Here is a 53347-nt window from a genome sequence, read left to right as displayed (position 1 = left end):
TTCAGATTAAGTGTAAGGCAGCCACTACGGCTATGAGACTTAAGGCGATGGGTGAATGGATTGAGGATGGGATCAGCTCATACCATCGCGATATAATCGAGGCGATGAGAGGAAACCTGGAAGGAAGAGAAGAGGTTTCCAATCGGATATCTGAGATGAACCTTGAGGTCGAGTGCGAGGCACTGCTGCCATCGGCACAGTCCTGAATTGACGGAACCCTAGTATTGCCATCTGGAAGATCATGTTACACGAATGCATCGAAGCTAGAGGACAGAGTGGACCTGGGGGTTTACATTGAGAACCCAGCGACTGAGATCTGTTTTAGACTGCCTGACCATAATATACGGTCCTGCAGGAGGAGTGGTGTGGTTCTAACGCGAGGACGCTAAGGTCACGAACAGTCTTGCAGTGTAAGAAGGAGATTAACGCCTTCTTTAAGGATGGCAAAATCCTCATCGTTTGGTTGCCGGGCCATAAAGGAGTAAGGGGAAATGAAAGGGCAGACGATTTGGCGGAGAAGGCCAGAGGACTGTCGTCAATAAATATGGTTTACCCGAAGCCTTTCGGGTCAACGCAATCCGAGTTAAGGAAGTGGGCGACGAACGCGCTTGAAACATTGTCGAATAGCGAAACGGTCGTTAGGACGGCAAAATTTTGTAAGTAGCACGGAATTCCTAACTTAAAATTTTCTTTTGAGAGGTTACTTTATAGTTTTTTAGAGCGCACAACAAGCCGATTACTGGCTTAGGTGTTTGTCCATAGTGGAATGGGCGGATGAATATCTGCACCCTCTTTTCAACCTAACCAAAACTACCCTAACCTAATGCTTGTTCTATAGCCTTCCAGCTAATAAAAGGTAAAGAAAAAGTAATTTGAGCTAAACCCATCTCCAGATTTGACTTCTTGAGCCCCTGGAAGCCGCAATTTTTGTCCGATTTGGCTGAAATTTTGCATGTGGTGTTCCCTCCTCAATCAGCACTCGTAATAGGTCATTTATGGTGGTCACCCGTAGGAGTGGCGATAAAATGCCCCCTGTGGCGTACCCTGTGCCACTTTCTCCCTTATATTGGGTTGCCCAAAAAGTAATTGCGGATTTTTTAAAAGAAAGTAAATGCATTTTTAATAAAACTTAGAATGAACTTTAATCAAATATACTTTTTTACACTTTTTTTCTAAAGCAAGCTAAAAGTAACAGCTGTTAAGTGACAGGAGAAAGAATGCAATTACAGAGTCACAAGCTGTGAAAAAATTTGTCAACGCCGACTATCTGAAAAATCCGCAATACTTTTTGGGCAACCCCAATGGGGGACACACAATTTTTCCACCTGTTCCTTTGCATATTCATGGTTTATCCAGTCTCTAAGGACCAGGTCCACCCGGTAATGGTCTAAGGATTGGATGAGTGTGTCGGTTTGCACATTGTTAAAAGCCCCCTCAATGTCAAAGCATACCGCCAGTGTGTACGTTTTGGCATCGAAGGATTCTTCTATTTTATGCACAACCTCGTGCAGGGCAGTCTACTCCGACCTTTCCTTTACATAAGCATGCTGTTTGTATTTGAGCAGTTCGCTCGATGTCCTACTCTTTTCATGGTGTCCACAATACGTTCCGTGGTTTTGAGTAGAAAGGACATGAAACTTATGGGTCTTTAGGCCTTTGGTGTCGCATAACTTGCCTTGCCGGGTATAAACACCACCCTTGCCTCCTGCCTTTCGGAGTATATGCAAGTCCAAGGCACGCTGTGAAAATATTGGCCAGATGAGGCGCCAGACAGTCTGCCTCTTTCTGTAGTAACGCCAAATATTCCATCAGGTCCGGGTGACTTAAATGGTTTGAAGCGGCAAAGTTACTCAATGGGTAAATGTTATTGACGTAAATGGTACGTTCGCGCAAGGATGTAATAACGAGGATTAAATAATATTTGCTGTATGCAAATATACATTAGGGACCGATCAATTAAACGATTTGAACTTAAACACACTTGTTGTTTGGGTAATTCTATAATGTGTATATTATTTTTTATTTTATTAATACTAGTTATACAACTAAACATACTGTTATCTCTAAAATTAATATTAACATGGTTTTTATAGTTAAATATTTGTACAAATGTATGCATACACTAATTTTCTGTTTGTTTCTTTTTTTTAGTAAATATTACTATGCTCTATACAATGTATCAAATGTAAAATGTAATCTCTATAAAACTACTTGTTATAATCTTAAATTTCCTAAGATCTTATTGTATTGTTCTTTCTTAAACTAAACTAAACTAAAGTAAACTACAGATCGATTTTGTTTGAAGTATAAAAATAAAAGAGAAAATAACATTATTTTCGATCACAAGACGAAGGTGATACATTGAAATTTGATTTGAAAATGGCACACGATGGAAATAAAAAGCGAGATAACAAAAAACGAATGAATGCATAATAATAAAAATGGAAGCATGTTTGTTTAAAGCTGCATTATGTAGTTCTCAATTTCGAATAAGAATATGGTATTAAGTGTAGACACTTTTGAGATGGAACATCAATGGTTCATTGTAAGGCAAATGTGTTGGTATTCAATAGGCTGTCAAAACAAGGCACTATAAATAGCGTTCTTAAGTCAATATAGAGTTTGATCAAGTTTTCCACATATTGGATTAGATGCAAAATATATAAATAGCTGCTGCTGCTGCAAATGTAATTATATGAAATGCAGGGATTTTTGTTCAATCATCAATCAAAAAGTACAATAACCTGATTGTACTTTGTTTTCTTGCTGTATATCTTAAATGTGTACTTTTTTTTACAAAAAGCTATTATTATTCTCTAACGTTTGTATTTTGTTTGTTTTTATGCAATTGTACTATTTAACATTTAAGAATGTCAAATATTACATTTCTAATCTGTATGCATGTATTGTAGTAGTAAATGTAAAAATTGCAATTGGTTATTTCAAACACAGCTTTCGCTCGTTCAGCTGTATTTCCTCTCAGTTTGCTGCGACATAAAACTTTCGCGAAAACGAGAAGTGGTTTGCGGTAAAAGGCAACATATCTCGTTCCTAGTCAAAATCTGTATTGTCACCACTGCATCAACTAGGAACAAGATACTTAACTAAGGCCACTTAAAAAAAACTACTACACTGCACTCTGGTGTAGAACTAAGAAATAATAATTAAGAATATTGTTTTTTAGTATATATAAAAAAAAAACCTAACAACTATGTTTCATTAAACACACACTTCATCATAGTCAAGCCGCAATTTCTCATCTGCGGAAGCGAGTTTCGAAATAGTCTTTTTAATACGCAAAGCCGGTAGGCGTACATTTGGATTTTGATGCCAGCATTCTTTCATAAGTTTCGACATGCCCGCCAGTAGCTAGTAAAGATTAGAATGAAATATTATTACTTTATTTTCAATAATTAACAAATGATAGATGTTTTACCGGATCTGAACTCCATCGATTAGGTATGGACGGCCTATAATTGTCGACACACACAACTTTACGCATATCTTCAAAACTTGGATCGGATGGTACAACGTCATAGAATGGTACTTTGTATTCTTCAGCAATGCCACACGATATTGTGCGTCTACATACTTCCCATATAACCAAACCCATTGCATAAATATCGGTACGTCTTAGAGCTTCAAAGTTGAACATATCAATGCTGAAATGAAATAAAAAACAATATTCGTACATTTGTTATTCTTCGGTAGGTTAGCAAGCAATAATAAAAGTTGAAGACGAATCGGAATTGACAACACCCGAACCGCTATTAGAGCGATGGCGCGGATTTTTCAGTTCTGAAGGACCATAAACCGAGGGCGCAGCTTTCAACCCTCTTACTTCCCCAAGGCGGCGAAACCTAGACTACACCACTAGACTGCATAGAGCGGAGGGTCTCAGTGGGAGGCCAGCCGGAACCGACTCTTGCATAAACACTGAGTGCTTATGATGCTCGATATAATAAGGCGGCGTATTGGCGCCTTTAAATAACCAAAGGCCAACATATTCCCGCGGCGATCGGTCCTTTGGACCGGAACGAGCTTGCTCACCAACAGGAGCCTGAAAAGTATCGCCACTTCCACATGCAAAAGGTGGCTGCAACAACCCACAAAACCATGCCAGGTTTAAATAGTATTCATAAAGTTATTGTAGTCGTAGATAGCTACCAAGTGAATGCTAACAAATGGACCAACTAGGAAGATTGTGATTAGAGCTCAATCGCCACAAGGAGGGGTTGTGTACCCCTTTTTGGCTCTTGGATATCTGTCGGATTTTCAGGTCATTTGAAAAGGACAATTAAAGTTTGTTGGCTACGAGGATGACGTTGCATCATGGTGTGTGGCCGTTCAGAGTGCATATAGTATGCTGCCAAAATACTAGGTAACTTGGTATGTTCAGGGGACCTCTGCTAGTTGTGGAGCTGCCGCTTTCACTACTGAATGTCCTGAAAAGCCAAAAACCATGTTAGGACTTTGACCTCGCTGGTCATATGGCGGACTTAGGCTTGATTTGTGGGGATAAGGAGGAGTCCGAGATGGTTGAGTACCTATTATTAGACTGCCCTGAAATTTCGAGAGTAGGTGCAGGATTATAGCTACACAAAAACCTATTTTCCTGTCTAAATTATCTTCATGCAATAGTTCTTTTGCCATTTTGTACTACAAAGCTTTAAATTGCGGGAGCTTTGGAGGGAGCTTCTCCAGACCGCCTGGTAGTATTGTCGTCCATGTTGGCTCTTGGTATGGTATTCTGCTCTTGGCGCCGCCTTTTCCCCAGCCCCGAAGCGGTCATTTTTGTATACGAAAGAGCACGCTGGGTGGAGCTCAACGAATTTTTCCAGCATTTTAATTGGAAACTCTTTTTTTTCTAAAATACTACTGACGAAATGGTGCAGGAAGTAATATTAATAGGATTGAGATCGTTCATTCCGACTAAAAATTTATCGGTTAAATCAAAGAATAAAATTTAGTTTAACCGGGCATGCAGAGTTGCTGTCAGATCAAAAGAGGATGCATTTAAGACTTGGCATCTGAACAAAAATGCCAATACTGAAGTGCGGCGCAAACAGGCAAGAACTTCGTGTCCCGGAGAAAAGAGACACGAAAAGTTTCTTTACGAACAGCGTCTTCGTGCCTTAGTTATTGCTTCTCCGAGGATAAGCAAGAGCATTTGGTCATTTGTAAAAAGAGTAAAGGGCAACCCGTCGGTAATCCCAACTCATGTTAAGGATGATCAGGTATTCACTGACCCGGTTGAAAGGCTAATCTACTGGCTGAAATGTTTGAAGAAAGTTCTTTCTTGACGTTCAGCAATCAACCACTCCCAGTGATTTATAGTGTACCTAGTTTGATGCCTCAGATATTCTTTCGAACACGTAGAGTTAAAAGGGTCCTGGCGGATTTCGACGTTCATAAATCTCCGGGCCTGAACTGTATATAACACTTTTCCTTTGAAGTGTTTTTCGGCGCTTGCTCGGCCACTTCACAACCTTTTCAACCTTGCTTACCGAGCGGGAGTTTTCCCGGAGGGTTGCGAACGTTCAGCCCATCCCCAAAAAGGTGGGGCGAACAAACCTGCGAATTACCGACCAATTGCGATATGCTCCGCGCTCTCCAAGATTATGGAGAGTATGGTTAACCATCCAATAGCTTTTCTAGCGATAGACAGTTGGGTTCCGCAGAAATCGCTCTACGGAAGACCTAATGGCATTTTTGTCGGAACGATGGAGTCGCTCTATCCACCAGTTTGGTGAGAGTAAAGTCGGGGCTCTGGATATCTCCAAGGCATTTGATAGGGTCTGGCACGGTGCACTTTTATCAAAGCTTGTTGCTTTTGGAGTCGGTAATAATTTCGTTCGATTTATATCAAGTTTTCTAAAAGATCGCACTATACGAGTTGTTGTAGATGGGTTCTCATCCCATGAGTATACATTGGCCGCAGGTGTGCCACAAGACTCCGTCCTTTCCCCTTCCCTTTTTCTTATTTTCATTTACGATCTATTGGGTCAGACTTCGAATCCAGTCTTCTCGTTTGCCGATGACAGTAGTCTGTGTCATTCATATTCATTCGACCATAGGTCCAGTCCTCAATAAATTGTGGACAGGAGGCGCATTATTGATGAGACGCTCTCCCAGGATTTGTTGGTCATTTCCGAGTGGTGTAGAATGAACAGAGTAGACTTTAGCACACAGAAGACGCAATGCTGTTTCTTATCTCACAAGCGATTCACTGGCCCACTACAATCGTCGATATCTATCGACGGTATAGATTTTGAGCAGTCAGATGCTTTTGATGTTCTGGGACATCCTTTACCAAGGGATTAAAACGCGTCAAAATATGGTTGGTGTAGTGCATCTCCTGGGGCTGTTATTTTTCTATTGTATAACATTTCCCATCAACTAGTTCATCTCGAAAGAGAAATTAACACCATCTATTCTTGCTTTGAACTTCTGGGTTCAAATTCCGGACGAGCTCTGTCAAATTTTTATTTATTTTTTTTTTTTCCTATTAGGGCAAAGATAATTTTCCCTCGATATTTTCACTTTTCTATCGATTTGAGCTATATATTGCTCCTATTTAGTCTTATATTTACTATAAGTTTGAATCTTTGCTGTACATACCTTTCGTCTAAAACCTCGGGAGCCATATAACGTTTTGTACCCACTTTTGGATTATTTCCCAAATCCAACTTGCCCGTAACATTTGAGTGCATGACGGCTAAACCAAAATCAGCAATAACACAAGTGCCATTAGGTTTGACCAAAATATTTTTTGATTTTAAATCACGGTGAGCCATGGCAGGTTTACCCTAAGTAAAAAAAAGAAACACATTTGAGTAAATATAATTCTGATTTTCAACTTGTTTAGTAAAACTTACCTCTGTACCAAAAATTTCCGTATGCAAATGTACCAAGCCATTGGCTATTGAGAGACATATTAGAATCATATCTCTATGGCTCAAAGCATTTCGATTCAAATGATCAAATAAGGAGCCATGAGGATAGTAATGAGTTAAAAGCCATAACTGTGTGCAAGAATTGCGCGATGTCATATCCGAACCAATGAAACCAAGAATATTCTCATGGCGTAAAAGCACGGTGCTGAAATAAAAAAAGATAAACAAATTAATATCACAATAAATTCACTGCGACCTTTCTGTTACCTATAAATTTCAGTTTCACGTTTCCAGGATTCCTCATCACGACTGAAAAATATTTTAACCGCTATGTTTTCACCATGCCAATGACCCCGCCAGACTTCACCATATTTACCGCGACCAATACACTCCACTAAAGTGACCTGTTTTGCCAATGTTCTTTGTATAAGCAGAGGAAGGCCTGAACCAGAACCTGAAGTTACTGAGTGTTGTAAATATTCCTGAAATTAAATGTTAGTTAAATGGCTTGTAAAGATTTATGGTTTCCATGCACTAAGTACCCTTAAAGTGCTGTCACCTGCGCTGGTTACCCTTAAGAGCTCATCATTAACCAAATATGCATCGGGATCTTGTTTAGTTCTGGAATATTCTAAACGCTTTCGGTGATTTTGTCTTATAAAATATACAGCTATATATGCCAGTATAGATATAACGACGAATGGCCCCAATATAGCAAATGTCATTTTTAATAAACCACTGGTATCGGCACTTAGCTGAGTTACTTCTGCAAAAAAAAAAAAAACAGTTTAGAATTGAGGCTGATTAATTATAATGAAATAAAAAAAAAAACATTTTAGATAATTTAAGTTACTAATTTTTAAAATGGAAGAGGCTACCTTAGCGTAGAGGTTAGCATGGCCGCCTATGACGCTGTACGCCTGAGTTCGAATCCTGGCAAGATCATCAGAAAACATTTTCATTGGTGGTTTTCCCCTTCTAATGCTAAGACATTTGTGAGGTACTACTCATGTAAAAATTTCTCCCCAAAGAGGTGTCGCACCGCGGCTTGCAGTTCAGACTCGCTTATAAAAAGTAGGTCCCTTATCATTGAGCTTAAACATGAGAAGGACTGCACTCATTGACATGTGAGAAGTTTGCCCCTGTTCCCTAATGGAATGTTCAAATTTCAATTATTAAAATGACTTTTATATTCGTTGAGACTCAGTTTTAAACGTGAAACGAATGCAAAGCCCTATTTTAGGTGCTAGGTGCATAAGACATGAATTGTATTTTCGTCATTTCCAGAAGCTTGGATTTAAAGTTATAATTCCTTTTCATCGAGACGGAATATCTTTCAGTCTTCCCTATACCTCGCACCAACCTGGCCCAAATCATACCAAAACTTTTTTAAGGTGCATTGGAATATTTTATCTGTGCACCTAGTCAAATCGTAGGCGTATGAAAATAGTTTGGTATAGGCCTTGTCAGGTCTAGATGTCGTGCTTTGTCTGCCTTGATGTAAGCATTAAGTTATCCAAGTTTATTGACGGAAGTCCTCTGGCTTTCACTGCAAAATCGTCTGCTATTTCATTTCACACCGCTATGGCCCGGCAGCCAAACAATGCGGAATGAGTAGAGATGAGTTTCTATCCGGTAAATACCCAATTTTTATTTTATCGAAATCGTATGAAAAATGCTCCTTTTATAGGCTCAAAACACTATATCGGGAGATCGGTCTATATGGCAGCTATATCCAAATATGGTCCGATCTGAACCACATTTGACAGGAATGGGTAGGTGTCTACCAGAACTCACTGTGCCAAATTTAATCGAATTTGGGCAATAAATGGATCTTTATGGCCTCAATACCCTATATCGAGAGATAGGGCGATCGGTCTATAGGGGAAATATATCCAAATATATTCTGATCTGGAACACAGAAATGGGAAGGGGTCTACCAGAACACACAGCGTCAAATTTCATCGAAATCAGATGAAGAATTACCAATTTATTGCTCAAGACTTTAAGTCTGAAGATCGGTCTCTAAGGGTTTAAAAGGTAGAATCTGGAATAAGTTTATATGTGAGTTAAATCAGGCTTTGGAGTTAGTTTAGAGGTAGTAGGAGAAGTCATTAAGCAAAATTTCAGGCACATCGGATAAGAATTGTGCTCTCTGGAGACTCAAGAAGTAATATTGATGGATCGGTTTATATGGGAACTATATCCAAATCTGAACGGATATTACCCATTTGTAATTCTCAACGACCAGCACCAATAAAAGTATCTGTGCTAAATTCTAATTGACTAGGTTCGTTCGTTCAATTGCTTTCGTGATTTTTACAGACAGGCGGACGTATATGGTCGATCTAGACCATAGATGGGCAGCATACACATCCGCACATAAATTACAGTGCCTACGGTAATAGTCAAAATTATTAGAAACTCGCGGACAGTTTAAACGACTTCGTGTGGCTTCAATCGGTTACCTCTATTTCAAAGCCATTTCATTTCGTTGATGTTTGGTAATCCTCACAAACATTCAAACATTGTTAATGTGCCCATCGCTGATCTAGACACAGAAAGTCAAGACGATCAAGAATACTATAGGATCACTGTAGATCAGTGATCGAGGTGTAACAAACTTAATAAGTATCGGGGGTAGGATTTTGTATCGAGTCTATGTCTATTTTTATACCAATCTGGAAGGAATTTGGCGTGGGTTTTGGTAAAACTCGCGTAAAGATTTAAATGCATAATCAAAAACTTTGTTTTTGACATTTTTCGAATCCCAATTTCCATGAGGTCTCACATTTTCTTTTTCTTCCCTTTCTCTCTCTAGGGTACCACAATAGGCCAAGCTGGCCTCCGAGTGAACTCACCTTTAATGGGCAACCCATTCAACCTAACCTTACCTAACCTATGCCATTTTCAAATTAAAATTGAACATATCTACATATATTAAACGATTCATAACATTACCATTGACATGGGCCGTTTGAACAACATGTGCTATAGGCGCGTTCGAGCTTTGAGTTCTGATTTGTGTGCTGTTCTTCGTTGTCATGAGAAACTAAGCTGAAACCTATCAGGAGCTTCTACCAGTTGCGGATAGTAAAAGTTCCATAGGTGTAGCTGCAACTGTAGTCGTGGATAACAGCAAAAACTTGTGAAGAGTCTCGGTAAGAGGCCGGGCTCATCGGCTCTTGTTTGAGATACTCGATTGCGAAGCGAATACTTGGCGCCTTTTTTATAACAAATGTCCCGCGGCCTATGAACCGCAACGACCTTGCCCAGCTTTTGGATGTTGACAAGTATACCTACCTCCACAAGCAAGATTGTGGTTACAACAACAAAACATTTTCATAAATATTCTTTCTTCTATAACCATGTTTTGATTTGGTTGCAGCTACATAAATACCAGGGGGGTAGTGATCGCGAGCAAAGTCGTTCAGGTGGTGGATCGCAGAGGGAACATCTATAACCACATAAATATATCTGGAAGGGTTTATAATTTAACTTCTATAAGAGGCCACAACTGTGAAACTATGGCTTAGGTTAGGTTAGGTTGAACAGAAGGTGCGGATATACACTTAAGCTATTATTCGGCTAGTTGTGCACTTTAAGTACTAAAAAAGTAACCTCGAAAAAGAAAATCTAAGTTAGAAATTCCGTGCTACTTACAAAATTCTTATTTGTTTTCCATGCCACGCCCCTAAGTTGGTTCATGTTGGTATTGTGTCCCCATCTAAGTGCCTATATCTGTTAGCCGCATAAGCCGTACAATTACGTAGGAAATGCTCCAACGTCTCATCATCTTTCCCACAATCCCAAGGCAGCCAGTTGTACGTACCGAATTGACCCGATGTAGTCCTTCATCGCCAAGGGCTGCCGCCTCAGTGTACAACACACTGCTACAACAACAACATCATTTTTCCCGCATGCCCTAACATGCCATCACTTGCCGCACCGATTTTACATAAGTGACCTCGTAGTCTTATGTGACCCGTTATGATACCGAAAGCTATACTGACCCACTTCCTACTTCCTTTCAGTAACAGTCTCGCCTTCTCTTGACCTCTCCATATTGTTTTCGTCGTCCTACCGTCGGAATCGGTGTTCCACATGGTTACACGCGCATTTGTCGCCCACGCCCTTAACTCGGACTGCGTCAACCCGAAAAGCTTCGGGTTAACCAAGTTTATTGACGGCAGTCCTCTGGCTTTTACTGCGAAATCGTCCCTAGGTTCTCAATATAGACCATAGGCCCACTCTGTCTTCTAAGTTTGATCCATCCGTTTAACATAATCTTCCAGATGGCAATACTAGGTTTCCGTCGGTCTAAGACTGTGCCGCTGACAGCTGTGCCTCGCACTCGCCTCAAGTGTCGCCTCAGTTATCCGATCGGAAACCTCTTCCATTCCTTTTAGGTTTCCTTTCGTCGCCTCGATAATACCGCGATGGTATGAGCTGTGTCATATTTTAAATGGCAAGCTCTATTGCTTTTTTCTACACATCATGTATTCTACAAAGTACTGGGAAAAGGGATCACTCTTTGGCAATTACCTCCTTCCATTGGTGGTAGCTCTGGAAAATCTCCATCGTTGCAATAGTCACCCGTACAACATGCCAAATTAATATTGACAAAAGCTTGTGTATTTCTTTTGCGTGGCCCACCGATATTATTTCTTAAGTTATGTTTACAGTATAAAGGTATCTGGTCTGGTGACATGATACAACCACGATTGACTCGCTCTTCTCCATTGGAGTCACGTATACGTGATTTATAGCACTGTAATAATGTAAGAAATAATACATTAATATTTGTATAATAACAAAATCAATCATATTCATATCATACCTGTATTGCATTTAAACATTTGTGTGCATCTTGTGTTGCATTGTGGCAGGGCGGTTCACATGATAGACACTTGAATCTAAAACAAATTTAAACAAATATCAGTTCAAAGAGACTTAGATGCATAATACTATGCAAAGGAGTATACAAAATTCAAAAAGGAAAAAACAAATAAGAACCAAACTATAACAACAACAATCGATGAATGGTTGGTTACCTTCTTTTCATGCGTCTTTTGGCTTTTGAATGTCTCCTATAAACGTTTTAGTTTTTACAAAAGCGTAGGTAGAAAAAATAGTGTAGGTTCATGGTAAGCATTAGCATTTAGGAGTAGATAAAATTAGAAGGGAATACAGTGTAAAAGATTTACGAAACATAATTTCTAGCAGTATTTTTATGTTTGTATGTAAGTCTCTAATAACAAATGTCTATGACCGTTGTATATTGTGTATCAATTAGTAAGCGAAGATACCTAGTGTTATCTACCGAAAATCTCAATCTTACCTCGGATGTGTTGGTAAAGAATTTTGTACGGCCACTGGAAATTCTTTGCTATTTGTAGGCTGCAGTTCGGGGTCCATTATAGTTTCTTGATTTTCATCTAACAAACGACCACTGATTTCACCTTTAAGAGCAAATAATTACAAATCAAATATCTTATTTCCAAGAAATCACTGTAAAGGAGGCCATTATTATTTGCGTATAATCCCTTAATCCCAGAACACTGAGATGAAGAACACAAACACGTATACACACCAACAAACATGTATGGTAATTCGCTGTTGGTACTTATTTATTTACGAATAAGTATGTATCGTCCGGCAAATTTTCATTCTTGGCAACGTAAAAGTTTGAATAAAAGAGCACTGCCTATTTATTTACCTTTTGCATTATTTATTTGTAAAACTGAAAAAAGCGAAGTCAACAAAGTAAGTTTTATAATAGTCGCCATTATAAAAGAAATATGACATTTATGACCAATATCGATTTATTATCCCTATGTATCGATTTATTAAACTTTTATCGACTATGCTACATTTTTTATGATTAATGTCCTCTTTATATTAGTTTTAAGCGAAAAGTCGTGTACGATTTATCTGAACATTGAAATATCTTGTAAAATGTATACAGTAACTACAGGATGTAATGATATGGTTGCGTACAGCGGTTAGCAACATAAATTTTCTTTTTAATATTTGGAAGTTCTTGGCATTCATGATGTCAACTTGTTCTCTTTTAACACATATTCTCTATTAACGTTTTCTCCTATTTGAAGACATTTTTAATCGGCAGATTTGACATCCTTGATGATGATGGTGCCTATTCACTTTATGTTTTCGCAAGTGATCTAACCTTCTATTGGTGAATCCTGCAATAACTAGCGCAGTACAAAGTTGAACTGGCAAGTTATCGATAACATGCAATAACAGATAATAAGAGACGATTAATCGGGATTTGCACCATATAGTACTAAAATAAATCACACCACAAGACTCAATGAATAAGGTTGCGCACGTCAACCAATGAGCCTTTGATTATAGAAGAGTGTTTTTCAGCGCGATTTGCGGGATCATACGGAATGACAAAAATTGAAGACACAACATGTTTGAATTAGCTACTGATATTTCGTTTTTTTTTATTCCAATTTTCGGGCGCAAATAATCAAAGCAAAATACGAAAAAGTGTTCAAACTAATGCCCGAAACAAAGCAAAAAAAAAACAACCCTCAATGTGAATCCAATTGGAATACTTGGAACCTATTGCATTCGATATAAGGAAGACCAAGCAGGAAACCCCACTTGTATTTTTTTACAATCTCTTTGATGTCAGTCAGGATTCACAAATAGAAGGTTAGGTCACTTGCAAGGCGGATTTATAAAGATGGTTTCACGCGAACAGCTGCAAACTGCCGGCCAAGTTTGACGGTATAAAAACGGCGATCAGCTTGATGGCAAGGTGGCGGATTGCACCATATGATTTGTTGCTGCTGTAGAAATGAGACCACATTTATCTGTTTCACCATGGGTCACTTGCGAAAAAATACAATGGAAAGGCCCTATGAACATCATTGAGAATGTCAAATCTGTCCATTCATCATCAAATAGGAAAAACGTGAATAAAGAATAAATATAAATAGAGAACAAGTTGGCTGGTCGCTTGGCCTAAGTCAATCGTGATAAAGACCGATGTATCATTCACTTCAAACACGGTAGTCCGACGTCATGCCTTTCCGCACATTTTTTTGTTAATAATAGGGGTGTGTTATTTACCCATTAAGCGGCTTGACTAATCTATCCCCGATTAGTTAAGCGGTTAATCTTATCGCCGTTTATTGAAACATGTGGTGTCATCATTCAATCTGAATGACAAGACTAAAAGAGGAAGAAAGCGACAAATTTATTCAATGGTTAAACGAAAATTGCATAGGATTTTAATAAAACACATTTATGAATACCGACAAACATTTGTTTAAAATTAAAATGACTTACTATTTTTTATTTTGCTAATATGTGAATATTTTGAATGTGTGTGAGTGCTGCCAACGTTGAAATACAAAGCAATAAGCGGAAAATGTTTTATTTATCCATGAGCTAGCAAATTCGCTAGACTGGTAAATAAAACAAACCAATTGTTTCACTTATTGAAGAAATCCTCGCGATTAGCACCATAAAACCCATTACCCCCTTTTGATGTACTTGGAACAAGTGACCCTAGCTTCTTTCAATCAACCTTGAGAACTTGACCCTACCTTATTTAAATCTACCTTGGTCATTTTGAATCATTATCGTGCCTCGTCGACATATTTTCTTATTTTCTGATGTTCGTCGGTCTCGGCCGTAAAGTGAAGTGAAGAAATCTAAGGATTACAATGTATTCAATATGAACTGATTTAATTAAAGAAATAAAAGAATGACAAATTGAAGTGAAAATCAAAACGCTACGTAAATAAATATGGATGTGGATAATGACAATTTTTACGGTGAGATGTCGATTAATCTTTTCATGTATGCGTTTGTGTGCGTGGTGATTCAAGCAAGTGTTTGTGCGTGTGTATAGTGCAATTATTTGTAAATTTATTTGCATGTGTGGGGGTGTGTAGTAATAAGAAATAGAAAATGAAAAGGAATGACAGCAAAAGCTCATTCATAAGGTTGCAAATATACAGTAAAAAGTGTACCCCATCATATTTATAATAATATGTTGTATTTTTCTGCTTTTTGTTTCGAACAATATACGCCCTTCACTTTTTCTCTACCCATTGCACAAATATGGGCCATGCATTTTATCTGGGCCTCTCTAATATTCGTATTGGTATTGCCCTTCAATACGGTTGTTTAAATAATATATGTGTACCAGAATATTCTTATTGTATCTCATAATAATATGGATTTTCCAATTTAACATCGTAGCTGCGATAGCAGGTCATTGTTTGGTAAAATATTGTGTTTTAGCTTTTTTGATTATGACTCGTCAATTGTTGGTGGCTGTTGTTGTTTTAACATGTTTTCGCCCTTTAGTACATCTATTCCATTTTCTTTTTCAACCGGTAGCTGGTGAATAGCTGATGCAAGTAAACTTCATCATGATCAAATCAACACCACGTATGGGAACGAGTTTTCTGTTTTCTGCCTTTTTACCTTTCACTTTGCATTGCCGTACATGTGCTCGTAAGTATGATATGAGTACAGTGGTATAGCTCTCTTTCTCTCTCTCTTATCGTTGTAAGGCAGACTCTTAAGACTGGGTTAATAAAGCCAGTGACAAACGATGAATGGAGGAAAATCTTATCTCGACAAGTTCAGAAAGGGTCTGAAAGCATAAATTTAAAGAGTCATAAAAGTAGAGAATTTTAATTTTTTTTTTGTAGTTAAAGCTGCAAAGCAAGCCGCATTTTCTTTTTATGGGGCCTTCAGCTAGGAATTTTACTAAATTAAGCGTTTCGTTTCTTCCTCACATTGTATTTAAATTTAAATGCAAATTAGATGTTGCAGCTATAATTAAAAACACGTTTAGTGTTTATGTTGTAATGTTTCGATTCGTGGAAATTTATGCCCTGGGTATGCGTTTCAAGAAAGATTGGTGATTGTCAGATAACTAACGTTTTTGAAAATCATTTCTATCTTATGCTCTTGTACCCACGATCCAGCTCAAGACTAGTGTTGGCAGACCAACATAGGACTAGAACGAAATGCAAGTAAAACAAGAAGATAAAATAGCAAAAGTTAGTTGTCGTAGTTGCAGCAGTATGTTGTACACTGAGGCGGCAGTCCTTGCCGATAAAGGACTTCGTCGGGTCAATCCGGTACATACAACCGGCTGTAACGAACTTGTTTGATCTTTAGTGTTCTCTATAAGCGGATTGTTGAGGGGAAAACGGTTATTGGCTTATATTAATGGATACTTTCTTTCTTCGTGGCCAGAACTACTCTGCTTTGCCGGGGGAGGTCATTTTCTTAAGGTGCAATGGGAGGCGGTCGTTCTCCAAGGACTACATTTACCCGGCTGCCATTTACCGCATCTGCTACCGTGTCTGCATGAATATTGTCTAGGCCTGCCTGATATGCCGCTTGATCTAGAGGTTCTCTCTTGTAGCGCTGAACCTCACGCTCTAGATCATGTAGATCTACCTTAAGGCTTCTGGGCGGGAGATATCTATCCACAAGATGATGATTTGGATGGTCTCTGCGATAACAGCCCAAAAGGTACTGCTTAGACAGCATATAGTTATGTCTTCGCACTGGTAGGATCTTTGTCTCCTGATGGAGGTGGCCCAAATGAGAACTGAGGAGACAGCCCGCCGTTGTTCGGAGGGCGGCAGCACAGTATTCACCTGACGAGTATTTGTAGTGAACCATGGGGCTCAAGATTTGGCGGCAGATATCTTCAGATTTCTCGCAGCGAAATTTGGGGCAAGTTCGTTGAGGTAGTCTCGCGCAAAGAGGGTGAGATAATACAAGAGAGGGTTTCTGCTTTGTCTTCCCCGTACCGTAAAATAACATGCGTTAAAGACACAACATTTTCAATGTATTCCAATTGGAATCACATTGAGGGTTGCAACATTTTCGGGTTATTCTGTTTTGATTCGGGCATTCGTTCGAACATTTTTCGTATTTTGCTTTGTTTCTTTGCAACCGAAAGTTGGAATAAAAGGAAAAACGAAATATCGTAAGCAACTCAATCATGTTGTGTCTTTAACTTTTGTCACTGGCCATGCCGTATTTCGCTCTAATGCCAACTCTTTTCCTTTCTCACCCTCTTTGGTCTTGCGTTAAAGACACAACCTATTCGATGTATTCCAATTGGATTCACATTGAGGGTTGCAACATTTTTGGGTTTTTCTGTTTTGATTCGGGCATTTTTTCGTATTTTGCTTTGTTTCTCTGCAACCTAAAGTTGCAATAAAAGGAACATCGGAATATCGTAAGCAATTCAAACATGTTGTGTCTTTAACCTTTGTTACTTGTCATCCCGAATTGGGATCTAATGTCAACTCTTCTTTTACCCTCTTTGCTTTATGCGGTCATAATAAATTTTGTACCAAGGGCCCCCTACACACATTTAGGGCAATTTTCAAAAAAAGTGCTATTATTAAGGTAAATAATAATAAGGGGAAATTGACTCACATTTCGGACAATTTCATCAATCACTGCTGCCACAAAAATGCTTTTAATGATGTAATAATTGACCATTGCATATATTACTTTGATAACATATATAGTTTCAAGCCTTATCAAAAGTATTTATCTTGGTAGATGTATATATTCTATATAGGTATTCATTCCTATGTATTTGAACGCACATTATGTGCCCTTGTGCCAGAAATAGAGTTTCTAAAGACATTTTTGTCTCCAAATGAAATAAATAAACAGAATCTTATCAAAATTTTTGAATAGCAAGACTTTACTCATTTGTGATAAGAATACTGTATTGTCTGAATGGTATTATAGAACGACTTTGTAAAATATTTAACTGTATGTATGTAGATATGTTCTTTTTTTGGTTATTAAATGATTGTTCATTAGTACCTAATTGCCGTACACACAAAGTACCATTGACGTATGAAACCTTTAGAGTAATATCCATGCAGGCATCTATTAATCAATCTGCATATACAATGTGGGAGTTGTTGCTTCACTTCGCTCTACACATTTGTTGACAATTATTGTTGTTTAACAACGTGAGCATAACTTACTATGCGCATGTGTTAAAAGATTAAATAGTGTACGCCTATCTTTTATAAGCCAAGAAGTTGCTGGTGTTGATTTCATATTTTTGTAATATGACTTATCACTTGTCCTCTCAAAAGAGTTCTATTGAAGAAGCACAATACGTGGTTTTGTCTTAATTCATAAAGCAAAATTCACCTAAAACAGGATGAAGATTGCAACCTTTATAATTTACAAGATTTCCCGCATTGACAGAACAGAAAATATTTTAAACAAAAATTGGGGTTGTTGTGGCAGTGTGTTGTGTTCTATCTTTCGTCTGTTTGGTTCTGTTTAATATCCAGGAACTCTGCGACTAAAGTGGGTTGCCGGAAGAGAGAAAGATCTGGGTCAGGTGAGGTGTGTCGTGTGGTCCCCGGTCACAATCTGGACACACATCCTGTACGTTGCCATCAATTCTTACACTGTAAAAGTTGAGGTGGCTGCATCTGCCAGATCGTAACTGAGCCAGAACTTGAGGGACTAGATCATGTCGATTCACCTTAAGGCTTCAGAGGCAGTGGATACCTATCCCCAAAATGAAGAGTTGGATAGTCCCTGCGATAGCAGCCCAGGAGGTATTGCTGTGACAGCATGTAGTTATGACTTCGCACGGGTAGTATCTTTGTCTCCTGATGGAGATGGTCCACATGAAAACTTTGGAGACAGCCCGTCGCAGTTCCAAGAGTGGCTCTGCGTGTCACAGGTGACGAGATCACACTGGCGCTGCATAACTTACCAGAGGCCAGCCAATTGATTTGTACATGGTCAATAAAGTTTCTTTGTCAGCACCCCAAGTGCTGCCGTCATGTGACTTGAGGACCTTGTTTCTACTTTGACCATATCGCAAATTTATGTGCATGTGGGGAGAATGTGTATGAGTTGTCAAATGTGATGCCAGGTATTTTGGCACACTTGATGGTCGGAATCGTTACTCCATCGACTATCACATTCATCTCCTTACCCATCTCATGCGTGTATGTAGTGAACAATGTGGCTGAAGATTTGGTGGCAGATATCTTCATATCTCCTGAAGGGAAATAAGCAGCAAGTTCGTTAACCTTTCGCAGATGTCAACAATAGTTGGGGGCCTGATGATCGTATAATCGTCCGCATATGATATGATTTCTATGGGGTGGAATAGAGGGTAGGTAGAGGATAAAAAGTGCCAGCCCGCTTGGGATTTCTTATCCCTATATTCCACAAAAGACTAGCGAGTGTAGGACTCCCCCTTACTCGGGTCCTTTCCAGGCTTCAGTAGCAGGATCACACTGCCCAGTTGTAAGGGACTCGACTCCATATATGCACAAATTCTTGAGCATCAGTGTAGAGATTCCGGCGTGGCCCAATGTGCTGGAAGATTTGGAGCTACGGATGGTATTCGTAACTATGTCCACGGTTGTTGTTGTTGTAGCCTGTGTTGTCCTGTGTGAGTAAGCTCGTTCCGGTCCAAAGGACCGATCGCTGCGGGAACATGTTTGCCATTGGATATTTAAAAGTGCCAATAATTCGCCTTGTCATATCGAGCATAATAGGCACTCAGTATTTGTGAACGAGCAGGTGCCGCCCGACCTCTCACTGAGACTCTTCGCTCGATACCGCTGATTGACCCCGCCTGCCGTTGCAGCTGCTGCGTATGGAGCATTCCACTATCTGCAACCTGTGGACGCGCCTGTTACCTCGCAGCTCAGCTCGTGACAGCAATGAACACCGCACAGATCGGACCTCAATGTTCCAGCCTGTATGGTGCTCTAGGGGTTTTTGTGTTGTGTTCTACCTTTCGTCTGTTTGGTTCTGTTTAATATCCAGATCTATGAACTCTGCGACTAAATTGGGAAGCTGGCAGAGAGTTCTAGGTCTGAGTGGAATTGGTTGTTGTTGTAGCAGTTTGTTGTGTTCTATCTTTCGTCTGCTTGATCCTTTTGAGTGTCAAGACACAGGAACTCTGCGGCTAAGATGGGGTGCGTCCACAGGGATCTGGGTCTAAGGCGAGTGGGTCTGGCTGGGCAGTTAAACAGGTGACGTGTATCGTGCAGTCCCTGGCTACAATCGGGACATACATTTTACACGTCGACATCAATCCTTGCTCTGTAGGAGTTGAGGCGGCTGCATCTGCCGGAACGTAATTGAGCCAGAACCACTTTGGTTTGCTGGGTGAGGTAAATTTCTTCGGTGTAATAGGAGGCGGTCGTTATCCAAGGGCTACATTCACCCAGTAATTATTCCCTGCATCTGCGATCGTGTCTGCATGAATGTTGCCCGATTGATCTAGGTGTTCTCTCCTATAGCGCTGAACCTCTCGATCTAGATCATGTAGATCATCCTTAAGGCTTCTTTCTGGGCGGTGGATACCTATTCCCAAGATGATGATTTGGATCGTCCTTGCGATAACAGCCCAGGAGGTATTGCTGTGGCAGTATGTAGTTATGACTTCGCACTGGTAGGATCTTTGTCTCCTAATGGAGGTGGTCGACTTGAGAACTTTGGAGACAGCCCGTCGCAGTTCAGAGGGCGGCATTTCGACAGATCTGAATATTATTCCACTGCGTGTCACATAGCTGACGAGATCACATTGGCGCTGCATTACTTACCACAGGCTGGCCAATTGCTTTGCACATGGTCAACAAGGTTTTTTTTTGTCAGCACACCTGACGGCATGTGACTTGAGAACATTGTTTCTTCTTTGATTGGATTTCTTATCCCTAAATTCCACAAATGACTAGCGACTATACAGATAATTCGCGATCCAGCGATTCTGGCTTGGCTGAAAGGACGTGTTGGCGATGTCCTCAAATAGTTGGCATGGCTGCCCGTGCCGAATACTTTCGATAGGTCCAGTGCCACGATGACTGTCCTATCACATGACCTAGGCTGATTGAAGCCACGGCAAATTAATCCAAAATCGGACCCTCACGAAATTAACTATGTGACTTATTACATGTGTGGGGTTTTTTAAGGCAAACATTTATTTGTTGTTGTTGTTGTTGTTGTAGCCAAATGTCTATCTGTGGAGGTAGCGATCCTCGCCAAACTCCCATAATTTGGCAAACTCGTTCCGGTCCAAAGGATCGATCGCTGTGAGAACATGATGACCGTTGGTTATTTAAAGTCGTCAAAAACTTGCTTTGACATATCGAGCATCAAAGGCACTCAGTATTTATGCAAGAGTCGGTGCCGCCCGGCCTCTCACAGAGAATCTCAGCTCGATACCGCTGATTGTCCCCGATTGCAGTTGCAGCTTCTCCGTAAGAAGCATTCCACCATCCGAAAACTTTGAACGAATTTGGTTATTCCATCTTTGGTTAGAATCTACATATTTTTGGACCATGGTGAACATAGTTTTGGCCTTTATTTGTCGAAAACGAGGCAATAATAAAAGTAGAGCAGAAGAATTTTAAGTATGTTAAGAATCAAGACATTTCATAAGAGCTAACCAGGTGAAAGTCAATTGTGTTTTGGCTTCAAGAGTGGGAACATAAAGCAACCAATTATCAACCTCTTCTTCGAACTCCAAATGTGTGGTACCAATTGATGAGTAATAATTTCGTGTTTTGACATACATATGGTAGTATGTATATATATATATAAATGAGTACATAATGTATTGTGTTATTAGGACCTACTTCAAGTCAATTATTATTAATTTTGGACACCTCCAATGCAAAACCTCTTCTCCAAATCAATGTTGTTGATGATGATGATGATGATAATGGAAATTGTTTTTGGCCACAATCACAAAAGTCCGCACTTCAATACAACTTGTTGAAATTGTATTTTTTTTTTTTGAATTAGTTATGCAAATTCGAGATTAAAGCATGGTTTTTTCTATCATCTTTATGGCATAACACTGCTGCGGCGTGTTATGTTATATGCAGCTATAGCTGGAAGTGGTATTTCGTTTATTGTTTTTGGTTTTATTCCCTAATAGTCAAACCAGTTTTTTTTTCATTTTTGCCAATCTAAATTGTTAAATTTGTAAAACGAAGCCCTTATGGCTTAGTTTGAAGCACATACCTAATTACCATGCGCACATTTACAGGTGAATTTGAGACAGTTTCTATACTAAAATTAAACGTTTCTTTTGTTTTTTTTTCAGATGAAATTGCATCGTTTATGCCCCAACCTGGCGACTACAGCCTCGATGATTTGGATGAAATTATACGCTCTACCGATTCTCATCTAGATGCCTCTCTTGATTTGAATGCGTTCAACAAACCATTAAATGAAAATGGTGACTTCGATATGGGCGATGCGGACATGGGTTCCAATAGCAAGGAGCAGCAACAGCAGCAGCATGATCATGAATTTCAATTCAATTTTTCGGCATTTCCCTCTCCAGCTACATCAAATTTATCGTCCGGGGATTATGGTTCACCATTTGACACTCCTGCACGTACATCCTCCACATCATCGGTAGATGGTGATCACTTTAATCCCGATGACTTTATCAATTTCCTAAATGATGAGGATTCGAAATGCGATGATTTGACACATGACACAATACGCAAATTAAATGAACATAATTCACGTAATACACCCTCACCAACGGGCAGCTGCACAAGTTCAAGTGGCAGCTCCACCAGCGGTATTCAGAGTGATGTGTCGTCGGTCATTTCTATGTCTCAACATTCGGGAAATAGCATTCTAACATCTGAAACAGACCACGATGATCTCTCGGAATTTATAAAGTTTAAGAATGAGAAATCTGATGAATATAATGGCTTTGAAGTGGAGGAGTTTAATGTTACTTCTCCTCGAAGCGAGGGAACATTTGTTGTTCCCCCATCGCCTGCTGCGAACAATGATGACGCACGATCAAATACAACTTTTTTACCCGTAACCCTGCCGATTATAACTGCAACTACCGTGCAACCAGTTAATATTGTGCAAGGCACTATTATTCCTGTACAAACTGTCCCCTTGACTAATGTTACACCTGCCAATGTCAATGTCAAGGTTCCTGCAAAGCCAATTGTGGTACCACCTCAGCCCTTGAAAGTGGTTTCTAATGCCGTAGGCAATACTAAGTTAAACGCTCCTGCAACTCCAAAACCCAAAACCATATTTCTTTCCTCGAATGATTTTAAGGCCTTAATGCAAAAAGTGAACACTACAAATGGTGGGGCAGCTAGCAAGAAAACTCCAATAACCAATAGCCCAACACCGAAGATTATTATGAAAACTGCAAGTGGAAAATTCATAACAGCTAGTAAAATTGGACCATCGACTACAACGCAGGTATTACCACCAACTTCGGCATCGAATAGTTCGCAAACTTCTGGACCATTAGCAACGAAATTTGTAAAAACAACAACCGCAACTAACCCAGCAATGGGTAAGCACAATCCTTCTAAAGGTATGACCTCAAGTGGTCGATCGGCAGCAGCTATGGCCGCCGCACGTGCTTCTCTATCCCTCGCCCATTCGAAGGTCTCTCGTTCGGAGTTAAGTGCAATACGTGCTTTAGGCGATGAAAAACTGATTAAGAAACAATTGCGAATGTTGAAAAATCGGGAATCTGCTTCCTTGTCGCGTAAAAAGAAGAAGGAGTACGTCGAACGTTTGGAAAATCACATTAGCAATTTGGAGAAGGAAAACTATTCATTGAAGGGGGTAAGTTAAGTATTAAAATTTATAAAATATGTAAATAGTTTAGGAATCTACCTAAAAACGGAACAAGGTTATGGTGCAGGGGAGTTATATCAGTTTATGGACCGATTCTGAAAGGGCTTGGCATGAATTGAAGTAATCAGGCAAATCGAATAAATATTGAGTCCTATATGGACCCTAAAGGTTAAACCACAGACAGTAAATGGATATAAATGAATCATTGACTTTTTTCAGAGGGTCCTAAAGGTCAAATTACAGACAGCCAATGAATATAGATAGAACCATCGACTCTGTTTGGAGACACCAAGTACAAAGATTATAATATATCTATAGAAATAAACCAAGAAAATTAAGAGAAGAGAGAATTTCAAGAGAAACTGTGTATGATCAACGAATACGATTTAGTTTGTTTTCAATTGATTGTGGACATAAAAACCGATCTTTGGTCTTGACTTCTTGAGTCTCTAGAGGACGCAATTCTCGCCCGATTTGACTGGAATTTTGCACGTAGTGTTTTGGTATTACTTCCTACTAATATGGTACAAATCGGTCCATGTTTGATATAGTTGCCATATAAACCGATCTTGGGTCTTGAGCTTCTAGAGGGCGCAATTCTCGTCCGATTTGACTGAAATTTTGCACGTAGTGTTTTGGTATCACTTCCAACAACTGCCAGAACACAAAGAAAAGTCAAACAACAACAACACACAACGAAAACAAAAGTATTGAAGCAGAGTGGATTCGTCCGATTTCGTGAGCATTTAATTACATTTGCAATTAAAATTGTGCAAAATTTATTCTGATGCAGCGACATATCGCTAATATTTTGCTCATGGAACTCAGTACCACTTGTACGGAATGTGTTCGCATTATCTTCCTCCTTTATATAGCCGAGTCCGAAAGGCGTGCCGCAGTGCGAGATCTCTTTGGCGACAAGTTTTATATGGCATATTACCTCACAAATGTTCCCAGCATTAGGAGGGGAAAGCCACAGCTCAAAATTTTTTTTCTGTTGGTCTCGCTAGGATTTGAACCCAGACGTTCAGCTTCATAGGCGGACATGCTAACCTCTGCGCTACGGTGGCCTCCATTCACATCTGCATCTCGTATAATCTTCTCCAGCAGGATATTAAAGAGATCACATGATAGGCTGTCTCCTTGTCTGAAACCTCGAATGGTATTAAATGGTTCGGAGAGATTCTTTCCTACTCTAACTGAGGAACGCTTATCAGCAAGTGTCATCCTGAGAGTCTTATTATTTTTGCAGGTATACCAAACTCAGACATGGTTAGAAATACCTTTGAACGTAAAGGGGTATCGAAAGCGGTTTTGTAGTCAACAAAGAGATGGTAGGTGTTGATTTGTCCTTCTCGGGTCTTTTCCAGGATTTGGCGCAGAGTGAATATCTGGTCCAGCGTGGATTTACCAGGTCAAAAACCGCATTGATAGAGCCCAATTATCTCATTGACTTTTGGTTCTAATCTTTCACACAGTACGCTCGTGAGTATTTTGTATGCGATGGGGAAGAGACTTATTCCTCTGTAGTTGGCACATTCCGTCTTGTCTCCTTTCTTGTGTACGGAACATAGTATGCTAAGGTTCCAATCATCGGGTATGCGTTCTTCTAGCCGGATTGCGCAGATAAGCTGATGCATACTATTTAAGACCGGAGGGTGTCGCCTCCGGTCTTAAATAGTCCAGCTAGTAACCCGTCGGCTCCCGCTGCCTTGTTTTTCTTAGAGGAGAGTCTCAGTGAGAGGTCGGGTGGCCCCAGCTTTTGCATAAATACTGAGTGCCTATGATGCTCGATATGACAAGGCGAGTTATTGGCGCCTTTAAATAACCAATGTTCTGTTCCCGCGACGATAGGTCCTTTGGACCGGAACAAGCTTGCTCACCTACAGAAGCTTGACGAGGATCGCCACCTCCACTTGAAAATGTGGTAACAACAACATCAACAACAGTTGGGTAAAATGTTCTTTCCATATCCTCAGCATGCTATCTGTGTCATTTGCCAGATTTCCTTCTTTTTCTCTGCAAGAGGCTGTGCTTGCCCCAAAGCCATCGGTTTGATGTTTATTTCTTTGGTAGAATTTCCGGACTTCATTCCCACTCCTGTACATCTCAATTAGCTCACACTCACGTCTTTCCATTTCCTTTTTCTTTCTGCGGAATAGACGTTTCTCCTCTCTACTGATTGCAGGGTTGCTCTATATGCTCTATATCATCGGAACAAGGAGTGCTCCTTCCTTAGAACTACGACTGTTCTCGCTATTGATATATTAGGGTTGTTTTATTTACCCATAAAACGTATTTTCCCGATTTGTTTGTGTGTCATTATTCAATTTCAATGACCAAAACAAAAGAGGAAGAACGCAACATATTTATTCACTGATTACACTTTCTGAAGTGGCAAAATTGCCTAGGGTTTTAATAAAATCACCTTTATAAACTTTGTTTTAATGATATTTAATTATTTCGAATGTGGTACCAGTGCTACCAACGTTAAAGTATAAATCATTTGGTGGGAAGAGCGTTTTATTTATCCATAAGCTAAATAAAACACAGCAATTGATACCTTTTTAGTTATTTTATTATTATTTGACCCACATATGTAGGGGAAAGAAGGGAAGTCCACCGCAGCATAGGTCCCTTAATTTTTTCAGGTACATAAAATATGGTACATAAAAATATGGGTTTTTATAAAAACAAAATAAATGAAAACGTAGCGTTTGGTGCCATGGCGGGCAATTTGAATCTCATTAATTTTGGATAAGCGCCAATCCAGCCTTAAAAATGCTATATCATGCCCTATGACCTTTACACTTTCTCCACCTCTCACAACACATGTAGTTTGTTTTTTCCATGTGGCATAACAAATGTTTTTACGCAGCAGCTTAATTCAAAATAAAATATTTTAGCAATTTTTTAATTAAAGTTATAAGACATGTGGTCGGAGCTTTTCCAATTTGCTTTCTTTGGTATGAAGAAAGTTACGCTTCCATTTGTTTCTTATTAAGCAAACAAACAAAATTTTGATTACCTATGTATGCTTATCTGGAATTTGCGTTTAATTCGAAACGCAATAATGGGAGAGCTTTATTTGGTCTTTTGGGTTTTGAGCCTCAACAGAAGACCTTTCGTTATCGCCATGCAGCACAGGTACACTTGCAGGCAAACATGTGTATGCACATACATAATTTCGGTGTTGCAGTCTTTTATTATTTTTTTTAAGTTGTTTTCTGATAAGTTTAGACAGACCATTATTGCTACAACAAAGTGTGCGGAAAACAAACAAAAATAAAAAATACGCAAGCATATGCAGTTTGTGTTTACACACATACACATGTGTATGTGCGAGCGAAAGGTTATTGTTTATTTTATATTTTTGCGTCTTAAATATTTATTCATATATGTAGGTTGATATGGTTGTACGTACGTACATATGCATGGCCATAAACATATTCCTTTCACCGGGGGAAGAACCCCCCTTCTCTTTTTCTTAAAAAAACAACTCTAGCACAACAGCACAGCAGTCATTACAAAAAAAAAACATTTTGAGGCATTTAATATGCGACAACAACCATGACTACTCTCTTTTATAAAAAAAATCATCACATATCTTTTCAAATCGCATTTAACCACCCAGGAGACTGCAGAGGTAGTAGAGTTCAATGAACGCAAAGTAACAAGAATGAGCGAAAGAGAGGAAACGTCACAGTCAAAAGAACCAACACAAATCGTTGCCAATAATATGGACAACTTAAAAGTAAATATTTAGCAATTGTATAAAATTGTGCTAAATGTCTGTCTTTTTATTGTACAATTCTATTTGTGCTAACTACGTTAACTCTTTGACAAGCAATAACAGTGCTTTAAGGTAAAATAAACACGTTGATTGGAATACCGGTCGCATAACCTACTTATGTGAATGGTGAAAGAAACAATGTCGCAAGCCATTATAATTCGAAACGAAATGTTGAATACCAACTCTATGCATATGTATATACCTGTTTGGTTCCTACAATGGCCCACCTGTTAGCTCATATAACTCTTATAAATTATAGCATACATTTAGGCGGTTAATTTTATGGCTCTTACAATTAGTTTAAACCGAGTTGTCTTAAGTAAAAAAGCTGTTTTGGGTAACGACTCGTTTTGCCTTTAGAAACCGTTCACACGTTAAGATGTTTTGGGCATTTTGCACACCCCTTACATTGATTCGTTTTGCTAATGTCGTTATGAGAATCATCTTAACTATTCCCTGTATTGGATTTTTCACACTCCAACATAAATGTTATGGTGCACCACACCCCATACATTGATTCGTTCTACTAATGTCGTTTTGAGAAACATCTCAACTATTTCCACTCTTGGGTATGTTCTAGAAATTGGATTTTCACACTCCAACGTATATGTTATGGTGCAACATTGTTAGGTTTTATTTTTTTTTTTTTTGATTTCTCTGTAAAATTATTGTTTATTTTATAAATTTTTTTGGAAGAAATTCTATTTTTTTGACATTATTCAGGGCTGTGTTTATTTAGCACAATTTAAGTTCACATGCTTTGAGTTTATGTGGCAAACGAGTCGTTTTCATAGCATTATAAAGGGAAAACGAGTCGTTTGTTTGCTCAAAACAGCTTAGGTCTGAACATAGTATAAAAATTGTGTTTAGATTTTGGAAAATTAAATTGGCAAACCATCTCAACTGGTGTGAACGGTTCAGATCCGGGCGTATTTAATAAGGTGACCGCATCGGTGAATTGCTACAACAAAGTATCTTTTTGGGAACTTGATACTTCAACATTTGTAAATAGGGCGAAGAAAATTCGATTCGCCCTGACATTTAAAATGTTAGGCAAATTTGCTTCGACCAATCAGAGCAAGAAAGAGTTTTTTAATTTTTGGTGTCTAGCGAGAAAACACATAATTAAAAATGTTGAAAATGTCCAAGTAGGTCCAGAGGCTTTACCCAAAAAACTGGCTAGAACATTAAGGTCCGATTTGTGGGGTGTTCATTGCTGTCACGAGAAGCTTAGCTGCGAGCTACCGGGCACGTCCACAGGCTGCGGAAAGTGGAATGCTCAATACGGAGTTGCTGCAGCGGCAGTAACGGACAATCAGCGGTATCGAGCGGAGAGTTTTAGTGAGAGGTGCTCAATATGACGAGGCGAGTTATTGGCGGCTTAAAATAACCAATGGTCACCCTGTTCCTATGGCGATCGGTCCTTTGGACCGGAAAGAGCTTGCTCACTTACAGGTTTAAATAGTTATCGGATTTTACCTGACAAATGTTGCCAGCAGCAGGAGGGGAAAACCACCGCTGAAATTTTTCTGGATACATATTTTCATTACAGTTTATTTGCAAGCTTTGGTTGCTAGCCGCTTCACTCAATGATCTTATTTACATTGTGTTTGCCACAGACTTGTGTTGGCTTTCTCAGTCCCAGGATAAGTGACGTCATGTTTCGCGAAACTCTCGTGCGGGACTGTCAGTGCGGGACACACACACAGCAGATGTTCTATAGTCTATTCTTCCTCGACGTCCTCACAGATTCAACAAAAGTCGTTACTGGCAACCTCCAGTCTGTCAGCATGTTTTCCGATCAGACAGTGACAGCAAAGCGGTAGACGTCTTCAAGTCTAGATTAGGCTCACAGGCGCCCAATGTGAATGTGTAAGGTAGTTCCTAGTCTTGCAAGCTCGTCCACAATTCCCTGGGATATCTCTGTGGCCCGGCACCGAAAACAGGTGAATATTGAAGTACTCTGCCATCTCGTTGGGAGATCTGCGACAGTCGAGGGCAATTTGTCAATAGCGTCAATAACTTATACCAAAGAGAAAGATATTCAATTTTTATTAATTTTTCTTTTTTCTCAATCTTTTTTGTAGGAAAATTCATCACTACGTTCACAGCTAATGGCCTTTGCCCAATCTTGCAACTGCAAACATGGAAATGTTAGTGAATTCATATTGAACACATTGAATTTGAACGATAAACAAGTTGGTGATGGTGCTACGACAGTATTAAATGCGATAGATACATCCTTTTTGCTAGATAATTCCGCGGAATGTAGGAATTCAGCGGCAGCAGCAGGACGAACAGGATCAAGCACACATCATGTTAAAATAGCACCGAAACCACTGAATGCCAGTTCATCCATTAATAAGGGTTTCAAGCAACGCATGACTGCCGCTACTGTAAAAAAGAATGTGGCCGTGCTATTTGCTATGGCCTTTATGGTAACCTTAAATGTGGGAAATTTCCAAAGCTACTTGAATAAGTCGGCATTAGAAAATGCCATGGAAGCGAGTGCGGCTGGTGCTGCCGTCAATGCAAACGAAGCCGATGCTGATGTAGTGAAGACGGGCAGACGTTTGCTGTGGGTGCCGAACGAGCATGAGTTTCACGAAAAACACAATCGCAGCAAGCGAGAGGCTGAATTCGCAAATATGCCTCCACCACCGCTACACTTTTTGCGACCGATAAATCGTACAAACGCAACGGCAGACAAATTGAATGGGACTACGACTAAGGATGAGCCACCTATAAAGACTATGAAATATGGACCCACAGCTTTTGGAAATGGAACAAATTGTGCTCAGGAAAATATGCGATTGGCTAGGAATTTACACAAATGGATTGGAGGCAATGATTATTTGAATCTGACGGGATCGGACAATGACTACGACATGGCAGCAACGTTTAATTTTGGTGCTCAACGAGATCACATGGACTATGGCATTGGCATGAAACAGAAAAGGAAAATATTTTTGGATTCTAATGAGGCCAGTGAGGGAATTCGTGCGACACCAGGCAAACAGAAGAAGTATGACTTGGAAGCGGGCGAAGATAATTCTTTGGAGCTATTCAAACCCAGTATAAGTGATGAGTATTTGAGACTATTCAAAGGTATAAAACGGCAAGATGACACTTTTTATGTATTGTCATTCAACATGGATCACCTGCTGTTGCCAGCTTCTTCGTACAACAAAAGTTCGCGTCCAAAAATGTCGTTAATGTTGCCAGCTGGGGACCCCTCGTTAAATGGCGATATTGTGCTCATGCAAATTGATTGTGAGGTACTGAATACCACAGAATTGGAAATTAAATCGCACATAATACCGGAAAAACTAAGACCAATCAAATACGGACCGAACGTGCGAGTCCATCCCAACGATGTAGCAAATAATGAGACTAAAAAGAATCAAGAAGCTAACGCCAAGGCAGGTGAGGGCGTACATGTGAAGCGACAGGAGGAGGTTAAAGAGAGACCAACAGCACCAAGAACCTATTTCATGATGGGCCCAAAAAATCAGCCTTCCCCGGCAGCAAAAATCGGCGGCGATGAAACCACTCCGGGAGTAAAGAAGCGACCGACTATTGTAAAATTTAACGCAAATGATAGTATCATTGGCAGTGGAGTTTTAAATGTGCGCAATTCCACATTATTCACTCGCATGAAGGAGACAATTGTAAATGGGGCAAACAATGGCATTGTGGCCGCAACTGTGCCCGAGGTTAGGAAGATAATATAAGTTTTTGTTTTGCTGTGTCATTGTTACTTTTCTGTTCGGCGTTTTCAGGTTATACCAAAAGATATACTTTTTCACCAGCAATTTTAACGATTTTAAAGCAATAGTGTAACAATTTATTTACTACACTTAGATCTCACACAAAAGACAAACCACTAAGAAATCCATTAAATATTTAAAAAAAAATATTTTTTTTATTAATCCAAGGCAATCATCGAAGAAAAGTGGAATAGAAAAGTAACAATACCTTAAAAAAATAACTCCTATTGGAATTCTATACTTAAGTTTCACTTCCTCAGTTTCCAGCAAGTGAGACTTGTTTGTAATTATTGAACATTTCTTTTTGTGTGGTTATTCATTTAATCGCCTTCTTGGGTAATCCAACATTGGCTCAATACTGATATAGGGTTTAATATATATGAGTTACTATTTTATAGATAGTATGGTACCAATCACAACAACAATGGCAGTTGTTGGTTTTTTATATAGATATACATATAATTAAGTCAATAAGCTATATATAATTACACATATACACTAATTATGTTAATTTTAAGCATTTACTACTTTTCAATGCTAAGTAATTTGTTTTTTGACTGTTTAATAAAAACATTACAATTAAAAAATTTAAATCTTTTTTATTATTATTTTGTGTGTTTCAACTGTATTCTTAGTTATAGATTTGCTATAATATGAACTTTTAAATGTTTTCATGTTCAATGTTGACTTTATTATTTACTTTTTGCAATATTATTTCTGTTTGTGCAATCGTATCGGTTTAACAATATCATATATCGATGTATGATAAATAACCATCTATTAGTTATAAAATAACTTATACAATTTATTATTTATTAGATTAAACATCAATCTTTAAAAGTAGTTTGATAAATGTGTAAATACCTCTAAACATATAAATTTACCTAATAAAACTAAATAAAACCCCAATCGGTTGAAATGTGTAGTTTTAAACTAATACGGCCGCCGCAGGCATCAGTGCCTAGCAGATTTGGTAGTCTTTGATTTCAATTTCAATTCATAGCAAACACCAGATAAGAGTCATATGCAAAAAATCACGAAACACTTATGCCACGAGTCATGAGTGTTTCGTGATTTGATGCAAATATTAAACCTAGATCTCGTGCGTGAGTAAAATTTTCGTTTCGTGAGTAGAGCTGGCAAAATATAGATGGCACTATCGATATTAAATTTTTTGGGTGAATATCGTTTGAAATCTTTCCGATGGATACTTTCGTAGAAGTTAAATTTTTTGCAAAACTAAACAAAAACCAGTAAGGAAAGGCAAAAGTCGGGCGGAGCCGACTATATAATACCCTATACCACCTGGTGTACGTAGTACTTTTTATATGAAGAAATTATCTCCAAATCTAGTCAGACTTTAATTTGGATAACTATTGAAATATAAAATAGAACCTTGTAAGATTTTCCTACAATAGGACAACAAATTTGGATTTCCACATCCTTAAAAGCCCCTATCGCATAAAAGATTATGTGGGAGTTATATCGAAATCTGTGCCAATTTTGATGACACATACTGGAACGTCAAATAGAACATTTCACGCCCTATATTGTAAAGGATGTGACCAAAATTATTGTTTTTACTGTCTTAAAAGTCCATATCGGAAGATAAATATATACATTGGAGCTATATCGAAATCAGGACCGATTTTAATGAAATTTTGCTCACGTATTGGAACATCAAATAAAACGTCTCATGCAAAATCATACGAAAATGAATGAATGGATGAAAGATATATCGGGGACCAACATCTAAATCTAAACCGAATTTTATGAAATTTTGCACACGTATTAAGAGGTCAAATAAAACACCTCGTACAACAACTTGTTAAGATCGGACTAAAATAGTGGCTTCTACAGCCTTAAAATTTACAAGCTATGTCTTAATCTAGACCGATTTATATGAAACTTTGCATTTGCATTGGGACTTTAAATAAAACAACTAACGCAAAATTTTGTAGAAACCGGGCCAATTGTGCCTACTACAGCCTTTAAAGTCCAAATCGGATGGGAGGTATATCTAAACCTGCACCGATTTTTATGAAATTTTGCACACATATGAAAAAGTCAAATAAAGCAACCCTTGCCAAATTTGGCAAAGATCTGATCAAAATTGTGGCTGCTACAGCCTTAAAATTCCATATCGGATAAAAGATATATATGAGTGCTGTATCTAAATTTGCTCCGATTTTTATGACATTTTGCAGAAATATTGAAACTTTAAAGAAAACACTTCGTGCAGAATTTTGTAAAGATCCGATCAAAATTGTGGCTGCTATAGCCATAAAATTCCATAACGGATGAAAATTATATATGGGATCTATATCTAAATCTGAGCGGGTTTGACGAAATGCACGCATATGAGGTCGTAGGATGAAACACCTCATGCCAAATTTTGTAAAGATCTGACCAAAATTGTGGCTTCAACAGGCTTAAAAGACCATATCGGATGAAAGATATATATGAGAGCTATATCTGAATCTGAACCGATTTTGATAGAATTTTGCACACATATGCAGATATCAAATAGAGCACCTCATGCCAGATTTATCTACTGATACAAAACTACCTTATTAAGGGTATTTCAGATGTGACGTCGCATTACCGCCTTACGTTACGTTACGTTAATTTCATGGATTAGTCACTAAATCGCCGGTATATTGCATCTCTGCGGCCTTGTGTTGGAGTGTTGAACTCATATCATTTTCAAATATCGGCTGGAAGTAATAACAAGGTAGTATGGAGTATGGAGTTTTCCGGAATTCCGAAGGAATTTCAGGAATTTTATTAACTAATTTCGAGCAATTCAATCGTTTCTGCATAACTGTTAAACGAGACTGATCTTATTTTATTTCTTTTCCAGCAATTTTCATCATGTTTTTAGTAAGACGCAGCGCCTCAAGATTATATCCAAGTGGTCTCAAGTAAGTACATACATACATGTGTATTGAATTTTCTTTTATACTAGAACTTGTTGTGGGAAAGGTTAGGGGGCTAAGACACCATTTTTCTATGAACTATGGTGATGGACAAAAAGATTCATTATAAGGTGAATCAACTGCAAATATTTGCAAAATCATTGATGTTGTTTTTTTTTTGCTTGATTGCGTCGGCCATAAGCGGCATATTAAAGATTTCCATGTCATAAACCAAAAATAAAAAAAAAGAAAATGGTGGGGCATATACATAAATACTCACGAAATTGTTGTTGTTCGGTGACTTTGTCTTTCAAATAACATTCTTTTTATTTGTGCTATTTTTTGTTGTTATTAATTTTAATGCATATACATATGTATGATTGTTTCTTGTTGTTGTTTTTTTTTACAGTTTGGCCAAAATGAGTTCTAGCCAGTTGGGTGATTTGGGCAGTGGCGCCGGTAAAGGTGGTGGCGGTGGTGGTTCCATTCGTGAGGCTGGCGGTAGCTTTGGCAAAATGGAAGCTGCCCGTGAGGAGGAATACTTCTACAAAAAGGTGAGTAGTTTTTTGTTACCCGATAGTACCATGGAGCGAGGTTGTTCTTTTGGTTTATAATTGTACTATTCAAAATACTACATTAACGTTGCATAGAATTGACATAGAGAATATTGTGCCGGTTGTTATGATGATGTCATCACTTTCACTCATGGGCAATTCTTACTAGCTATACTATCTGATTAAAAGTTTATAAATAATACGTACGCTAGCAGTGAATAGTATTTAAAGGTGTATTGCATGCAAGCAATTGAAAAGCAGTGCTTCTTAGCTCTTTTGCTATGAGGTTAAGGCGGCCTGCACATACATATGCCGGTACGGTTTCAATCTTATATAACATCCACAGTTTATAACGCCCTATGGACAAATTTGTTTTCTTAGGTTTTTGGAAGCTTTTAGAGTTCAGTAAATCTGAATTTATTTTCTTTTAAATATCGATTGGCTTTCAACCAATTATTGCTCCATTCTATATTGAAAAGATCAACAATTTATTAATTTGTTCAATATATTCAATGTGATTTTACTCACACAAACATGCGATGTTGTACGAGGCAATAATTGTTTGTGTACATATAGATATTTAAGACTGTACACAATTAAGTTAGAATTGCATGGATTGGAGCAAAGTTTGTTAACTACTTGAGTCTTGAGCATTTCAGACAGACGGAATATTTATATGACCAATTTAAAACAGTTATATTAGCAATAAGAAACAAATTTAAACAAATGGAATTTTTTACTGGGGGTTTGTTGGATTCTGCTTTAAAACTCAGGAATTTCAGCTGAACATAAAATAGGTTACATGTTATCTCAATTTTAAAGTTAATAGGAACGTTATCTAAAATAAGTAAAAATATCATGTTATACGGATGGATCAAAGCCAGAGGACAGAGTGGGTCGGGGGTTTACATTGAGAACCCAGAGACTGAGAATTGTTTTAGACTTCATGACAATAATACGGCCCTGCAAGCGGAGATCCGGGCGATCACGGAATGCGTGAAATGGTGTGGTGCTAAGGCGAGGACGTCGAGTGTGAACACCTTTACCGACAGTAAAATTGCCATAAGGGCTATAAAAACGAGGACGGCAAGGTCACGAACAGTCTTGCAGTGTAAGAAGGAGATTAACGCCTTCTCTGAGGATGGCAAAATCCGCATCGTTTGGGTGCCGGGCCATATCGGAGTAAGGGGAAAGACGATTTGGAGGTGAAGGCCAGAGAACTGCCGTCAATAAACTTGGTTAACCCGAAGCCTTTCGGGTCGACGCATTTCGACTTAAGGGAGTGAGCGACGAATGCGCATGCAACATTGTGGAACAGTGAAACTGTCGGTAGGACGGCGAAAATCCTATGCGCGGATCCATACCGTGAGAAGACGAAGCTATTACTGAAAGGAAGCAAGAAGGAGGTCAGTATAGCTATTGGTATCATAACGGGACACGTAGGACTACGAGCTTACCTATGTAAAATCGGTGCGGCAAGTGATAGCATGTGTAGGGCATGCAGGGAAGATGATAAGACGTTGGAGCATTTCCTTTGTCATTGTCCGGCTTTCGCGTCCAACAGATACCGGCACTTAGGTGGAGATACAATATCAGACATGACATGTTTTTATAGGAGCTGTATCTAGCCACGGACTGATTTGGCGCATTAACAATACCCATCAATCTACATCCATTAATTTTAACTATCAATGTTAACAATGGTCCGGTTCAGTCGTAAACCCGATATACCTACATAGCTCACATTGAAACCCAGGTTAAGTTAGGTTAGGTTTAAGTAGCAGTCTACCATCAGATTCACTTAGCGGGAAGATGCCTTCTGGTTCCTGCCGTTGAACCATCCAGATCGCTTTAAAAAGCCCAATAACTTGCGAATGTTCACATCTACTAAACCAGACTGGTTCTCAAAGAAATAAGGACCTAAAGTGGAACTTCTTCTGACTGCCAGTGCGGGATACACACACAGAAGGTGTTCTATAGTCTCTTCTTTTTCGATGTCCTTACATCCTCTGCAATATTTGTTGCTGGCAAGCTTCAGTCTATCAGCATGTTTTCAGATTACACAGCATGTTTTCCAAATATCGATTTGTTTCTTAAATACCTAGGGGGTATTGTTTGTTCGCATTATAAAAATCGGTTCCTAAAATTAACAGCCCACTTTTAAACCGGTCGTCCTATTTATGTGACTACTTAAGTCCAGGCGGGCCGTGGAAACACTCGGTGGGTGTTTTTCCCATTTGGTAATTTCAGGCCCTTACAGAGGTTCGGAATGCGAATGAATATGGTTCTGAGACATGGGTACTTGTGAAAGCAAATGAGGCCTTGCTTGGAGCATTTGAGATTAAGATTCTTCGTAAAATATATGGACCAGTTTGCGTTAATGGATGAAGAAGCTCCAGCAAAGAAGTCTTTTGAAGGCAAACACGGTGGTACACGCAAACCGGGATGACCAAAAGCCCGATGGAAGGATCAAGTGGTGGAAGACATCTCGAAACTTGGTGTCAGATTATAAAATGAGCGCAAATCAAGGCTCTTGGAACGCTATTTTACATTCGGATAGTGAAGTAAATGTTATCAGCCAATTAAAGTAAGCAAAATAAGTATGAATTATTGGAGCCTTTAAAGAACCAATGGTCATCATGCCCGCCTATAAGAGACTGACGAGGATCGCCACCCCCACATGCAAATGTGCTAAAACAACAACAACGTCCCATGGCAGCCTGTTGCATGTGCCAGATTGACCCGATGAAATCCTTCATCGGCAAGGGCTGCCGATGAACCTCAAACTTTGCAGTTGTCTGCCTTTCCTGTGCCCAACGTTAAAGTTCTGACCAGTGTGTGGCGTCAAAGTTCTGACTAGACACGACTCCTTAGGGCAACTCGTGATCGCGTTTTCTCAGTTCCATAAGTGTAGTTCTGGTCTGTGAAAAACTCCTCCACGTTGTTTGGGCTTCGTTCAAACTACAGAATAACAAAGGATCTTGCACCGGGAAGGATGCAAGTCAGTAGTATGAGCATCACTTTTCAGTGATTCAACCCTGGTAAACCGATCAATCGCCACATTTTCTGCCTCCTCGTGATGGCTCGGGACCCAGCAAGGCCTGCTGCCAGAGTCTTCTGCGGATTGCATAGGTGAGCAAGCTCGTTGCGGCCATTGTACATATCGCCACGTGATCGGTTAAGTCCATTGGTTATCCATTTTGCACATTCGGTTTTGCTATAAATTGCAACATCAGAGTCAAGGACAGTCCAAATCTGCGATTAATTTGTGGGTTATGGCATGACCTCCTAGTGTAGGCATTCACCGCCCAGAGACAGCCTGTTGGATCTACTTGATTCTAAGCGATCTACATGATCTTCATCGATACTAGACAGAACCTCTTGATCAATCAGCTTATAAGTCTACCAAATGCATTCACGAGTATTTGGCTACCGAGTAAGAATAGTTCTTGGAGACCAACCGAAATCCAAAGCAACTACTTTCCGACAAATTTCTTTCAGGGCTAGGATTGATGCCAACCTGCTGGACGTGCTTCCCGCGTGTTTACTTTGACCACACGATACGTAATTCGTCCTCAGCGCTGCCAATCCTACTCGACTTACTACCAGATCCGTTTGGACGGTCCAACCCAGGTCTCAGAGTGTTTGCGTACTTAAACATTTGTGGAAATTTGCACAAATTGTTACTGAAAGTCGTCCCTTACTTTATTTGCCAGCAGAAGAGAGCGGAAGAGTGCGTGAAAGCGAGCAAATTTTTGAGAGTTTGGTACTTGAGAGCTTGCAAATTAATTTGCTAGAAATTTCTACTGGAGCTTTATTCCCAGCAGAAATTTGTAGCACTGAAATGCTGTTTTATGGAAACCAGCTGTTTATTTCAAATAAATAGCAAACTATCCTGCCAATTTTTACTGGTAGAGTACGAGAACAGAGCTAGTATCAGAATTTAACAAACGACATCTCTTTGGGGAAAAGTTCTTATATGGCTGCAATGTCATCTACATGGCATAGTACCTCATAAATTTTCTCCAGCATTAGGAGAATATTCTCATTTCTTTAAGAACCTGTCTGATTTATCGGATATGAACATTCGCAAGTTTTTGGGCTTTTTAAAGTGATCTGGATGGTCCAACGTTAGGAACTAGAAGGCATCTTCCTTCTTCTGTTCTTGTGGTAGCACAATGGACGAAAACGTCTAAGTGAGTCTGATGACAGACTGCCACTTAAACCTAACCTCACCTAGGAGAGTATTACCGTTGAAAACTCTTCTGATGGATTCGAACCTTTGCGTTCAGCGTCATAGATGAACATGCTAACCTTTACGCCACTGGCTGCAGCCCATCGTGTGTTATTTGTTTTGCAGCTGTAGGGACTCTATCCACCCAAACCCTTACTTTTTGGATTTCCTTCAAATGCATGACTTTATTAGATCTTACTGAGTTAAACAAAAATTGAAAGCGTTTACTAATGACATTTAAGTGTATATGGTTTTAATTTTGGAATATTTTGTTCTTCTATTTTATAGCAAAAGGATCAATTGGAGCGTTTGAAGAATGATCAAATCCATCAAGCTGAATTCCATCATCAGCAAATCAAGGAACACGAAGAAGCCATTCAGCGCCACAAGAAATTTTTGGAAAATTTGGGAAAATAATTTAAAGAATCATTCTTTACACCAGTTACTACTTGTACTGTCCATCCATAAAAAAAGTGGCACCTTAAGCGAAACGTTACCATTGACAAAAAGCAGACAGAAAAGTACACTACAAATGATTCAGTATAACTATTGCATAGCTTTTTTCTACAAACTAAACAAATGAATTCTAAAAGTTAATTGTAAACGTAATATTTTTTGTATGAATTCCCCTACCATTTTTTTATATACGATACATTAACACTTTGCTGCAGGGTTTTTCGTTTTTGTATCTATTCATGCCTGCAATGCATTCAACATACAATGGCACTCTGTTTGTTTGTTTGTTTTTTTTTCGACTTCCATGTATGTGAAATGTATTCTTACTTGATAAGAAATAAAATATTTTCCGAAATGCTTTAAATCAATTTTGGTTGCTGTGCCAGCCTGTGTTTTTGCTATTCCATGTTCTTATCTTTGTTTTATCGGCTATTTCAATATTAAAAGCCAGTGCAAACATATGTCCAAGAGTATAGGTATGTGTTGTTTTGTTTTTATTCACTGCCTCAAGTGAGAAAAAAATTTGACATTATTTATATAATGTTGGAAAATGTTGCCCTATGTTTGTCTTACAAACAGTACAAACAATGTACCGACTTCGATGTTAAGTTCAATGTTAGATAGTTAGGTGAAAGTGCAGAAGTATTTTGTTATACAAATAATCAGGTATGTTCTGGGTTTCACTTTTCTCTTCAAATCGATTTTGTTATCACGTAAACAAAGAACCCAAATATATTGCTTGGGATAAAATTCCATTCTGGGGCCAAATTACCATATATGTGATCGATTGTGCTTTCGTATCGAATGATATATCATTTCGTTGTTGTTGTTGTTCAAGTTCTATTATTAAATTATGATAGATTTATTTATTTGCGTTCTTAAATTTCAAAAATTCAGGTTCAATAAAAAAAAAATATACTACATAATTCACAATAGAGAGATTTCGAACGATTTTATTCGTTTACCTATGCGGTAATCTGTCCCAGTCTTTTGTAGGAAATATTATAATGAAAATTTATTAAATTTGAGCACTCAACTCACGTGATGAAAAAACTGATATGAGAGAAAAGCGAAAGACAGAACTCATCAGAATGTCTGTTGCAGTTTTGTAAAACTAAATAATATTAGTTGTTGTTGTTGTAGCAGTGTGTTATACACTGAGGCGGCAGCCCTTGCCGATGAAGGACTTCATCGGATCAATCCGGTACGTACAACCGGCTGCCATGGTATTGGTTGTTGTACAATATTAGTTGTGGGCATAAGCGTAGAAAGGCCTCTGTGGGGTGGGCTAAGCACCACCCAGAAAGGTTTTAACCCCCCCCCCCCAGAAAAGTTGCCTCCTCGTGGAAAATTTTGAATAACACTGCGGACCTTTAATCTTAAAAAAAGGTGTTACCCGGTGCTTGAAATTATACATTTATTGTGAATTGTTTTCATAGAAATTTTTAAAGCATAACTTAAGGCGCAAATGTTATTACAGAATTTCGGCTTACACTAAAAATAATATTCAAATTTCAGTTAATAAAAGCATAAATAATGTATATGTTCCGGAATTTGTAGTAATTATGTACAATAAGTTCCCAACACATCCTTTCCGAATATGGTGCAGATCTGACAATATTTGAATGTATTGTAGCTGTCATATGGGCCGATTTCCAGATTTTCAGTCTTGAATCCATACAAGGTCCCTTTATTAATTGATTCGCTGAAATTTGGAGCAGTGATTGTGTTATAACTCTCGATCTCGGTGCTGAATTTGGTCCAGATCAGACCATATTTCGATATCGCTATCTTGGGTTCGTAAGTGGTGCATTTTTATTGAAATTTGGCGAAATATGTTGAATGGTGGTGGTGGGCATTCAAAGTCGGTTATTAAATGTGTCTTTAATGGGCCTAAGACCCTAAATCGGCGGATCGGTCTATATGACAGCAATATCCAAATCTGGACCGAGCTGAGCCAAATTGAAGAAGGATGTCGACTGGCCTAACACAAGTCACTGTCCCAAATTTCAGCAAAAGCTGATAATAAATGTGGCTTTTATGGGCCTAAGACCCTAAATCGGCGGATCGGTCTATATGGGGGCTATTTCAAGATAAAGTCCGATATGGCCTATCTTCGAACTTAACCTTATGGACAAAAAAGAATCTGTGCAAAGTTTCAGCTCAATATCTCTATTTTTAAAGACAGTGATTTCAACAGACAGACGGACGGACAAACGGACGAAAGGGCTAGATCGTCTTAGATTTTTACGCTGATCAAGAATATATATACTTTATATATTCGGAAATGGATATTTCGATGTATTGCAAAACGCAATACATACATACCCCATCCTTCGATGGTGGGTATACAAAAAGTAACCTCGAAAAAGAAAATCTAAGTTAGGAATTTCGTGCTACTTATAAAATCCTTAATTGTTTTTCATGCCACTTCCCTAAGTTGGTTCATTTCTGGTATAGTGTCCCCACCTAAGTCCAGGTATTTGTCAAAGGAAATGCTCGAATGTTTCATCAACTTCCCCCATGCCCTACACATGCTATCACTTGCCGCACCGATTTTACACAAGTGAGCTCGTAGTCCTATGTATCCCGTTATGATACCAATAGCTGACTGACCTCCTTTTTACATAATTTCAGTAATAGCCTCGTCTTCTCACGATCTTGATCCCCCATAGAATTTTCGGTGTCATACCGACCGTTTCGCTGTTCCACAGTGTTTGCATGCGCCTACGCCCTCAACTCGGATGCTTCGACCCGAAAGGCTTCGGGTTAACCAAGTTTTTTGACGGCAGTCTTCTGGCCTTCAACGCCAAATCATATGCCCTTTCATTCCCCTTACTCCGTTATGGCCCGGCATCCAAACGATGCGGATTTTGCCATCCTCAGAGAAGGCTAACGCTCCTTCTCCTTACACTGCAAGACTGTTCGTGACCTTACCGTCCTGGTTGTTATTTGCTTTTATTTCCTTATGGCAATTTTACTGTTGGTGAAGATGTTCACCCTCGACGTCCTTGCGTTAGCACCACACCACTTCACGCATTCCATAATCGCCGGATCTCTGCTTGCAGGACCTATTATGGTCAGGCAGTCTAAAACAGATCTCAGTCCCTGGGTTCTAAATGTAGACCCCCAGGCCCACTCTGTCCCCCAGCTTTAATCTATCCGTGTAACATGATCTTCCAGATGACAATTCTAGGATTCCGTCAATCCAAGACTGTGCCGATGGCAGCAATACCTCGCACTCGACCTCAAATTTCATCTCAGGTATTCGATCGTAAATCTCTTCGTTCCAGGTTACCTATCGTCACCTTGATTATACCGCAAAGGTATGAGCTGCTCTCATCCTCAATCCATTCTCTCATCGCCTTAAGTCTCATAGCCGCAGTGGCTATCTCACATTTAATGTGTATGTCAATGAGTTGGATCTCTAGAATAGTCTCCAGTGCCCGTGGTCCTCATCGCATTGCTATGCCAAGGCAACATGTTCTCTGAACCGGTTGTATGGTCCTTATGTTGCACTTTTTCTCCATACCAGTCCACCAAACTACTGAGGCTTAAGAAGGTATTAGTCTAATCACGATTCTGTAGAGCCAGTGGCATATCCTCGGATTAAGGCAACATTTCGAGCCTACGGCCCGTCTACATAGTGCCCAACATATGTGAGTCTTCTCAGACACCTCCAATTCATTTTAATGTCCAAGACCACACCTAAGTATTTGACCTTGTCGGATATCGAAATCGGTTCGTTGAGGAGCCTTTAGTGTCGCATAACATGCCTTGCCGGGTTTGGGTATAAATACCACCCTTGCCTCCTGCCAGGCTTCCGAAGTATATGGCACGCTGTGAAAATAGTTGCCAGATGAGGCGCCAGATAGTCTGCCACTTTCTGTAGTAACGCCGGAAATATTCCATCAGGTCCGGGTGACTTAAATGGTGTGAAGCTCCTCAAGGATTCCTTCGCCATAAATTCCTTAGTTATAAACCTTAGATCAACATCATTATTCCAAGATTCCGGTGTCTCCGTGAGTCCCGTCGTAACCTGTGGAAAAGCAAAGATAAGCAAACTTTATTTAAAGATGATCAATTTTCCAACTTTATAAGGAAGCATGTCCTTTGGTGAAAGATGTTTTCCTTGATATTAAGTATTTTATTTATTTTAAATGGTAGGTTAATAAAGCCTCAACTTTGTGTCTTTTTACTAAAGACAAAATCTAAAATGAAGGTCAACATATCGTCGAAAGTTAGTAAATTGACTTTAGGACAAGAAAACAGTGTACCTTAGTTAAAGACGCAAAATGGCATTAGAAATAAAAACATTTTTCAAAAACTAATAATTGAACTGTCATCTGTGAAGTAAAATACGAGTCAATTATCTATCGAAAAATGAAAAGGTTGGTCGTGTCCGTTACTCAAAAGGAAAATAAATTTAAGAGTTTAAATTTTTTTTAAGTTTTGGTCCTTTGGCTCTTTTTATACCCTCCACCATAGGATGGGGGTATACTAATTTCATCATTCTGTTTGTAACACCTCGAAATATGCGTCTAAGACCCCAAAGGTATATATATATTCTTGATCGTCGTGACATTTTAAGTCGAACTAGCCATGTCAGTCCGTCCGTCTGTCTGTCCGTCCGTCCGTCCGTCTGTCTGTCGAAAGCACGCTAACTTTTGAAGGAGTAAAGCTAGCCGCTTAAAATTTTGCACAAATACTTCTTATAAGTGTAGGTCGGTTGGGTTTGAAAATGGGCCATATCACTCCATGTTTAGATATAGCTGCCATATAAACCGATCTTGGGTCTTGACTTCTTGATCCTCTAGAGGGCGCAATTCTCGTCCGATTTCATTGATTTGCACGTAGTGTTTTGATATCACATCCAACATTTGTGCGAATTATGGTCCAAATCGGTTCATAACCTGATATAGCTGCCATATAAACCGACTTGGGGTCTTGACTTTTTGAGCTTTTAAAAGGCGCAATTCTTATCCGATTAGGCTGTAATTTTGCACGTGGTGTTTTGTTATGATATCCAACAACTGTGCCAAGTATGGTTGAAATCGATCCATGACCTGATATAGCTGTCATATAATCTTGGGTTTTGACTTCTTGAGCCTCTAGAGGGCGCAATTCTTATCCGATTTGGCTTAAAATTTTGCATGAGGTGTTTTGATATGACTTCCAAAAAACCAAAAACTGCGAAAATCGGTAAATAACCAGATATAGCTGCCATATAAACTGATCTGGGATCGTGATTTTTTGAGCCTCTATAGATTTGCACAAATTTTGAACAATGGCTTCTGCCATGGCCCACAACATACGTGTGCAATATGGTCTGAATCGATCTATAGCTTGATAAAGCTCCCATATAAACCGATCTCCCGATTTTGCTTCTTGCGCCCCAAGTCGGACTATAATTTGATATAGCTCCTCCTCCGTCCTTATTCATTATTTTTTGTTTGCCTAAAAAGAGATACTGCCCAAAGAACTCGACAGATGCGAACCTTGATGGAGGGTATATAAGATTCGGCCCGGCCGAACTTAGCACGCTCTTACTTGTTCATTGCTATGAATAAGGAAAAATCTAAAATTTTCGGCTAACTTTTTTTCTGTGTGACCAACTGTCTACCTTCCAGAAATATCTCAAGCGGACAATGTGGGATTTTCAGTGGTCAACGTTAGCATGAAGACCTGCATACATATGCCCTCTAAAGTCTAGAACATTTTGTACTGTTTAGATCAATAGATTAAAAATTGTGGACTGTGTGCCGCTATAAATGCAACTAAACTAGCTTCGACCTCCCTTGGTCTCCAAACTAAACCATTTGTAAAATCTAGAAGCATAAAAACTCGCACGGAATTAGAAGTTACAAGTGCGTGTACTATGTATGTATGCCAAGCATTAATTTTATATGGTTTATATTTTTTATTGCTCTCAATGAACCCTACTAAGCATCAAATCGCAACTTAATTAAGATTTAGTTAATATAGGTGATATAAATTCCAAGCGTTTTTAAAATCATGGCAAGTTTATGACTTGAGCACAACATCAATTAAGAACGAATGTGTTTGAAGTTCATAGCAGCTCAGCTTAAAGCTTAATTTAAAATTTTTGGCGATCATGTGAAGTTTGAGATATTAAAATAAGGAAAAACGCATTAAATTCAGCCGAGTCGAACTTTGGATACCCACCACCTCAGATATCTTATATATAAAAATCAATTGGTGTTTGTTTGTAGACTTGTTTGTTTGTTTGTATGTTTGTGTGTTCCTTATAGACTCAGAAACGGCTGTACCGATTTTCTTGAAATTTTCACAGATGGTGCATAATGACCCCGTGGTGAAAATAGGGTACTACATTTTTTGATATCTGAAGGGGGGCGGACCCTCCCCTTTACCCTAATTTTCAGAAACGCCAGATCTCGAAGATGGGTGGCACGATTTAACCGAAATTTTGTGTGCTCTCATAAAGTACCCTAAAAATGAAAATTTGGTATCCAAATTTCGGATGGGGTACCTAGGGGGGCTGCCCCACCCTAAAACCTACCAAACATATATTTAGACCAATCACGACAACATGGGACTAAAATGAAAGGTATTTAGGATTAGAAAACGTATCTGATATCTAATTGTCGGACCAAGTGCTAGGGGGACCACCCCAAGCCCCAAAACACCCTTAATCGGACATATTTACCGACCATGGCAATATGGGACTCAAATGAAAGGTAATTTCGAGTAAAATACGAATCTGATATCCAAATGTGGGTGGGGCCACGTTTCTGGGGGTCCACCCCTTTCCCAAAACACCCCCCAAACAGGACATATTTACTGACCATGGGAATATGGGGTTTCAATAAAAGGTATTTGAATGTAGAATACGAATCTGATATCCAAATATGGGACCAAGTGTTTGGGGGGCCGACTCCCACCAAAAACATCTCCCAAAGGACCATACCAATATGGGGCTCAAATGAAATGTCTTTGGGAGTAAAGCACGAATTTGATATCAATATTCGGGAAAAGTGTCTATGGGGCCACCCCACCCCACAACACCACCCAAATAGGAAGTATTTTCTGACTATTGCAATAAGAGGGGTTTTAAAGTGGAACACGAATCCGATATATATTTTCAAGGCCAACTCACTGAGTGGCCGCCCATCCCCCAAAACACAACTCATGTTTGCCGACTATGGAAATATGGGGCTCAAATTAAAGATATGTGGGAGTAGACCACGTATCTGATATCAACATTAGGGGCCAACAGTCTAGCGGACGTCCCACCACCATAACAACCCCCAAATAGGACATATTTGCTCACCAAGGCAATTTGGGTCTTAAAGAGAGTGGAACTAAATATTCATAGTTTTTAGGGCCAATACCCCAAACCGGACATATTTACTGACTTTTGTAATAATGAGTTTAAATGAGATTAGAAAACGAAGTTGATATCCAATTTTGAGGGCAATGGCAATATGGGGTTCAAATAAATGATATATAGATATATGAGAATAGAGCACGTTGCTGATATATTTTCCGGGCTTAGTGTTTGGGGGACCACCCCAAACCCCAAAACACCCCTAATTCGGGCATATTTACCAACCATGTCAATGTGGAGCTTAAATGAAAGGTTTTTGGGGGTAGAGCAAGAATTGATACCCATTTTCGGGACCAATTTTCTGGGGGTTTACCCCTTTCCCAAAATACCCCACAAGCAGCAATTTTTTAGTGGCCATCGCAATATGGGGCTCAAATAAAGGTATTTGGGAGTAGAATACGAATTTGATATCCAAATATAGGACCATGTATTTAGGGCATCACCCCTATCCCAAAACACCCCCAAAAGGAAAAAATGTTTCGACCATGACAATATGTGGCTCAAATGAAAGGTATTTGAGATTAGAAAACGAATTTGATAACCTATTTTGGGGCCATGTGTTTGGGGGACGCCTCATCCTGTAAACTCCACTTAAGCCAATGGCAATACTGGGTTTATATAAATGGTATTTGAGAGAAGAGCACGATCTTGATATTTTTTCAGGGCCAAGTATCTGGGGGACCACCTCTCCCCCGAAAACACCACTAAATCAGACATCATGAGAATATCGGGCAGAAATGAAGTATTTTGAGATGGAGTACACCTTACATCCAAACTTAAATTCGTAGATCAATAAAGATCATATGGGATTCAGATAAAGGCACTTATATTGTTAAACTGTTAGTCAAGTTAGCATGGTATTTCACTAAAAGATTTTTAATTGTCGAAAATAAACATTCCAAGGAAACTTTTGTTCCATAACAAGTAAAAGAAGGCGCAGCGGAGCATGCACGGGTCAGCTAGTACTATATATATTAATCTCAAGACGTCAAGTGCGTTGAAAAATGCACGTACTTAGCAGGAGGTCACCGTAGCGCAGAGGTTAGCATGTCCGCCTATGACGCTGAACGCCTGGGTTCGAATCCTGGCGAGATCATCAGAAAAAATTTTCAGCGGTGGTTTTCCCCTCCTAATGCTGGCGATATTTGTGAGGTACTTGCAATGTAAAACTTCTCTCCAAAGAGGTGTCGCACTGCGACTCGCCGTTCGGACTCGGCTATAAAAAGGAGGTCCCTTATCATTGAGCTTTAACTTGAATCGGACTGCACTCATTGATATGTGAGATGTTTGCCCCTGTCCTTAGTGGAATGTTCATGGGCAAAATTAGCAATTTACTTAGCAGCTACAGGGTGGCTGATGAATATTGCTACAATGATGAATATTGCTACATTTTTTTTTCGGTGTATGGAATACATTTTTCTTTTATTCATGTTAAATTAAATTATTAAATTAATTATTAAATTATTATTAATTAAATTAATTAATTAATTAATTAAATTAATTATTAAATTATTATTATTAAATAGAAAAAAAGTTATTACATTTTTTTTTGGTAGCGGCTTTCATCAGCCACCCTGTATATCGAAATATGTGCGATTTGGATCAAACTTGCCAGGGGCGTTGGGGGTCTAACACAATCCCATGTCTTAGACCATTATGCATAACGCTTGCAAATCTAAATCACACTGAGCCAAATCCTGTAAAATATCCGAGAAGAACAAATCAACACCTATCATCTCTTTGTTGACTACAAATACATTCGTAAAATGTATGGACCAATAGCAAAAAATTGCAAATTTTGCCCATGAACATTTCACAAAGGAACAGGGGCAAACTTCTCACATATCATTGAGTGCAGTCCGATTCAAGTTTAAGCTCAATGATTAGGGGCTTCCTTTTTATAGCCGAGTCCGAACGGCGTGCCGCAGTGCGACATCTCTTTGGAGAGAAGTTTTACATGGCAGTAAAAAAACAGGGACGAGCAAAAGCCCGATGGAAAGGATCAAGTGGTGGGAGACATCTCGAAACTTGGCGTCAGAGATTTTAGAATGAGCGCAGAAGATTGAGGCGATTGGAACGCTATTATACGTTAGCCTAGTGGAAAACATGTTCTGTCATAGCCAATTAAAGTAAAGTAAGTACTATCTAAATCCGAACTGATTTCTAAGAAATTCATCAGTAATATCGAGAGTCATAAGAGACACCTGCCATATTTTTAAAGAATCGGTTGACAAATCGGCCGAACATTTATATAGGAGGTATATCTAAATCTGAACCGTTTTCGACCGTTCTCCTTAGATATTGTGGTAGACTGTAGCCATTCTAGAGGCACAGTTGTTGAGATTCATAGCATACAATTTCACCCAAATCGGATAAAAATCGCGGCTTGTAAGGGTTCAAGAAGTCAAATCGGGCGGTCGGTTTATATGGGAGCTATATCATGTTCTTGACCAATTTAAACCGTACTTAGCACAGTTGTTGGAAGTCATAACAGACTACCGCATGCAAAATTTTAGCTATATCGGTTGAGGCTTCCAGAAGCTCAAGAAATTAACTCGGGAGATCGGTCTATATGGGACCTATACAAGGTTATAGACGACTCAGATCGTACTTAGCCCAGTTGTTGAAAGTCATAACAGAACACTATGTGCAAAATTTCAGCAAAATCGGAAGAAAATTGGGGTTTCCAAGGGGTCAAGAAGTCATATCGGTAGACCGGTTTTTATGGGAGCTATATCAGGTTCTTGACCGATTTAGACCGTACTTGGTACAGTCGCTGGAAGTCATAACAGAACACTACATGCCAAATTTCTGCCAAATGGACAAAAATTGAGCCTTACAGGTGCTCAAGAAATCAAATCGGGAGATCGGTTTATATGGGAGCTATTGTATATCCTAATCTAAACCGATATGGCCCATTTGCAATTCCCAAAGACCTACATCAATATTAAGTTTCTGTGCAAAATTTAAAGCGGCTAGATTTACGCGTTCGACCGCTAACGTGAATTCGACTGACGGACGGACATGGCTAGTTCGACTCAGAATCTCGAGACGATCAAAAATATATATACTGTATGGGGAGCTAGATCAATATCTCGAGGTGTTTCAAACGGAATGGCTAGAAGTATACAGCCAAATTCCAAGTAAACAAATGACGATGTTATTGCAATATTAGTCCAAATCGACGAACATATATGCAAATGAAGATTTGCCCATGAAAATTCCATTCCATCCGAATGGGAGAAACATATATATGGCAGCTATATCCAAATCTGAACCGATTTTTTCAAATTTCAATAGGCTTTGTCTTTTGGCTAAAACTAATGCCTATGCCAAATTTCAAGATGGACCGATGAAAATTGCCACCTGTACTTTGTACACAAATTAACATGGACAGACAGACAGACAGGCGGATAAAGTCAAATCGAATCAGAAATTGATTTGAGTCGATCGGTATGCTTATCAATGGATCTCTCTTCCTTCTGGATGTTACAAACAAATTCATTAAGTTATAATACCCTGTGCGACAGTTTTAGTGTGGGTTATTTTAATCGATATGAATTAACATGTCTTCATATCGCTGATTTGTTTTGAAAGCAACTTGATTTATTGACATTACTTTGCGGGAGCTTAAATACCATGATAAACGGACAGCAGCTATTAACTCTAAATCTTGTTGGATATAGGGTAACAGAGAAATTGGTATGCAATACAGACTCTGTATTCGGAAAACATCCATTTTGATTTTCTTTGGCTTAGCAATGCTTAGTACAATTGTACGTTTCCATGAATGTGGTATATGTTTATACAGTTGTTGTTGGTTCAAATACGATTAAACAGTTTGAGCAGTTGAGTTTTGCTGGAAAAACAAGTTTTTCATACCCTCCATCATAGGATGGAGTTATACTAATTTCGTCATTCCATTTCTAACTCATCGAAATATTGATGTGAGACTCAACAAAGCATATATGGGTTGCCCAAAAAGTAATTGCGGATTTTTCATATAGTCGGCGTTGACAAATTTTTTCACAGCTTGTGACTCTGTAATTGCATTCTTTCTTCTGTCAGTTATCAGCTGTTAAATTTAGCTTGCTTTAGAAAAAAGTGTAAACAAGTAAAAAGGCGTTAAGTTCGGCCGGGACGAACTTTGGATACCCACCACCTCGAGTATATATGTGAACCACATTTCGTTAAAATCCAGTGTAAAATGCACACCTTATGCCCCATAGCAGCTCTATAGATGTCATCCGATTTAGACCAAATGCTTATAAGTACAAGTCATTGTTCAACCGAGAGATCGGTCTATATTGGATATAGCTGCCAAATCTGGACCGATCTGAGCCAAATTGAAGACAAATATCGAAGGGCCCAACACAAGTCATTGTCCCAAATTTCGGCGACATCGGACAAGAAATGCGCTTTTTATGGGCCCAAAACCTTAAATCGAGAGATCGGTCTATATGGCAGCTATATCCAAATCTGAACCGATCAGGGCCAAATTGAAGAAAGATGTCAAAGGGGCTAAGGCAAATCACTGTCCCAAATTTCAGCAAAGTCGGATAATAAATGTGGCTTTTATGGGCCTAAGACCATAAATCGGAGGATCGGTCTATATGGCAGCTTTATCCAAATTTGGACCGATCTGGGCCAAATTGTCGAAGGATGTCGAAGGGCTCAACGCAACTCACTGTCCCAAATTTAAGCAAAATCGGATAATTAATGTGGCTTTTATGGGCCTAAGACCATAAATCGGAGGATCGGTCTATATGGCAGCTATATCCAAATTTGGACCGATCTGGACCAAATTGACGAAGGATGTCGAAGGGCTCAACGCAACTCACTGTCCCAAATTTCAGCAAAATCGGATAATAAATGTGGCTTTTATGGGCCTAAGACCCTAAATCGGCGGATCGGTCTATATGGGGGCTATATCAAGATATAGTCCGATATAGCCCATCTTCGAACTTAACCTGCTTATGGACAAAAAAAGAATCTGTGCAAAATTTCAGCTCAATATCTCAATTTTTAAAGACTGTAGCGTGATTTCAACAGACAGACGGACAGACGGACGGACATGTCTAGATCGTCTTAGATTTTTACGCTGATCAAGAATATATATACTTTATAGGGTCGGAAATGGATATTTCGATGTGTTGCAAACGGAATGACAAAATGAATATACCCCCATCCTTCGATGGTGGCTATAAAAAAGTATGTTTGTTTAAAGTACATTCTAAGTTTTATTAAAAATGCATTTACTTTCTTTTAAAAAATCCGCAATTACTGTTTGGGCAAGCCAATATATTCTTGATCATCTTGACATTCCTGTCTGTCAAAAGCATGCTAACTTTGAAAGGAGTGAAGCTAGGTGCTTGAAATGCTATACAAATACTACCTATTCGTGTAGGTCTCTTGGGATTGTAAATTAGGCCATATCGGTCCATGTTTTGATATAGCTGCCATATAAATCGATCTCGGATCTTATCTTCTTAGCCCTCTAGAGGGCGCATTTCTTATCCAATATAACTGAAATTTTGCATGAAGAGATGTGTTTTGACTTCCAATTACTATTGTAGTACACACTTAAGCCGATCGCCCGATTTGACTTCTTGACCCACAATCTTGGGTGCAATTATTTGCCTAATATTTTAAGCGTGGTATTTTATTTTATTATGTACGGGGCATCTGTAGATGTAACTCTTGTATATTAGAACAAGTCAAATGCGATCCATAATGGAGGGTATATAAGATTCGGCTCGGTCTAACTTAACGCTTTTTTACTTGTTATTAATAAGTGTATGGTATGTGGTTATGACCTTTAACATTGTTTAGAGTTAATGCATATCTCAGTAACAATTATTGAAGATAATTTGTTAGCTGTTTTAATGCTGAAGTGAGGAGGCAGCCGAGTTTTCTGATTTGATTTTAAAAGAAAATGTTAACAATTGTAGAACTATTTTTTCGAAATTTTTTATTTACAGAATTTTTCCCAAATATAATTCAGTTTGTTTTGTTCTCCAATCCAATTCAATTTGGTGTTAAATTCGTTTTATGAATTTAACAGAATGTTAACCAGTTAAGACTATAGAATTTCTTGACATTAAAACTATATTTTCTATTTTAACATGACATATATAAGGAGTGAAATTTTTTAGTAATAACAGCAAAAATGTTAGTACTTTACTTTAATTGGCTATGACAGAACATTCGTTACACTAGCCGAACTTAGAATAGCGTTCCAAGCGCCTCGATCCTCTGCGCTCATTCATTGACACCAAGTTTCGAGGTGTCTCCCACTACTTGATCTTTCCATCGGGCTTCTGGTATAAAAAGATATCCTTTGAGTGATTCTGCTCAGTCAAAGTAACTAATTGTGTGGCTATACTATGCACTCAATGAACGAAATAGTTGGTGGACAGTTTAAAGAAGTAGGAGAGAGGATGCAGCATTTTGCAATATGTGATGGGCTCATATCTTTATTATGTAAAAAAAAAATAATTTCTTTTTGTTCCTTATAGACGACGTAATTTAATGTTCGCAGTGAATAATGATTCTGTGATGAAAAAAAGTACGTGTTCGCTTTGGGGTTGTTAGAGGTGATGCGACGAAAGACGAGATCAAAGTAATATGGTGTCTCAAATGGTAGGCATAGCTAATCTAAAAAAGAAATATGGCGTCAAGTGCTTGGG

General features: G+C 39.0%; 3 protein-coding genes across 4 annotated transcripts; 2 read left to right on the top strand and 1 right to left on the bottom strand.

Annotated features, from left to right (window-relative positions):
* Window positions 1–2265: 2265 nt before the first annotated feature.
* Window positions 2266–12698, bottom strand: LOC106091881 (activin receptor type-1). 2 transcript variants are annotated; one of them, XM_013258566.2, is made up of 11 exons: window positions 12616–12698; window positions 12238–12358; window positions 11951–11986; window positions 11737–11812; window positions 11442–11667; window positions 7439–7662; window positions 7164–7378; window positions 6879–7101; window positions 6622–6809; window positions 3437–3662; window positions 2266–3369 (listed from the first exon to the last, which is right to left on the bottom strand). In XM_013258566.2, the coding sequence occupies exons 1-11, from the start codon at window positions 12683–12685 to the stop codon at window positions 3220–3222; spliced, it is 1755 nt and encodes a 584-aa protein (XP_013114020.1). In that variant the 5' UTR covers window positions 12686–12698; the 3' UTR covers window positions 2266–3219. The 2 variants fall into 2 exon arrangements, with proteins under 2 accessions (XP_013114020.1, XP_013114021.1); XM_013258567.2 differs by lacking the exon at window positions 11951–11986 and having other exon boundaries at window positions 2267–3369.
* Window positions 12699–14509: 1811 nt separating this feature from the next.
* LOC106091877 (uncharacterized) lies at window positions 14510–31940 on the top strand. The gene is made up of 3 exons (XM_013258564.2): window positions 14510–14713; window positions 22036–23552; window positions 29445–31940. The coding sequence occupies exons 1-3, from the start codon at window positions 14686–14688 to the stop codon at window positions 31089–31091; spliced, it is 3192 nt and encodes a 1063-aa protein (XP_013114018.2). The 5' UTR covers window positions 14510–14685; the 3' UTR covers window positions 31092–31940.
* Window positions 31941–33769: 1829 nt separating this feature from the next.
* Window positions 33770–39657, top strand: LOC106091882 (ATPase inhibitor mai-1, mitochondrial). Its single transcript, XM_013258568.2, has 4 exons — window positions 33770–33861; window positions 33991–34051; window positions 34455–34599; window positions 39122–39657. The coding sequence occupies exons 2-4, from the start codon at window positions 34002–34004 to the stop codon at window positions 39248–39250; spliced, it is 324 nt and encodes a 107-aa protein (XP_013114022.1). The 5' UTR covers window positions 33770–33861; window positions 33991–34001; the 3' UTR covers window positions 39251–39657.
* The last annotated feature ends 13690 nt before the right edge of the window (window positions 39658–53347 follow it).

Source organism: Stomoxys calcitrans, chromosome 5 (genome assembly GCF_963082655.1).
Source record: "Stomoxys calcitrans chromosome 5, idStoCalc2.1, whole genome shotgun sequence".
Taxonomy (NCBI): Eukaryota; Metazoa; Arthropoda; class Insecta; order Diptera; family Muscidae; genus Stomoxys; species Stomoxys calcitrans.
The sequence above is the reverse complement of the archived record's forward strand: the minus strand, read 5'-3'. Positions and strand labels throughout refer to the sequence as shown.

What these genes read in the sequence shown, in the direction of transcription:
- LOC106091881 (XM_013258566.2), bottom strand. Translation starts at nt 12,685, where the DNA reads ATGGCGACTATTATAAAACTTACTTTGTTGACTTCGCTTTTTTCAGTT. An exon ending in AAAAGACGCATGAAAAGAAG is followed by an intron (nt 11,813 to 11,950) that starts GTAACCAACCAT and finishes AATTTGTTTTAG; the next exon opens with ATTCAAGTGTCTATCATGTG. An exon ending in ATCGATGGAGTTCAGATCCG is followed by an intron (nt 3,370 to 3,436) that starts GTAAAACATCTA and finishes AATCTTTACTAG; the next exon opens with CTACTGGCGGGCATGTCGAA.
- LOC106091877 (XM_013258564.2), top strand. Translation starts at nt 14,686, where the DNA reads ATGGATGTGGATAATGACAATTTTTACG. An exon ending in GGATAATGACAATTTTTACG is followed by an intron (nt 14,714 to 22,035) that starts GTGAGATGTCGA and finishes TTTTTTTTTCAG; the next exon opens with ATGAAATTGCATCGTTTATG. An exon ending in AAAACTATTCATTGAAGGGG is followed by an intron (nt 23,553 to 29,444) that starts GTAAGTTAAGTA and finishes TCTTTTTTGTAG; the next exon opens with GAAAATTCATCACTACGTTC.
- LOC106091882 (XM_013258568.2), top strand. Translation starts at nt 34,002, where the DNA reads ATGTTTTTAGTAAGACGCAGCGCCTCAAGATTATATCCAAGTGGTCTC. An exon ending in TTATATCCAAGTGGTCTCAA is followed by an intron (nt 34,052 to 34,454) that starts GTAAGTACATAC and finishes TTTTTTTTACAG; the next exon opens with TTTGGCCAAAATGAGTTCTA. An exon ending in AGGAATACTTCTACAAAAAG is followed by an intron (nt 34,600 to 39,121) that starts GTGAGTAGTTTT and finishes TCTATTTTATAG; the next exon opens with CAAAAGGATCAATTGGAGCG.